Here is a 72,089-nt window from a genome sequence, read left to right as displayed (position 1 = left end):
AAGCATGCAATTGGGAGAAAATATGAAGAAACAAAGGAGAAGAGCTTTCCAGAGTGTGCATACGCACAACCTCCCATGTGTACGCACGAGATGAAAATCAGCAAATGTGCGTACGCATAAGTCCCAGCACGTGATTTCATTAAAAAGTCACGTGGCTCGCGATTTTGGAGGCTTTCAGGCCCATTTCTACTTGGTCTAAAGCATATATGGAAGGGCTAGCAAGGGGAGAAGAGACATAATACACTTAGACATATTTTTAGATAGTTTTAGGTAGCTTTTAGTTTAGTTTTTCTTAGATTTTCTCTCAAGTTTCTTAGGCTTAAGTAGCGTTTATACTACAAGTTTATATTTTTCATTTTTGATCTTGGATTATAGTGTGTTTCTATTGTAAGTATTTCTTAATTTTCTCTTTAATTACTCTACTTGTTCTACACTTTCTTATATTTTAATTCACTTTATCAATACATATATACTTTTGCAATTTTAAGTTCTAGTTAATGAATTTGATATTTAGTTGGTATTATATGTTTGCTGAGTTACCATTGTTGATTTTGTTTATTGGTTGTTCATAATTTTTAGTATTTTTGTAATTTTGCCATGTTTTGTGAATATATCTACTATGTGTTTGTTGAAATGCCAATTTTGAATATGGAGTAGATTTCCACATCTTGGCTTGGAAAAATGAGTATATGGGATACTAGAGTCATAATGTCCGACATTTAGTGGTGATTCTTGGGTTGTTAGTTGTTTTTATTTCCACTAACGCTAGCTTTTTACTAAGACAATAGTAAGTTAGTTAGGATTTGTGGATTAAGAACAATTATGCTCACTTGACTTATTCTTCGATGTTAAGAGTTGACAAGGTGAGATTAATCTATTATAATTATCATAGTTGTGTGGTGCGGTATTTGTAACCCACTAACTTACCAGCAAGTGCACCGGGTTGTACCAAGTAATACCTTACGTGAGTAAGGGTCGATCCCACGAGGATTGATGGATTAAGAAACAATAGTGTTTGATAGGATTAGTTAGAATAACAGAAAATAGTGTTGAGATGCAATATAAAAGACATTAAACAATATAAAGAATATTGAAGAAAGGCAAGTAAATACTTTGGGAAGAAAATATGGAGAAGATAGTTAAGGCTTCAGAGTTATCTATTTTTCTGGAATTATTTTTCTTACTAACTACTTTAATCATGTAGGATTTAATTTATGGCAAACTATATATGACTACATCCTAATTCCTTAGACCTTCCTAGTCTCCTCTAAAATTCATCAACAGCCAATTCCTTAGTCAATTAATTCCAATTAGAGAGTGATGATCAAATTCCAGTTTATATGCCACAAAAACTCTGATTACCTAAAAATAAAAGGATTATATGTCACGTATCCTGTTAAATCTAGATAATTAAAATTTAGGAGAATATATTTTCAAGCTGTTGTTCAAGTAAAGAGCTTTTCCAAGTTATACAAGAACTCAAATAGAAAGAGGGTCATACTTCCGTTCCACCCAAATTCATAAAATAAAGAGCGAAAATAATTCTTAAATTATAAATCCATACATAAATTAAAATAGAAAAAGTAATAAAATCAATCCATAGAAATAGACAGAGCTCCTAACCTTAACAATAGAGGATTAGTTGCTCATGGTTCAAAGTAGAAAATAAGGATTCAGGTAAAAATGTACTGAGTTCCAATTTGATGGATCTGAATCCCCTTTTATAACTAATCCTAATAATTTAAAAATCAAATTTCTAAAATTAAAATAAAAATAATATCTTTTCCTATTTAAAAATCAAATTTGAATTTAAATTCGAATTAATTAACAAGTCTTCATCTGATGGGTGGGGACCACTTGATTTGTCCATTCTGCAGCTTCTAATCTATGTTTTTGGGCTGAAAACTGGGTCAAAACAGCCCAGAAATTTCCCCCAGCGTCTTTCTACATTTTTTGCACGTTGCGCATGTCACGCGTACGCGTCGGTCACGCGCACGTGTCGATGGTCTTTTTCGCGAGTCACGCGGACGCGTCGGTCACGCGGACGCGTCGCTTTGCAAATCTTCAAATCACACGTACGCGTCAGTCACGCACACGCGTCGCTCCAAATCACGCGTACGCGTCAGTCACGTGTACGCGTCGCTCCTCGCTGCCATCTCCTTTGATTCTTGTGCTGCAGAAACTCCATCAAATCCAGCTGAATGCTACCTAAAATAAACAGTATTGCACAAAACTCAAAATAGCATCCATAGTGGCTAAAATATAATTAATTCTTAATTAAACTCAACAAATTACATGCAAATTTACTAGGAAAAAATAGGAAAGATGCTCACGTATCATAACACCAAACTTGAATTGTTGCTTGTCCTCAAGCAACCAAAACTAATATAAGCTTAGGATGTGAATTTGCATGAGAATGAGAGTTCGATTAAGCTCCTGTCTCTTCTTATAGTGGGGTTTACAACTGCAATCCTGAATAGTTTTGGCATCTCACTTTATCCTTTGAAGTTCAGAATGATTGGCATCCATAGGAACTCAGAATTCAGATAGTGTTATTGATTCTCTTAGTTCAGTATGTTGATTCTTGAACACAGCTACTTTATGATTCTTGGCCGTGACCCTAAGCATTTTGTTTTCCAATATTACCACCGGATACATAAATGCCACAGACAGATAACTGGGTGAATCTTTTTAGATTGTGACTCAGCTTTGCTAGAGTCCCCAGTTAGAGGTGCCCAGAGTTATTAAGCACACTCTTTTTGCTTTGGATCACGACTTTAACCGCTCAGTCTCAAGCTTTTCACTTGACACCTTCACGCCACAAGCACATGGTTAGGGACAGCTTGATTTAGCCACTTAGGTCAGGATTTTATTCCTTTGGGCCCTCCTATCCATTAATGCTCAAAGCCTTGGATCCTTTTTACCATTTTCCTTTAAGTTTGAAGGGTTATTGGCTTTTTCTGCTTGCTTTTCTCTTTTTTTTCTTTTTTTTCTATAAATTTTTTTTGCAAGCTTCGTGTTTTTCACTGCTTTTTCTTACTTCAAGAATCGATTTTTTGATTTTTCAGATTATCAATAACATTTCTCTTTTTTCATCATTCTTTCAAGAGCCAACAATTTTAACATTCATAAACTTCACTATCAAAATTATGCACTGTTCAAGCATTCATTCAGAAAACAGAAAGTACCACCACATCTAAGTAAATGAGACTACTCTAAAAATTAAACTCAAATTCTCATGCACTACATCTGTTCTTCTTTCTTTTTGATTTCAAACTCAGTGAGCAATACATGAGACATCTTTCAGAATTAAAGCACTTAACAGAAAATTAAACTAGAACCTATGAATCTACTAATAAATGATCATGCAATAAACAAAATAAAGTAGCAGAAAACCAGAACATAACATAATAAAAGCGGGAAGGAAAAAAATGAAAGGAACTTAACCACCTTAGTTATCCGAGTGGTCGTTTTATTCTTTAGGTTGTGCTCCTTTGTGAAGATGATTCGCCTCCCTTTGGTACCATAAGAATAGACATAAAACCCTATAAGCGAAGCGTCAACACCAAACTTAAAGGTTTGCTTGTCCTCAAGCAAAGAAGAACTGAAAATAAAAAGAAACAAATATTATACTGAAATAAGAATAAAAGGATAAAATAACAAGAGAGAATTAGGATTTGGGAGAGAGAATTAAAAAAAAATTAAAAAAACTGGCGGCGAACTGGTGGAGGTGTGCGGCGCAGGCAACGCGTACGCGTACGGCACGCGGACGTGTGGGTCGCGAGATTTTCTTTTAATGACGCGGAAGCGTCAGGCATGCGTCCGCGTGCCCTAGGTTTTGTGCAATTCGCGCGAAGCCAGCCGCGTGCACCCGCAACTCTCTGTAACTTTTTATTTTTCTCGCACCCCTAGATGACGCGTACGCATTAGCGACGCTTGCGCGTCGGGTGCTTTTTTTTTCCGGCTCCTGTTCTAAAATAGCTGCATGATCAGAAAATTAGTAAAAAATTAATAAAAATCAAATAAGTAAGAAAACTACTACTACAAAAAATAACTAAGGATACGAAATTATCGGGTTGCCTCCCGACAAGCGCTTCTTTAACGTCACTAGCTTGATGGTCAGCTCCTCTAAGGAGGGGGATCATAGGGGCTCAGCTCTTCACCTCTTACTTTGAACTTCTTTCCTATTTCTTCATAAATTAGCTCAATATGCTCCAGAGAGAGGATTCTGTTTACTGTATAAATCCATGCTGGAGTCTTAGTCAACACCACCTTCATTCCTGGGGAGAAACCTTCAGTGGGGATCTTTTTGTTTCTCCATCCCCTGGGTATTTTCTTCTATTTGGGAACCTCCTCCTTGGTGGATGATGCATTTCCAACACCAAACTTAGGTTTGATGTCAGGAGGAATTTTACTAATTGCCACCAAAGGAGGTTTGAGTTGCAGACTCTGCTGTGCATCATCAGGGGATTCTTAAAGGTTTGGATCAATAAGCTCAGCCTGCATGCACCTCTCTCCTTCACTTGTTGAATGTATTTCTTTGAAGACATGAAAGACCAGTTGCTCATTATGCACTCTAAGCACTAATTCACCTACTTTTACATCAATCAGAGCTCTTCCAGTGGCTAGGAATAGTCTTCCTAGAATTATAGAGGCATTCTCATCCTCCCCTGTATCAAGAATTACAAAATTTGCTGGGAGAAAGAACTTACCCACTTTGACCAAGATATTCTACACTAATCCGTATGCAGGCTTCATAGATTTGTCTGCCATCTGTAATGTTATCTTTGTGGGTTGTGCCTCTTGGATCTGCAGCTTCTTCATCACAGACAAGGGCATTAAATTGATGCTTTCTCCCATATCACATAACGCTTTCTCAAAGGTTGTGCTCCCAATGGTGCATGGAATTTGAAAGCTCCTTGGATCTGGCATCTTCTTTGGTAAGTTATTCTGAATGATGGCACTGCATTCTTTAGTCAGGACTACTGTCTCATCTCCTTTTAAAGGCTTCTTCTTTGACAATAGCTCCTTCATGAACTTGGCATAGAGAGGCATTTGTTCCAAAACCTCAGCAAAAGGAATATTGATTTGTAACTTTCTGAAAACTTCCAAGAACTTTGAAAACTGCTTGTCCTTGGTCTCCTTTTGAAGTCTCTGAGGATATGGCATTTTAGGCTTGTACTCGAGAGCCTTTGGCAAAATAGGATAAGTGTCAAGAGAGTCTGGGAATGGGTTGTCTGCACGCTTTGGAGGGGTGTGCTCCACTTCTCCCTTCTTTTCCTCTGGAGCTTCCTTTTCAACTAGCTCTTCATTGGCCTTGGTCTCAGAGCCAGATACTTTATCACTTCTCAATTGAATAACCTTGCAATCTTCTCCTGGGTTCACCACTGTATCCTCTTGAAATGTACTTGCAGACCTCTCAAGTATTTGCTTGCTCAGTTGGCCCACTAGCACCTCTAAGTTTCTAATGGAGGCTCTGGTTTCCTGCATAACTTGTGCTTCCGTACTTGTCACTTGTCCACTTATCAAGGTGATAGCCTTGCATTCCTCTCTTGGATTTGGAATTGTGTTACCAAGAAGGCTATTAGTAGTCCTCTGATCAATTTTAGTGACTTTTGTGGCTAAATGACCCATTTGAATCTCCAGGTTCTTGATGGATGCTCTGGTTTCCTGTCTAAAACCTGTCAATATTGCTTCTAAATCATTGTTCTGCTGAAAACCGCCATGAGAACTATTGTTGAAGTTCTGAGGTCTCTGAGGTTGATCTCTCCATCCAAAATTTGGGTGATTTCTCTATCACTGGTTGTATGTCTTAGAATATGGATCATTGTTGGGAATTCTAGGACCATTCCCCACGTAATTCACCTGTTCAGAAGAAGGTTGAGCATAATCATAATTATCATTTTGCACAAAATTACCTGCCATGTCATAGGAGATTTCTTGTGGTGAATTTTGTGTGTTGATAGCTGAGACTTGCATGCCACCCATCTGTTGAGTAAGTAGATTTATTTGCTGAGACATAAGCTTGTTCTGAGCAAGAAGAGCATTAACAGCTTCCACTTCCAGCACGCCTCTCTTCTGAGAGGTCTCAGAGTTCATAGGATTCCTGTTAGATGAGTATAAATATTGGTTGCTTGCAACTAATTCAATCAGCTCAATAGTCTCCTCTGGTGTCTTCTTCTTGTGTAGTGAACTGCCTGCAGAAGTGTTTAGGCTCATCTTGGACATCTCACTCAAACCTTCATAAAAGATATATAGTTGGGTCCATTTGGAGAACATGTCCGGAGGGCATTGTCTAGTCAGTAGCTTATACCTCTCCCAAGCTTCATAAAGAGTTTCACCCTTCTTCTGCCTGAAGGTCTGAACTTCCAACCTAAGCTTAGTCAGCTTCTTTGGTAGGAAAAATTTTGTGAGAAACTCAGTAACAACCTTTTTCCATGTATTCAAACTCTCCTTTGGTTGGGAATCTAGCCATAGCTTTGCTTTATCCCTCAGAGCAAACGGGAAGAGCATGAGTCTGTACACCTCTGGGTTCACTCCATTTGTCTTCACAGTATCACATATCTGCAGAAAATCAGAAATAAACTGATTCGGATCTTCATGAGGAAGTCCGTGATATTGGCAATTTTGTTGCACCAGGGTGACCGATTGTGGCTTCAACTCAAAGTTGTTTGTAGCTATAGGAGGCACCACAATGCTTTTTCCATAGAGATCCACAGTAGGGGCAGAATAAGAGCCAAGCACTCTCCTCTGTTGATCATCCCCATTTGGATTTACCACATTGACATTAACAGCGTTATTATTTTCCATAGTGGACTCTGCAGCTTTGTAAAGTCTTGCTTGTTGTAAACGTCGCCTGAAAGTTCTTTCAGGTTCAGGATCAAAGTCTAAGAGATATTCTTTGTCTCTATTCCTGCGTAGACACAAGCAGAAAACAAGAAAAAATAGGACTCTCTACGTCAGAGTGCAGAGAAGTCCCTGTGAGGTAACCTGTGTAAAATAATAAAATAAAAATACTAAATAAATAAATAAATAAATTCAAAAATTTAAAAAAAAATAAACAGAAAAATTAAAATAAAATTAATTGGATACCAAACTTAATTTCAGAAATTAAAAAAAATATTAGTGTTATTTATTATATTATTTTTTTTCTAATAGAATATAAAATTATTAAAAATAAAAAAAACAATGTAAACCGAAGAAAAAAAATGAAAATAAAAAGAGAAATAAAATAAAAAAAAATTTGACGAGGTTTTTTTTTATATTTTAAACGGAAGTAAAAAAGATAATAAAGAAAACGAGGACAGGAGGCCCTAACGAAAAAAACAAGAAAATTTTATTTTTTTATTTTTATTTTTATTTTTTTCGAAAAATAATAAAATAATATTTAAATAAAATTAAAATTAAAATGTCTAATCTAAACAATCAAACAACTAATAGTTGTTAATCACAGTCAATCCCCGACAACGGCGCCAAAAATTTTGTGCGGTATTTGTAATCCACTAACTTACCGGTAAGTGCACCAGGTCGTACCAAGTAATACCTTACGTGAGTAAGGGTCGATCCCACGAGGATTGATGGATTAAGCAACAATAGTGTTTGATAGGATTAGTTAGAATAACAGAAAATAGTGTTGAGATGCAATATAAAAGACATTAAACAATATAAAGAATATTGAAGAAAGGCAAGTAAATACTTTGGGAAGAAAATATGGAGAAGATAGTTAAGGCTTCAGAGTTGTCTATTTTTCTGAAATTATTTTTCTTACTAACTATTTTAATCATGTAGGATTTAATTTATGGCAAACTATATGTGACTAGACCCTAATTCCTTAGACCTTCCTAGTCTCCTCTAAAATTCATCAACAGCCAATTCCTTAGTCAATTAATTCAAATTAGAGAGTGATGATCAAATTCCAGTTTATATGCCACAAAAACTCTAATTACCTAAAAATAAAAGGATTATGTCACGTATCCCGTTAAATCCAGATAATTAAAATTTAGGAGAATATGTTTTCAAGCTGTTGTTCAAGTAAAGAGCTTTTCCAAGTTATACAAGAACTCAAATAGAAAGAGGGTCATACTTCCGTTCCACCCAAATTCATAAAATAAAGAGTGAAAACAATTATTAAATTATAAATCTATACATAAGTTAAAATAGAAAAAGCAATAAAATCAATCCATAAAAATAGACAGAGCTCCTAACCTTAACAATGGAGGATTAGTTGCTCATGGTTCAAAATAGAAAATAAGGATTCAGGTAAAAATATACTGAGTTCCAATTTGATGGATCTGAATCCCCTTTTATAACTAATCCTAATAATTTAAAAATCAAATTTCTAAAATTAAAATTAAAATAGTATCTTTTCCTATTTAAAAATCAAATTTGAATTTAAATTCGAAGTAATTAACAAGTCTTCAGCTGATGGGTGGAGACCACTTGATTTGTCCATTCTGCAGCTTCTAATCTGTGTTTTCTGGGCTAGAAACTGGGTCAAAACAGCCCAGAAATTGCCCCCAGTGTCTTTCTGCGTTTTTTACACGTTGTGCATGTCACGCGTACGCGTCGGTCACGCGCACGCGTCGATGGTCTTTTTCGCGAGTCACGCGGACACGTCGGTCACGCGGACGCGTCGCTTTGCAAATCTTCAAATCACGCGTACGCGTCAGTCACGCGTACGCGTCGCTCCTCGCTGCCATCTCCTTTGATTCTTGTGCTGCAGAAACTCTATCAAATCCAGCTGAATGCTACCTAAAATAAACAGTATTGCACAAAACTCAAAATAGCATCGATAGTGGCTAAAATATAATTAATTCTTAATTAAACTCAACAAATTACATGCAAATTTACTAGGAAAAAATAGGAAATATGCTCACGCATCATTGTGGTTATGGCAAGGAAGAGATTTTCTAACTCAACCCAAGCTAAAGTTTCATTTATGTTTTGAATCACAATTCCATCATTTTGAGCTTTACTTTTCTTGATATTTTAATATTTCTTTAATTCATTTATTAGTTCATTAATTACAATTTTGATTGTTCTTTGATTCCTTTAATTATTTGCTTCATTATTGAAACCCCCAATTTTACAACTAAACTTGTGTACTTGTGGTCACTAGTTCTTTGGGAAGACGACCCAGGACTTCAAACTCCCGGTTAATATTTGTTTTGAATTTTACAAAACTCTGAATTAAACTTTGATTGAGGGTTAAGTGTGGGTTTGGACTATACTTGCAGTGCCGACTCTAATTTGTGAAATTCCAAACCTACTCTTGGCACTCATCACCTTCCATATTCTCCACCCTTATTTAAGAAGATTTATATATGTCTAGAAGCTTGTAAGACTGGGTTTAAAGCTGGTTGTAGCCCACTGATAGGTCTAGATGGCTATTTTTTGAAGGCTTATTATGGTGGTCAGCTCCTCTGTGTAATTGCACAAGACGCCAATAATCACTCTCCTGTAATTGCATATGCAGTTGCCAGAGCTGAAAATACAGAAAATTAGATGTGATTTCTCAATCTCCTTGAAGAAGATTTAGGTGATCACACAATACATGGATAAGACTTTATGTCCGATCAACAGAAGGTTAGAAAACATTTTTGTAGAAAATTGATGTTTATTTTTTCTTTAGAATATTCACTAGTCGTTTAGTTTAATCTACCTTTTAGTTAAAATGCATTTTCTTAAGTTGTCTATTATTGAGATTATTTTTCATTAATAGTATATGTAGGTTTAATTGTTGTAATTAATTATAATGAGAGTACATAAGGAGTACATATAGAGTGCATATGGTGTAATCACTTAATAAAATTGTTTTAGTTTTGAGGACAAAAATAAGTTTTTCTCATTTAATAAAATTCTAGGTAACATTTTCAGTGGATAAATTTGATCTATAAATATGATTGATATGTTCGTTATCTACATAAACTCTTATAAATTAAAGAGATTTTATCTAAATGTAAATAAAAAGCATTGTGAATCAACATATTGAATGTGATTAACTATTACTTGTAGGGTCTTGTTTGTGCCATAAAAGAGGTGATGGCATATGCACACTATCAGCATTGTGTACTGCATATTTGAAAAAATTTTAGACAAAGATTCAAGGATAAACAAACTAAGAAATTTGTGTGGCGGTGCACAACACATAGTTAGTTCAAGGAGGCTATGAAGAAACTTAAGAGTATAAAAAATTGTGCATGTGAATATGTGAATGGCATTTATCGTGGTGCATGGTGCAGGGCTTTTTTTAGTCACTTCCCAAAAAATAATAGCAACACTGAAATATAGAATGCAATGATAGTTGTTGTCAGAGAGAAGCCAATATTGACAATGTTAGAGGAGATTAAATGTACAATCATAAAAAAGATGGCCAACCATAAACGGATCTTAAGTTCATATGCTGGAAAATTGGCACCAGCTCACCAGAAGAGGCTAGTCAAGTTTATCAAGCCTGGAAGTCACAAATGAATAGCTCAGTGGTCTGAAGATAATGACAGAGTATTATTTGAAGTCACAAGAGAAAAACACAAATTGAGGATGAATCTACAACAACACACTTGCACTTGCAACATGTGGCAGCTTTCAGGTAAGGATTGTGTATGTTTTAATATTACAAAATTTATTAGTGGACACTTAAGAATAATGGATAGTATTTGGAATAAGAGAACCTAATGTATTGTTATTGTTCTATCCAAGTATGTCATGTGTGCATGCTATTGCAGTCATATCTAAACTTAGGGTCATGGATGCTAAGGACTTTGTTAGTCCACTGCTAACAATGGATGTTGTAAGGCCACCTATAATGTGTGTGTAAAACCAGTGAACAGTGAAGAGTTTTGAGAAGAAGCAAGTCAACCAAATTCTGATTCACCTAGAATAACAACACCAGCTGGATGTCTAAAAAATGAAGGTTAGAGGCAGCTCCCTTACCACCACAACGAACCTAATGGTGACAAGGTTAGGAGGACTTTTCAAGTCACGTGCAGCAAGTGCAGGGAGAAGGGGCATTATTATAAGACTTGCAAAGGAGAACCTTCAAGATTTGATTGGCAACCAAAGAGAAAAAAAATCAAAGGCTTCTAACCTACAATTAGCTGTGCATAATGGAGATGAGGCAGACCAGCAAGCTGCAGAGGTGCTGAATGCAAATGAACAAACAAAACAGGTACATATTTGTGATTTCAAGAACCAAATTGTACTATACTTATAATGGTTAGGTATTTATTTGTACTGAACTTAAATTGGTTAGGTTGTTTTTTGTCCTGAAAGATAAGGATATGCATTTATGGTGTTTTAATGGTGCTCAAGTTGGAGGCTCAGGTCAGACTAACATAGGTACCACAAATGTCAATGATGAACCCTTGGTCAGTTCAGTGGTAATGGATCCTTTTAGTTTGCAAGGACATAATGTTGTGTGGATTTAATTATTGCGTATGTTATCATGATCAGTATTGAATCTCAATTTTACATTCATATAGAAAAATGCCAAGAAGAAAAAAAAAAGATGCCAAATAGGCCCATAGGTGTGGCAAAGAAAATTAATGTCTGACAATATGCCCCACATTTAGAGGTAACAAGAATCAGTCCACTGAATAAGACCCAAAATGATAGTGCCACTGTAATTCCAAGCAACAATGTTGAAATAGTCCTGTATTTAGTGCTATTAGATTTTATCCCTGCTCTATCCTTTGCCATCAACAACTCCATGAATTCTAGCTTCTCTTCCAATCTCTTAACTTGGTCCACCAATTCATTAGAACTTGTAACATCTTTAGCATGGAAAGATGTCACATATCCATCCAGTCAAGTAAAGAATTTGCAGCGATGATTTCTGATCTGCAACAACATATGAACTTGCTAAGACTAGAAAGAAAAAAAGAAAGAAATAAAGAAAGAATGTGAACTAGAGAATGTCCAACTTCAATCTGTGTTTACCTTAAACGCATCCGAAGAAGAGTCTGTTTGGATTGTCCACGGTGCTTGACTCAAATAGTATGGCATATGTTCCGCAGTTATATGTAGGTGCTATAAATTTTTTCTTCTTCCTATTCACACCTTTCTAGAAGCTACCAGTCGAGCCCAGCATCGCACTCAAACCCTCGCTTTGTGCATCGGCATCGGTTTTGCTTCATGAATAGAAACCACTGTCTTTTCCAGTCATGACTTGCATATAATAATCCTCAAATGTGGCTACAACAAAGACCTGAACCCTAATTTGAAGAGGATTCAATCCAGCCTTGACGACACCATTTCTAAAATTAGGAGGGTCAATTGGTCTCAATTTGGAGGAAGATAATATCCACGTGGTGGAGAAACTGACATGTCATCACTCCACCTTCTTTCATCCGATCGCAGGGTCTACTATAAGCAGCTCCGTGTGTGGTTGGGGTCCGATAGGACAATTTCACATCTTCAAGGGGTACTTTATCTGTCGTCCAAATGGTTAGGGACCAGATTGAGCTTCTCATTTTCTTTATTTTGAAAAATCTTCCTATTCCTTTCCACCCAAACGTTCCACAGTACCGCAAAGAAACATATCAAACACTTCTTACTTTCCTCCTTCCTAATTGTTGCACCTATCCATCTTGAAAATGTTCCTTTAAAGTACTGGGAAAGGACCATAGACTGCCAAATTCAGATAACCATGCACATCACATCTGCCAAGTAAATTCACAACCAAGAAATAAATGGTGAACATATTCAACACCCTTATTACATAATATACACACTATCTTCCGGATTAACAATCCCGAGTCAACACAATATTTCCTTTGTATTCACCCTGCATATCAAAACAAACTAGGAAAATAGTTCCATTCTTGGAGGAACTAAGCATTTCCAAATATTCTTAGTGAAACTGTAACTTGTTACATCCTCCGGAAGCGTTTCCACCTACAACACCTGTACAAATGAGTTAGTAGAAAATACGCCTTGTCTATCAAACTTTCACACAACTTTATCCTCTCTGTCAACAGCTAGTTTAACCGGTCTCAAAGTGTCATGTAATTAATTCACTAGTTCCAACTCCCATTGGAATAGCTCTCGCCTCCATTGGAAGTTTCAAATCTACTCTAACCCATCCCAAAACCCACAAAACCCTATGACGTATCCTTTTGGGGTTAAAACTGAAAAGAGCCTTGGAAACTTTTCCTTTAGAGAACCACCATTTTGCCAGATATCCTCCCAGAGTCGAGTTCTTTTACCATCACCAACCTCCATGGACAAACCAATTATCATATTGTCTCTTACATGTTGCTACTTAATCTGTAGCTTACAAATATCCTTCCAAGGTCTCCCTTTAGTAGGTAATACCTGGGTGGATAATAGCTCATTAGGATTGAGGTTATTACAAGAGCATACCACTTTTTTCTACAATGGACACTCCTCCTTTAAAAACCTCCACTACCACTTAAACAAAAGTGCTGTGTTACGAACCATTACATCTCTGACTCCTAAACCACCTAACTTCTTTGGAGCCAAAACCACTTTCTATCTAACCAAAGTCATACCATTCCTACCATCTTCCTTACTCTACAAGAATTTTTCTCTGTAATGAAATCAATTTCTCAGCAACAGCTTTCAATATCTTATATAAGCTTAAATAACATACCAGCAAGCTATTTAATACTGCTTTGATGAGGACCAACTTTCCCGCTTTGTTGAGCACCTTAGATTTTCTAAGCTGAGATTTTCCCCCACTTTGTCTATTATTAGCTTCCAAGTTTTGACTAACCTTGGGTTAGCTCCTAACCGGATTCCAAGGTATCTGACCGGAAGAGTAGCTTCCTTACACCCCAATAAGCTGCACATACTTCGTACCCACTATTGTTCACAATTGATTGGGATCAGACTAGATTTGTCAAAATTGATACTTAACCACGACATCAACTCAAAGCAACGGAGGAGTCTTTTGTAGTTCTTAATGGTCTCCTCCTGTGGCGGAAAAAACAACACAGTGTCATCTGTAAACTGAAGATGTGACAATTCTATATTATCTCTCCCAACTAATAGAGGTGATATACGTCCGTTTCTAACTGCCTTTTTGACAATTCTGTGTAGGACATCAACAATAAGTGCAAACAATAATGGAGATAGTGGATCACCATGCCTCAAACCTCTTTCCATCTTGAACGGTTTTGTTGGTGAATCATTTATCAATACTGACATAGAAGTTGTTTTGACACACTCCATAACCCACTCCTTCCATCTTCTGCAATACAATGTCCACAAAGCTCCACTTAACTCTATCGTATGCCTTTTGAAAATCTAACTTGATTATTAACGCTTCTTTTTTTTTCTCATTTTGATCTAATGTATAGTTTTACACGCAATAAGTGCCCTATCATGTATTTTCCGACACTTGACAAACGCACTCTGAGTCTTCCTAACCAATCTTGGCATCATTGATCTCATCCTCCTAATCAACACTTTCAAAATCACCTTATACACACATTCAAGCATACTAATCAATCAAAAGTCTTTGATCTCTTTAGCCCCAATAAACTTAGGTGCCAACGCAACCCATGTGACATTAGAATCCGCCGGTAACCTGGATGTTTGAAAGAATCCCATCACAGTTGCCGTGAACTTAGTCCCAATCTCGTCCCAGCATTTCTTAATAAAATTCATGTTGTACCCATCGCTCCCTGGTGCCTTAGATGATTCACAGTCTCACGCTGTCTCTCTAATCTCTTCAACTGATGGCATCACCTCTAAAGCCACAGAATCCTCCGTAGCTATCCTCTCCACCAGACCATCCCTAAAGCCCACTATAGGAGTCTCCTCCTAATGATACAATTCCTTATAAAACTCTCTAATAGCAATCTTTATTCTATCTTGATTTCTTACCAATCTTCCATTAATTACTAGTGTATCAATCATGTTATTCCTTCTTTTTGTTGAAGCTATGTTATGAAAGTATCTGATATTTTTGTCCATGTCCTTCGCATGCCTAGATTGCGACATCTGCTTCTAGTGCAAATCTTTTCTAATATACCATTTCTTACAGCAAGTCACTAACGCATTCTTTCTTGCCTCCAACGTTCCATCATATACCCCATTGCTTACCATGTCGTCTATCTTCTTGATCTCTTCCTCAAACTTCATGATTTTCTTATCCTTGTCACCAAAATTATCCTTGTGCCATCTTTCCAGAGGAACCGCCAATGCCTTCAATTTATCTGTGAACTGTACTTCCTCTAATCCCCTATATTCCTTTTTAACCATTCCTAGAAAACTTTCATGTGTAAACCGTGAGTCTAGGCTGTGAAACGATCTCAGTCTACATCTCACTTTTGTATCTTCCACTATCATCGAATAGTGATATGACAAATCCCTTGGTCCTCCTCTTAGGCGAGTCTCTGGGAATTCCTCAACCCATTCCAGACTAACCAGCACTCTATCAATCCGACTACATGAACGGCCTCTAAACCATGTAAACTTGCAGTCATTAAGTGGCAAGTCCACTAAGTGTATTTCCTGTATCAAATTCTTGAATTCTTCAGTAGATACTGTTAAGCTATCAGTACCCTTTTCTTTCTTCCACCTAGACAATCTCATTAAAGTCTCCCATGAAGAAACAAGGGATCTAGCATAATCCAGCAATATAACTTAACTCCTCCTACACAACAAGTTTCTCATCTCTAGTATGAGTGCTATAGACCAAGAAAAAAGCACAGTTGAAATTATTTTTTAACAATACCCCTTCAACACATAGTCATCTTTCCCCTTTATAACAATTACTCATTTTAAATATCATTTCATCACATATTAACAATAACTCCCCCAATACACCGTCAGGCTCAACATATTCCCATCTCGCATTATTACACCCCCAAAGCCGTGCTACATCAAATTTCGTTATTATATGCCTTTTAGTCTCAATCAAACTTAACATATTCAGTCTATGTTTTTTCTTCAACTCCTTTACCATTCTCAACTTACCATCCCCCCTCAACCCCTAGCATTCCATGAACTAAAAATCATTTTAAAATATTGTTACACACTTTTTTTTTATTCTTCAGTTTGCATCGTCTTGCTTTTACCTTTTGTTTTTCCAATCTTCTTCTCTGAACGATTTCTTCATTCTGAGTTTGGAGGATAGCCATAGTATAATTTCTTTCATTGTACAACATCACACTAACTCCACTGCTAATTCCCAGGTTCTTTTATTTTTTATCATCTGCTCCTCCACTTTTGAACTCTGATTGTCACCAGTTCTGTCGTCTTTTTCATCACCTTCTTCCCCCGTTGGATTCTCTCCAATTCCATCCCCACCTTGCACCACAACTCCCCAATCTACCTTCAATACACTACGTCCATTCATAGCACCAATTTCATGATTAACTTGCTTATTGGCTCTGTTTATATCTTTAGTTTTACTCTCCGCCTTGTTCTCACCATCAGTACCAGTCTCCCCATCGTCATCCCTATAGTCCCCATCATCGCTTACCTCCCTATTTCCACCGTATGTTGCGACGGCACCTTCATCATCTCCATTGCCTTTATTAGCCGAAACCTCACCATCCTCATCCCCCACAACTCCTGTAATCCCGTCCCTCATAACCAACGGAATCATCGTTACTTCAACATTCCCAACCTCCTCTGTGTTGCCTCTTGCATAATAAGTATTTTTGTTTGCGGTTGTAAAGTTCATTATATAAACGACTATTTTTTCTAAAAAGTATTAACTTATAATAATTTTTTAGAGAGTAATGCTATATATCCAAATCTTTTTATAAAACAAGTGCAACTAAGTTAAACTTGAAATAATGCTATCCATAACAATTTTTTATTGATATTAGACCAATTTGGTTGGATTTGATTTTAAATTATTCTTCTCTAGATATAATATTGACATTGGAAGGAGTTAAGTAGGGGTGTTCGCGGGTCTGGTTGGTTCGGGTTTGGGTAAAATTAGAATCGAACTAATTGAATTGTAATTAGTTCGGATTTACGTTATTTTGTGTATGTACTCAAACAAAATCAAACCGATTAAGAACGGATTGGTTCGGTTCGAGTAGTTGGGTACCCGATAAAACAGAAATTCATAAAAAAAATCGAAATTTTTATATTAAAAATTTTGTAAATATAATAAACATGTAAAATCAATAAACAAGTCAATAATCTGCTAACAATAACAACATACCTATAACAATCCACAACTATAGCTAAATACTTAAGTCATTGTATAATTGAAAGTCTAAACACAATAAAATCCAAACTAGAGGTATCCAAATAGCAAATACATTAAAATCCAAACATATTAAACACTAAACACATTAAAATTCAAACATATTAAACACTGAATACATTAAATTCTAAACACATTAAAAAGTAAAAATAAAAATGCAATAGAATAATCCTTCAAAGTCTTCACTCCATAATCCTTCATTCCATCAACCAAGCATGTTCAAGAGAGGAGTTGTGACCTTCAAAAAATCAGCATATAATTAGCCAATGTCAATATATGAAATTGATTAATTGAAAGTAATTCAAGAAACAAATAATTAGTAAAAAATGTTAACCTCAAATTGTTGTAAACAACATTAACTCCAACGATTTGATTAGATACTGTTAAAGTTAAAAGTTCTATATTAACAATAATTAAATTATGATTAGAGACTCAATAATAGCAACAATTACATAATGGTTTAAAGAAATATAATTTAAAAATAGTTACCTAATTCAAGTTTTTTTGTCTTCAAATTCTTTCTTTAAATCATGCATCTTCTCTTAAGTCCTCAATCAATTTTGTAAGCAAATTAGAAACTCAACAGTAAAAGGATTTAAAGAGCTTCTAAATTGGTCAAGCACACAACCACTAGTACTAAACACTACTTGGTGTCCTACTGGGTTTACGTTTTACCTCTTTTGGAGGCTTACCAGTAGCTGCAGCAGCTTCGGTCTATGTTTGTGCATCAGGTTCTGATGAAAGATTTGAGGTAGACAATTGTGGGAGAGCTGGACTTTGCAATGTTTCACCAAAAATACCATCATCAATGGCAGTGGGAGTGGCTGCACTTGGAGAGGAAGTGCTTTCAACAACAGTGTCACTGACAGGGTTAGTTTTTTCCATTTTTGAAGCTGCTAAACACATAACAGAACCATCAACTACACATAATTTTCATACATTTTAGTATTTCATAAGAAATCAAATAGACGGTAAAAATTGAGCAAAAAAATTATCAACAAGAACTAGGAATTCAAAACTTCAACAAAAAAAATAAACGGATAGTAAAAATTGAACAAAAAATATCAACAAGAACTAAGAATTTAGAATTTCAACAAAAAATTTAAACAAATAACAAAATTGAACAAAAAATTTATCAACAAGAATAAAAATTGAACAGAGAGTAAAACAATTAACAGATAATATAAACAAAAAATTAACGCTTACCTTACCGGAGAAAAAGACCACCACAGACGTTGACGCACCCTAGACGAAGCACGTTGCTGGAAAGGACGACGCTGACGGAAGACGAAGATGCTGCCGGAGAAGATGATGCTGACGGAGAAAATGACGCTGCCGCTATCGGAAAAGACGATGCTGAAAGTCATGGAGACGATGTTCCTGACAGAGACGATGCTGACAGAGACGACACCGACAAAAATGCCGACAGAGAGGAAGCTGTGGTGAGAAAGCTGTCGCCGATTTGGTTGGGTGAGTAATGGTGAGGTGGAGAGGAAGCTCTGCTAGAGTTCATACTATGGGTGATTGCCGTTACAATGTGTTTAGATTAGGGTTACTGGGTTAAAATCAGTAAAAAGCATTTATATATTTTAAATTTATATTTTTTAATTTAATTAATAAAGGTTCGGATCTACAGGTTAGTTTGGGTTTGCACTTTTAGAATTAGAGAAAAGGACAAATTAGTCCCTGACTTTTTAACTCGCGGACATTTTCGTCCCTGACCATTGGAAAATACATTTAAATCCCTGACGTCCCTAAAAATCAGACGGATCAGTCCCTCCGTCCATAAGCCACCGTCAGACCCGACGGAAAAGGCTGACCTGACTCCCCCTCTACTTACCTGACTCAACGGCGTTTCCACTTGGCACGTTAGTGGGATGGAACTTTTGAAAACGGGACACATAAGTCCCTCTCACTCAAAACAACGTCGTTTTGAGTGTTGCCTTAATCCTAAAATTCGTTTCGGTCGTTCCTTCATGGTGGTGGCTGGTGCTGTCCCAGTAAACAATGCTTTCATTCATGATCACACGAACAAGAGGAAACAAATTCAAGACCCTGAAACACTTAATCAGTTAAAATCAAAATTACAAATGTTCACATGTTAAAAGAGGTAAATGAGTTTACTTGTACATCAGATGCATTGTGTTTGCAAATCACCAAAACATGGAATTGATTCAATTTGATTAGGTATGCCTCTGGCACCCATGGAACCAAGGTTGGCAGTAGCAGCCATAGGAGAGTGGAGTCTTTCTTGACCACTCCCAAATGCTCGTAGTTAATCACATGACGGTTGCGGCATGATGCGCCGCAAAGTATCTATTTTAGCCCATTAATACCCATGTTCATGCAACAGTCAGCACAAAATTTGGGACTTTTAGGTTCATTGACCCAGCTATACCCTAAACATATAATCTTAAGGGTTTAGGTGCTCTACTACTAACTCTGAAAATTATACATGAAGCAATTTAGTAACCATATTTCACCACTAATTTTCCATGTTTTCTCATGAAACTCTGTATGCATAAATGAATCTAAACAAGTCAATAGAATTGGCCACAAAGTAAAAAAGATCATTATCATCACCATCATCATAAATTTGCAACAAACAGGAAAAATATCCTTTGAAATTAGAAAGAGAGGTTGACTTGTCAATGTTGAATCCAGCAGCTCCAAAACCCTGCCTCTTTCGCTTCTTATTCTTCGTCTTCTTCTTCTTAGCTCCACGCATGTTGTTCTTGTTCTCGAAAAGCACCTCGGGGCGACGGCGTCGTTTGGATGGTCAGTATGAACAGCACATGGAATTGAGCTTGAAACAGAATTTTCTTCTCTTACTCCACTAACGCTTCTTCTTGAGGTTGATGATGCCCCCTTCGTAGTCATTGTTGAGATCTGAACAACAGTTTTTCTCACCACTAGCCACCACCATGAAGGAACAACTCAAACGAATTTTAGGATTAGGGCAGCACTTAAAACGACGTCATTTTGAGTGAGAGGGACTTATGTGTCCAGTTTTTTAAAGTTCCATCCCACTAACATGCCACGTGGGAACGCCGTTGAGCCAGGTAAGTAGAGGGGGAGCCAGGTCAGCCTTTTCCGTCGGGTCTGACGGTGGCTTATAGACGGAGGGACTGATCCGTCTGATTTTTAGGGACGTCAGGGATTTAAATGTATTTTCCAATGGTCAGGGACGAAAATGTCCGCGAGTTAAAAAGTCAGAGACTAATTTGTCATTTTCTCTTAGAATTATTACTCGGATCAATTACCAAAGAGTATATCGATTCAATTTGGGTTGTATCCAATTACCTGTTGGTTTCAAAACCCAATTTAATTGGTTAGGTTAGTTTGGGTTTCGCACTTTCAGAATCATTACTCGGATCAATTACCAAAGAATGTTATCAATTCGGTTTGAGTTGTATCTAATTACTTGTTGGTTTTAGAACCAATTTAATTGATTCGGTTCGAATTCGAAGAGGTAATGGAGGATCTGATACTTAGTGACCCCTAAAGTTAAGGGCAATCAGGAGTTGCCACCTCAGCTCCTCATACGTCGAAAGTTAATCGGGCATATGTAGCAAATATTCATTTTTGGGTTTTCCTTTTTTTTTAGTTGGGAGAAATGTTTTTGGTGATTTTGGAAGTTACGAGTGAGTACTGAGTAGTCGATTTTGGACAGATTTACAAACTCAATACCAATCATCACTGCAACTCCAAATCCCATTCACTCTCAGATCTTTCTTTCTCCTAACAAACAAAACAAGCTTCCGATCTCATCGATACTCACCGTCACCGTCACCGTCACCGTCGTTGCTGCACCGGTCAACTTCCTCGTCAGTGACCATGGCTCCGCCGCCGGCTCACCCTCAGCGATCTCCCTCTCCCTCCCAACCTTCCGGGTCATTACTCACTTCGCCATCTTTCTCATTTTTTGAATTTTTACTCTTCTTTTTTTTTTTCCGCTTACAATATCAATTTGGACTCATCCATTGATGCAAGTGCATAGCAATTACCACACTTTTTTTATGCACTCACGCGAAATTTCGTATGCTTTTTGTCCTATTTGCCGTTGATTATTTGAACGCTGCGTCAGTTATCGCCAACTTCGTAGATCCAATGTCGTTTATTTTTGTCCTCTTTGCCGCACAATTATGGATTTGACAACTCATAATTTATTGTTGTGCATTTTTAAGTTGAAATCCTCTGTAAGGAGTCACAGGACACAGTATAGTTTCTTGCTGATTCATCAACGGTGTTATCATTTTCGGTTTTAGAAACTTCGTTTTTGTTTGAAGAAATTCGGGAACGGAGCTATGTTAACTTCATTCAATTGGTGCATTAGTCTATTCTGCTTGTTTTTTTTTTTTTTTAACTTTTTTTTATTATGATTATTATTTTTACGTGCTATTCAATATTTACTCGATTCTTCATTTGCCTTGTCCTGACTTAAGCAGGAAGAGTGAGGTTACTGATCTAAGATCACAACTCCGGCAACTTGCTGGGAGCCGAGCTCCTGGTGCCGATGATGCAAAGAGGGATCTCTTCAAGAAGGTGATATCCAACATGACCATAGGTATTGACGTCTCCTCTCTGTTCGGCGAGATGGTGATGTGCTCGGCTACTTCGGATATTGTTCTAAAAAAGATGTGCTATTTGTATGTTGGGAACTATGCAAAGGTCAATCCTGATCTAGCTCTTTTGACAATTAATTTTCTGCAAAGAGATTGTAAGGATGATGACCCTATGATTCGGGGACTAGCATTGAGGAGTTTGTGTTCGCTTCGGGTGGCAAACTTGGTGGAATATTTGGTTGGGCCATTAGGGTCTGGACTGAAGGATAATAATAGTTATGTAAGGACTGTGGCAGTTATTGGGGTTGTGAAATTGTATCATATATCAGCTTCCACCTGTTTGGATGCAGATTTTCCAGCAACATTGAAGCATTTGATGCTTAATGATCCGGATACTCAGGTTAGAATTCCATTTTCTCTGGTAATTTCTTCCTCAAGATATGAAAAATGATAACAATGCTTTCAACTTTGTAAAATGTTAAGAGTCTTCTTCGAACCAACTGTGAAGATAATCTTTCATCTTCTCAGTCCAGTGATTAATTGGTTGCAAACTAATGGACCTTAAGAAATAGTATGCTTGATTAGGTATTGGTTTCTAGATTGGTGAAAATGTATTCACTTTCTAATTTCTATGTTGTCTGGGTTCTCTAAAGCGTCACCAACTCTGTCTTTTGGACATTTCCAAGTGGACATATTATGTCGAATTTCTTTTCTGATCAGAGAATTCTAATATGAGTTTGATTACAGTTTGATTATGCTACCTGTCTTTATAATTAATACGGGAATCAGTTCTGTTGGAGGTTGACCATTGTTTTAAAATCTTTGCCAGTTACAAATTCAGAAGATTTATGTAGTTGTGGGGACGCTGGGACTAAAAGCAATAAATAAATACGATATAATATAATATTTATTCCATTTTTCCTTAGCGTGAGGTGAACTGTAATAAGATAATGGGGCAAATATGTATATAATTATATTATTATATTATATAATACTAAAATAATTTTAAAAATGTTAGTGTGGGCATGACCCCTCATACCATTAGATCCGTCCCTGATCATGTCGACCAACAGGTAAGTTTATTCAAATGAGTGTGTTCACTATCCTTGAGTGATCACACTTCAAATGGGCTGATTCCTTTACATCTTTTTAATAGGGTTTTTGTTTAAGAAATTTAATATTTCATATTTACTGGAGAGGCATGCATATGCATAGTAATACCACATTGAAAATTTATTCATTTGGTGAAAAGGCACTTGTTATCTGTTACTCCCCCATTGTATCATTCTTAATGATATTATGAGTAAAAATTAAAATACACCCCTCATTACAGCCCCATCCCCTCTGTAAAAAACATACACTCCCCTCCCTTCTATTTCTAATTGTCCTTTGAATATCCATACAAACTCTGTCTTAACTTGTCAAACTGAAACTTATTACACATTAAGCTGAATATATACTTTGTCTGACTATATTCTCTGTCTTAATATTCTTTTTATTGCTTTTCATTTGTTATATGCTTTTAGTCAGAACAATAGCAGTGTTCTCTTTTAGTGTTCGAGTGTTTCCAAGAATTGAAACGGATATAGTCACCAAATGAATAGTGCTTTACAGATATGTTGTCATGTATATTAGGTAGTCGCGAATTGTTTGTCTGCTCTACAAGAGATTTGGACCTTAGAGTCAACCTCATCAGAGGAAGCAGCCAAGGAAAGAGAAACTCTGGTTAGCAAGCCAGTTATATATTACCTCCTGAATCGGTAATTAATCCTTTCACAAATTAGTTTTTTTTTTTTTTTTAACTCTCTTTGTATTTTTAATTTGTCTTATAAAAGATGCAATGTATATCTATTTTTGTAAAAAGGTTTCTCTCATTTGCCTTTCGTTTTGGGAGCTACCATTCATCAGCAAAAACCTGTTTAGCTGAGGTTTCTGTAATATTTTTCAAGATAATCATTTTAGAACAACAGCTAATGGGTTCCTATCTTTTCTCTCCACATGCAGCATTAAGGAGTTTAGTGAATGGGCACAATGTCTTGTGCTTGAATTGGTAGCCAAGTATATTCCGTCAGATAACTCTGAAATATTTGATATCATGAATCTCCTTGAAGACAGACTCCAGCATGCAAATGGTGCTGTTGTGTTAGCAACCAGTAAAGTTTTTCTGCACTTGACTTTGTCAATGGCTGATGTCCATCAGCAGGTACATAGTGATTTTTCCCCTTGTCCTGTACATGGACCTCAATTGAATCCCTGTTTTCCATTATCATGCATATGGTGAGTTAGCAATATGTTAAATTCTCTGGTCAGGGGCATGCTTTCCGTGTCTGTTGATGACTTTAACTGCTAGCTCACTGAATCATACACATGGGACATGTATTTGTCTTTTTGGTTTATCTGTAAGATGAATCTCATGGTATTCATACATGGATATATGATTGGTTTTGAGTCTTTTGATCTTAAAATGCAAGTGAACTTGGCCATGTGTAAGATGCTTTGGTTTGACCTAGCTTAGCTCAGCTAGTAATGAATCTTTGCTATTGAATGAATATGCTTGAACTTAAAGTAATTAGTTAATTGAGCTGATCTTGATAACTTAGATGTTTGTCTGTGACTCTGTGTTAGCTCAAGAGTAAGTAAATTATTTCTCATTCTTTGGGTTATGTTTCCTTTTCAAGTCTTTTGACTTAATCTTGAATCTATCTCGTCAGCTATGGTGACTTCTCTGAAGCTTTTTTCTTTTTCTTTTTTTTTTTTGTTTGCAAATTCTTGTTGTTTAGGTTTATGAGCGTATCAAAGCCCCTCTCTTAACTCAAGTTAGCGCAGGAAGTCCAGAGCAATCCTATGCAGTTTTAAGCCACCTGCATCTGTTGGTCATGCGTGCACCTTATATATTTTCTTCAGACTACAAGCACTTCTATTGCCAGTATAATGAGCCATCATATGTCAAAAAGTTGAAGCTTGAAATGCTCACTGCAGTTGCAAATGAAAGTAACACCTATGACATTGGTAAGTAACATTCTAATTTGATAGGGATAGAGGACTGTGTGAGTGAGATATTGATGTAGAATGGTTGCCATTTTTCTTGATCTTTCCCTCCCCCTCCTTTTTCTGCCTTTCGTATAGTATGACTAATTATGAACTTCTTGGAGACCATTTCAGTGACGGAATTATGCGAATATGCTGCAAATGTTGACATTCCAATTGCAAGGGAATCAATTCGGGCTGTGGGGAAGATAGCTTTGCAACAATATGATGTTAATGCTATTGTTGATAGGCTTCTACAGTTTCTTGAGATGGAAAAAGACTATGTTACTTGTGAAGCTCTGGTAAACATAACTAGTCTGCCTGCTAGATACCCTTGAATTTGTGCTTAATAATATATTGTGCTGATTCCTATTATTTATGCAAACAAATGTGCTAATAAGACACCTTCACCAACATAGTTATGGTAGGAAGGATAGACTAATACAAAGCTTGAAAGTTCATCTATGCAGGTGCTTGTGAAAGATCTGCTAAGAAAATATCCACAATGGAGTCAAGACTGTATTGCTGTTGTTGGGAATATCAGTAGCAAAAATGTTCAAGAGCCTAAGGCTAAGGCAGCTCTTATATGGATGTTGGGCGAATATTCTCAGGACATGCCTGATGCTCCATATGTATTGGAGAGTTTGGTTGAAAATTGGGACGAGGAACATTCTGCCGAGGTAGTATTCATGACTTTGTGGTGTCATCATCTGGTTTCCTTGTTTGAGATATTTATATCATACTCTAATTTATATTATATTCAACAACATCAGCAGTTTAGTGTTAATTATGGTTTCAATATTAAGTAGGTTTAACTTGTCATATCCTAACAGTGTTACATGCCACAGTCGCTAGCATTGTTCCTTTGACATTCGTGAATCGTAGGCTTCAGTCATGTCCTCCAGCTCCAGTAGAAAGTAGAAACAGAATAGTAGAATTCATTACATAGATCTTACTAACCTATTGGAGCAAGAGGCTGATAGAAACAGGTTTGTTTGTTCCTTTTAAGCTAGTTTAGCAGGTTTAGGAGCAGTAGGGCTAGGCCTAGCTGCTGCCTATAAATACTAGGGGTGGGTTAGTTTTTCGTCAGTTAGAAAATTCTGTTCAGTTTGTTAGTTCGAGAGGGAAATTCTCTCCAGAGTTGGTTAGATCCAACAGTGTATTTCAATAAGGGATTGTGATTTACAATCCCTAGTTCATCAATAAAATCCCCTAATTCTGCTAGTCCCTATCAGAGTCATTGGCCAACCTGTGCACTCCCTTGATCATACCATGAGTACCCATGCCTGCCTTGAATCATTGTTTGATTTAGGCCTGGATTTGATCCTAACTTAATTGTTGTAAAACTGAAGTACTCTCCCTCCCTGTAGGTTGCATTTTAATTTTGAAAACAGAAATATATATTTGAGGGAGAAGAGATGATATTTAGTGGTAATTTTTTATGCATTAATTCTGAAGCTTTTTTTATTTGGTATCAGTTTGCCTTTTTTTTCATCTGTTGAAGAGCTGCTTTCTCACGATGCAGGTTCGCTTACATCTTCTTACTGCAGTTATGAAGTGTTTCTTTAAGAGAGCTCCTGAAACTCAGAAAGCATTAGGGGCAGCTTTAGCTGCAGGTCTTGCTGATTTTCATCAGGTTTGAATTATTGTTACTACTTACTAAGTTGAATTGTAAAGATAATGAATTTTTCTAATATTTGCTTGCATTACAATTGTATGTTACATGAGCTTTTGTTGATTGCAGGACGTTCACGATAGGGCCTTATTTTACTACAGGCTCCTGCAATACAAGGTATCAGTAGCAGAGAGTGTGGTGAACCCCCCCAAGCAAGCAGTTTCAGTGTTTGCTGATTCTCAGAGCAGTGAAATCAAAGATCGCATATTTGATGAATTCAACAGCTTATCCGTTATATATCAAAAGGTAGGGAACTTAAGTTTGGATAAAATTTATTTACTTGAAGCCGATCAATATTTTTTAAAAACAAATTTGGAAGAGGTGGAAAATGCCAAAAGTGCTTCTTCCTTACTGAGTGTAATTATTTTCACTATTTCATGTTGAGTCTTGTCTCGACTGTTGAATCCCTTGAGATATTCCAGATAATAAGGTTGCAAGTTATTTTTCTAGCAAATGGATATTGTCACTGCTATTTTGATAATGCCACTCCTCTTTACTACAAATTCATGCAAACATACAATACAAAAAATTCATGTGTGGAGTGGCATTATAAAAAACGGGAGACACATTATCATTTCCCATTTTTCTATTCTAATTGTAATGTATTTTTAGTAATTTAATGTATAAAACCTTATTCCCCTTAACTTGAGCCTCCATTGCACACTGATAGGATAACACCTTGCTTTTTATTATTGTTGTGTGAAAGATTTTCCCTTAAAGGGATCCTTCTCTCCGTCTATTTTCTTTTAATGCTCTCTCTTATATGTGTCCTTTTGTATTAAAATATTTCTAACTAACAATTGAAATTCTTGCAGCCTTCGTATATGTTCACTGACAAAGAACACCGAGGGACATTGGAGTTTTCAGATGAACTTGCAAACCTATCAATTAATGCAGAAGCTGGAGATTCTGCTGTTCCAGCTCAGAGAGTGGAGGCAAATGACAATGATCTGCTTCTCAGTATCACGGAAAAAGAGGAAGGTAGAGATGCTGCTAGTAATGGTTCTGCTTATAGTGCTCCTTCCTACGATGGTGCATCTGCTACTTCTGCAGCTTCACAATCACTTGCAGATTTGGCATTTTCGAGTACCAGCGGAAGTGGCCAAGCTCCGGCATCTAGCTTCGCAATTGATGATCTCCTTGGTTTAGATTTTTCGGTTGGGGCTGCGGCCACACCTTCACCTCCTCCGTTGAGTCTCAACCCAAAAGCTGTACTGGATCCAGGCACATTTCAGCAGAAATGGCGTCAACTACCACTATCCTTATCCGAAGTATGCTTTGATATTATAATCTGTTTCAAATATTTTAATATGCCCCCTGCCTTTTCTATTCTTTGCCATTGGTACCTCCTTATGGCCCAAAAAATTGTTGAAGATATAATATGTTCATTTGTCATATGCTTGTATGTAACGTAATCTGTTGCAGGATTTTTCCCTGAGTCCTCAAGGAGTTGCAGCTTTGGCAACTTCCAATGCACTTCTCCGGCACATGCAAAGCCATTCAATACACTGCATCGCATCCGGTGGACAGTCTCCTAACTTCAAGTTCTTTTTCTTTGCTCAAAAAGCGGAGTCAGCATCAATATATCTGGTTGAGTTATTGATCAACTCATCATCTGCCAAATCTCAGATTAAAATAAAAGCTGATGACCAAAGTACTTCTCAGGCATTCTCAACTTTATTCCAATCAGCATTGTCCAAATTCGGCACTGCTTGAAATTAAATCATTCTGATCTGTGGATTATGTAGTCATGAAATTTTGGAATCCTTGGTTGAATGTATAAAACAGTGGAGATAGATATTGGCTCCACATGCCCTCTACCAGAAATAAGAGGGGAGCAAATAGAAAAATCCCTGATCAATGTATAACAGAAAATGCATAAGGATTTCAGTGGCTAAATATTTTTGTAGTTCTTTTCATCCGATTGAACGTGAAGATCCGTTAGCAGATTTTCAGTTGTATAAAATCTGAGTCTGGGTTGTAACTTTGTAGAGGCTTTATCTTGATTCTGAGTTTTATTCAAGCATTCCTCGTGTTCTATGGCATTGGATTGATGTGTTTAAATTTTGTTATACTACCCCCTGAAATTCTGAATCATTCATTTTTTCATGCCCTGTAGTGGAATTGTAGTGGCTTAGTTGATAAATAGCATCTTTTTTTCAAACTGTCATGGTACATGTTGGAATTAGAGTAATATTCCAAATTTCTAAGAAATTTTTAATGGGACACTAGGAAATTAATAATACTAGATTGCCACACATAATACACTATGTACATTCAGTTTATGAGAAAAAATTATTTAGAATCTGTACCAGAAACTAGAAATCATAGTAACACTTAGGTCATTTAAAGATGATGGGACCCACTTCATCCAATTGATTAGAACAGTATCACCCTACTATTGCAAAAATTTCGATTGTTCAGAGTTTAGGATTTGAAGCAATATGAGTATATGACCCTCTTATTCGTTCATAGAGTAAGTATTTAAGTATCTTGGGAAATCTCCTTTTATTTATTTATTATCGTTAGAATTGTGAACAACCATTGAGTTTTTTAAGAAAAATATTGTCACTCCTATCTTAATAATATTACTTATTTTTTATGCAAATTCATACAAACATACATAGCATTATCAAATAGGAGTGGCAAGATTATTATCTGAGTTTTAATATATTCAATGCATTAAAAACAAAAAAAAAAATTGTAATAATTTTTATAAAATATTTTTTTTATGATATACTTAACATATATCCTTAAGACACAAGTTAACAGAACTTTTTAAATAATATTACTTATTTTGAGCATCATGTTCTATTTTTATTGATGACACACGTGACATCCTTGGATAACATAAGTAAGGTCATACTCGGCCCCCGGTGTGTCCAAGACAGCAAGACTTAACCAGCTCGAATGAGGTTAAGCCACCATCTTTATTCTGTGTGTATATTTTGTCTCTATTATTATGTTGTAACATTCTTCACCCAACAACTACAGCTTTCTTTCTTTCTTTTTATTCGGCTTTGGTTACTGGTTGGTTAGTTATGCTTGTGATACTCTTTTATCATGTAGCTACATATGTATAGACAGCGACAATGATTAATTAATGTGCTCCCTCTCTCAATTTGCCAGCACTCAAAGTGTGAAGATTATGCATCTTATGAGGCTACCACATTCCCAATGAATGCCACTTATGTTCCATCATTGCTCCCGTGCGTTCCTTTTACTTCTTTAACAGAAATTATATAGTTTACCTTCTAGCTTTAAAATAGTATAAAATCATTTGTTTATATTATTTATTATTTCATAGTTAGATTTTATTTAGTAAAATCATTATATTTTAAAATAATTAGCTTGTCCTAATTATAAACATAAGAACTAAGAAGTATTACCTATAATTTTTTTTGTTAGTTTTAGAATTCACTTATGTTCCAGAGAGAAAAGTGAGAGAAGACAACAAAAAAAAAAAAAAAAAACAAAGCTTAAACTAAATAAAACAAGAACCAAACATATAACAACATAAGACAAAGGCTAATGACCTAGGCTAATGTATGAATGCCAAAAATTTCAAAGGCACTAAGATGTCTAGGACCGCCAACAGAAGATATAATCATCACGAACAACGAGTCCCTAAAAAGCAAACCTTCAACTATTATTAATCCCAATCAAGCAATTTCATTCATAATTATTGTGTTTATAGTTATACCATTAGTTAGTCAGGAATTAAATGTCGCTCACATATACTTCAAAAGATCTTTTCTTCTTGTAAAAAATTCTATAGTTGCGCTTTAGAAGTGATGTCAGAGAAGAAATAAGTATTATGGACTTACGATTTATGGGTGATTTCATTTTTTTTACATTTTTTACTTGTGTTGAATGTAATAGTTAATTTCTGATGCGAATAAAATTTGATTAAAATGCTAATAAATTGATGATGATTATTTGAGTAGAATTTTATTTGGATTTTTTTTTCCAAAGAAGTAGAATAAAAAGAGGGTAAAAAGATGTGGTGATGACAGTGATAATGACAATAATAATAAAATCGAAAAAAGAAAAAATAATTAAAAAAAAAAGAAATTGAAAAGAACATTCATAGAATTTATTAATGGTGTTAACTCAACGTATTATTAGTTTTATCAAACAGATAATATATTTTGCAGATATTAGATTAATTTCAAGTTATTATGATTAATTTTGTCCGTATTTAAATATTTGATGGTAAAAAATAACTATTTTCTCCTTAAATAATCTAAACACTTTACTATTTATTAGCCTATCTTCATCTCACGTTTTTGCTTACACTTAAAGATTTCAACATGTTTAGAATAATTACACTAACTTTTCTTATCATGAGATGGTATTAGACATTATACATTTTGCTTCTCTATTTCCTCGAAATTGTGATTATATAATATTTGCTACTTATATTTTACAAAATGTGATGCTTGTATCTTCTCGATCAAAATAACTATATATAAACAATAAATAAGAGATTATTATTTGTAATTTACTTTGAGGTCTGTTACATATATAAGCAAAAAAGGTCTACAAGCGTTACAAGTTGGCCCAGCCTAAAAATACTACACGCGCACTCACTCCCTTTGAATGGAGCGTCAATCCCACGCGCGTCACTCAACGGTTATGCTTCGCAAAAAGCGCTCGTTATGGTGCACTCTTTCTCTTCTCCTTCGAAGAAAACACAAACCGTCAAGTTTCGAGTAACATTCCAGACTGAAGAGACGAGCCTCATCGTCGCGAAGATTAGCAGAAACCATCAACAAAAGATAGAACTCTCCATCAACAATCTCCAGAAAAAACGAAAAAATATTACTCAAGGTACGTTACTGTTTTACTCATCTTGTAGATTTTTCACATTTCGAAATCGAAGAACTAGGTTTTACTGTTCTTCTATGTTCTTCTAGGTTTTACTGATCTTCTTGTTCTAGCTCTCATTTTACTGTTTTTGATGTTCTTCTTGTTCTAGGTTTTACTGTTCTTCTAAGTTCTTCTAGGTTTTACTGTTCTTCTTGTTCTAATTCTTCTCGTAACTGATTTTTGGGAGTATATTGCGTAATTTGGTGGGTGTATATGGAGTAATTTATTGGGTGTATATGGCATAATTTGTTGGGTGTATATTTCTGAACTGATATAATGTAATATAATCAACTGTTGCAACTGTTCTAATATTGCTTGTCCTTGGGTGTATATTGCTTGACCTTGTAATGTTGCTTGACCTTGTATATTTATGCATGTTTGAGTGAATTGAACATCATTTTGAACTGATCTAATTAAATACTTATGAGAATTCGTATAGGTGTATGTAGCTGATCTATGGGTGTATCTGACTGATATCTATGGGTGTATTTTTCATTTCAGAAAAAATGGCAGGCAAAAACCAACCTGAAAAAAATGTAAGAACAAATATATGTCTTGGATCAAATCAGTTTTTCATAATAGAAATATATCTGACTCTAATTTTGCTTTGTTTACAGCAAACCAAGGACCTTAAGTGTGCAACCCATCTGTTGAGTGAGAAATTCAGAAATATGAGCGAGGAGAAGAAAGCAATTGTTAGGGATTTGGGATTTGGTGGCCTGATGCACATCCCGCCTCTAAGGGTGCATCACCAAATATTAAAGGAGTTGGCTAACTCCTTTAAATTAGGGAAAAACACACTCGAAACCGGCTACGGTTCATTTAAAGTAAGACCAAGAACAATAGGGGCTGCGCTTGGCATCAACGCGTCAGGTAACTCGTTACAAACATAGGTGTATATGAGCCATATTGAGGTGTATTTCAAGTGATGCTTGGGTGTATTTCAAGTGATTTTCATACAATGTTATTTTCTTTTTTGTAGGAGATCTACTGCCTCAGAAAGTCAATTATAAGGATATTTTTGAAGACAACAAACAATTTTTAGAAGATTCCAGGGGAAGACCCTCAAAAATCTGACAGATGAGATGATGGCTATTGGTGTTGATAATGAATAGGATCGACTCATGTTCAAGAGGATTTTCATCCTCTATATACAGATGGCGTTCCTGTTACCAACCACAATAAACAAAATCTCCACTGTGCATCTGGCACCAATTTTCAAGATGGACACAATAACAGAGGGGAACTGGGGAGCACATGTTTTGAATTTTATCATCAAGGAAATAACAGATTACAATCTGAAAAAGAAAAAGGCAATTGACGGCTGCCTGTTTACCCTGATGATAGTTTACTTCCATCTATCAAAAAATAAAGACAAGAAGGGGGAAGAAAGACCTCCAGAACCTTGGATTGCCAACTGGACTAGAGAGCAGTTGGTTGAAAGAATGAGGGCAGAAATGGAGGAACATATGGTAAGTGAAAATAATATCTTGGGTGTATTTTATTTACCTGAATGCTACTAACTAATATTTCTAATGTTTCAGGGAATTGTAAAGATGGCCGAAACAAAGGAGAAAATGAAAGAAATAAAGAAAAAAGAAAAAAAATAAAAAACCAAAAAAAAAAGGAAGGCAAGTTCATCATCATCATCTGAGATTGAAACAACTGAAAGTGAAGTCCATTCTACCTCTGAGTCTGAGACTGAAGAAGACTCAGAGGATTCAACAAGGAAACAACCCATCCGAAAAGCCAAAAAGTAAGTAACATACTTGGATGTATTTTGTTTATCCAGTTGGGTGTATTTTGTGCATTCATTTGGGTATATTTTGTGCATTTATTTGTGTGTATTTTGTGCATTCATTTGGGTATATTTTGTCTCTTTTAGTATGTTTTTAAATAATGATTGTTTGCCTTCCAGAATAGAGTCCAAAAAAAGAAAGAAGATTCAGGAGGATTCTGATTCAGAATCTGAATCAAATGATGAGTAATGTTCTGAAATTATTACTGTTTTCCTTTGGGTTTATTCTCAAGATTTCATGTATTAACAGAGCGTCTCTTATTAACTTTTAGAAGCGAAGAATTATCACCAGTAGAGAAGCAAAAAACAAAGAAAAAGACTCAGAAAACACTACAAAAGTAAGCACTTCTTTGGATAGTATTTTCTGATCAATTTAATTTTATATTTCTGATTCATACTTGTTTTTCCCCCCAGGACACAATCCAAAAAGAAAAAGGTCATTGTTGAGGATTCATCTCCTGAGCAAGCTCAATCCTATCATGGGTACAGTACTTTGTAAGCTATATTACCGTCTATTATCAAAATTATATTTGTTAACATGTTCTTTTATGCATGTACTGTCAGATCTGAAATTAGAACTGAAGAATTAGATGAATTCTTAAGGAAAAAGAATGAAAAATCTGCTGCACAGGGGTATGTCTTGTTGGGGTGTATATTTCAGATTTTAAGGTGTTTTCTTTACTGATAATTGTTTCTTGTTTGCCAGGGAGAAGGAAGCTGACATGCGATCGACGGAAGGTCACTATGTCTCATCTGAAACGTAAGAAGCTTTATTTGATAAAATCTTGTTATCCTGATTTAACAGTATGGCATTTTTATGAATAATATGTACTCTATTATGTTTAGAATACCGGATGTAAACTTAGGAAGTGATGATCCTTCGTCTCAAGGACACAGATAAAAGTAGTGTAAACAAACCGGCGGAGGGCATGTAATTTCTCTTTCTAATAACCGTTGCTTTTATTCTTTTATTATCTTCTACTTCTAATTCTGTATATATATATATTTTTTTTTAGAAAAAAAGCCCTTTAATTTTTTATTCGAGAAAAAAAATGCAGGAAAGAAAAGCAAAATCTGGAAGTATGTAAATTCTCAAAAAACAAAGCCTGTCTTTCTTTTGAATGCTTCTGGTGTATTTTTGACTTTCTTAGGGTGTATTTTAGGTTGAGTCTGGTTGAAGAGTCAGCCAGTGAGCCAGCTGAAGAGAACATGATGGTTGTGCGGGTAGAGACATAGTCGCAAACAGAAGCGCTTGCAATGTGAGTTTTTCAAGAAAATTTCAACCTTATAACCATTTTATTTTCGGGGGCTTTGTTAACCTTTTATTTTTCTTCTTGTTTAGAGTTCCGATTCAAGTTTGTCTACCACTGTCCCAAACAACCACTGTGCCAGAAATTGAACTAACCCTTGTGACAGAAAATGAACCAACCCCTGTGCCAGAAATTGAACCAACCCCTAAAAAGTCTCCAAGTGAAAAAAATAATGAAGGAACTACAAAAAGGTAAGGAATAGTCTTGGGTGTCTACTTGGTTACAGTTTGGGTGTATATTGCCCCTATTAGTTTTTTTATAACATGATTAATTTTATGTAACCCTGCAGCACTCCTGAACCACCCCAAAAACCTGAAGAAAGCACACCCACGCTTCCACCAACTCCATCTAAAATATAAGTTCATCAGAGTAAAATCAATGTTTTGTTATCATTCGTATATTCTTATTCTTATAATACGTTATACATGATCACGCAGTAATCTAGCCCCAGAAGACGATGCTGCGCTGATAATGATGGCACGGACAGCATCGTACGTTCCTAAAAAAGGTCCGACGCCATCATTCAGCCTTGGCTTGACTGATTCAAGCCAAGAAGAAGCAGCAACGCAGGAGGGGGCAGAAACACAAGATGGAGAGAGGGCAAAAACTCCTGAAACCCCAAAACTGCTAGAACAATTAGGGGATCTGATAGAAAACATTGCAAGTGGTGGGGTGACTGATGAATGGATTTTTGATGGTATAGAATTTCACAAATGAATTCTCGTTGCAAGTATAGTTTTTAAACCAATCACTAATCCTTTCATACAAAAAGTTGTTTGTCACTAGTACAAACCCCTAAAATTTATAAACCGAAGTATTGGACCTCGGGTCGTCTCTCAAAGGACTTGCAGGGTAGTGTTCTTGTTATTGGTTATGGACTTGTTTATTTTGGGGTTTTGGATGAGGAATGTGAATAGCAAATGGTAGGAAAACTTTATTCACAAAATGGTCTTGGCAAGGTTTGGTTGTCAAGGGTCTTCATCATTATCACTAGCCACAAGTATGGTAGTTGCAAGGATTAATCCCACTTAGTCATCCTTAAATCGATTAACAAAGGAAAGTCAAGTGAGTTATATCAATCCTAGTCCATAAGTCCTAGCTTTCCACTAATTGGATTAATGAAGGCTAGAGTTAATGGCTATCAACTATCAATCAATTGGACACTAGTGACTCAATAAATCCTAAGTTACCTTCTCAAGCCAAGAACATAAAATTCTAGTCTAACATTCTTCCAAGCATTTAATCAAACACTTGGAAGGCACAAAAGAAAAGTATAGTCAATCACAACAAGAATGAATTCTAACTACAATTGAATGTAAAGAATTAACAACAACAATCAAGGAAATCACAATTATCATGAATTACCTCAAATTGCATTATTGAAAGAAAACAAAGAGAACAAGAGTATCTCAATTACAAAACCTAGAAACAAAATAAGAGAAATTACAACAAGAGAATAGGGATAGAGAGAAGAACCAAAGTGTAGCAATCATCAATTGAAGGTAGAAGTAGAAGGAGACTTGAATTAAACCTAGAACTATGAGATCCTAATCTAACCCTAATTCCTAATCCTAATTCTAGAGAGAAGAGAGAGCTTCTCTCTCTAACTCTAACTATTTCCAAAACTAAACTATGACTAATGATTAAAGTATGTAAAGTATGAAAAGTATGTTGATTCCCCTTCAATCCTTGGCTTAAATAGCATCAGAAATGAGTTGGATTGGGCCCACAAGGCTTCTAAAATCGCTGGCCACGTTTGCATTAAGTGGGTCATGTGCCACCATCGGCGCGTCCGCGTACCGTGCGCGTGCGCGCCCCTATGCGCGATGCAACTATGGCAAATCTTATATCGTTTCGAAGCCCCGGATGTTAGCTTTCGAACCCAACTGGAACCGCATCAATTGGACCTATGTAACTCAAGTTATGGTCGTTTAAGTGCAAAGAGGTCGGCTTGACAGCTTTCCGGTTCTTTCATTTCTTCATGAGTTCTCAAACTTTACATGCTTTTTCTTCATTCCCTTAATCCAATCTTTGCCTCCTAAATCTGAAATCACTTAACAAACATATCGAGGCATCTAATAGAATCAAGGTGAATTAAATTTAGCTATTTTAAGTCCTAAAAAGCATGTTTTCACTCTTAAGCACAATTAAGGGAGAAGTTATAAAACCATGCTATTTCATTGAATAAATGTGGGTAAAAGTTGATAAAATCCCCAAAAATCAATACAAGATAAACCCTACAAATGGGGTTTGTCAGTGACAACAAAAGGAAAAAGTCCACAGATTCGAAAGGAAAGTGGCGGAGAGAGTTTCGAGAAGTTTGAAACTCCTGCGAGGACGAATGAAAATACGGCTGACATGAAAGAGAAATGCTACATCTGGGCCACACGAGTGAAAACATACGAAAATGGACTAACTAATGAGTATGACACCGTGTGCACACTCAAATTCCAAGATAATTACATTTTGTCAAAAATCCACCTCGCATCACTCGCAGCTGAAACGCATATAGAAGCTGAGGTAATATTACAATAACCTTAATGTTTTTATCACCAAAATTAACTACAATGTTGACTGATGTAAATTGATTTTGACATCTTTTTCTAGATTGTCTCTGCCATGTGCCTCATCCTAAACCAGCAAAAGATTAAAAAGTTTCAAGAAGAAATATACTGTCTCCCCCCTGATATTGTGGTAAGGGTTGCTTTAACAAATTTTGGGTGTATTTTCTACATTCCTTCGGGTGTATTTGCTATGTTAAATTGGGTGTATTTCATGTGCTCATGTAGGTGTATTTTCTGTGTTCAATTGGGTGTAAGTTGTGTATTCATTTGGGTGTATTTTCTATATTCATTTAGTGGTTCACAATTTTTGCAGAACATGGCCATTGAAAATCATCCAGAAAGGGTATTCTTACAGCCTAAAACCAATAAACCATTCAGGGTAGAAGACTACCCAATGTTTATACCCTTCTTGGACCTTAAAAAATTAGCATCGCATCGTTATGTAAGTTTTCATTTCTAAAACTTCTTATTACCATTCTTTACTTATGTGCCAAATAAACTAAAATAGTGTTCAATCTGGACATACTTCAGATTTTTGCACCTGTTTGCCATTCACAACATTGGTGGTTATGGTTGGCTGATACAAGAAAGCGGAAATTTTATATACTCGACCCATATCACACGAGATCTCCGTCCGATGAGAGAACGGCCCTAAATACATTCATTGTAAGTTAGTTCTGTGTTCTGTATTTTAATAGTTGGGTGTATTTCTGTTCAATATAAGGTGTAAGTTTATGCTCCTTTGGGTGTATTTTTTTATTAAATTATTCATGTATTACTGATTGTTTTGTGTTTTAAGGGATATGTAATTTTACGAATTAGAGTATATGCTAGGGGGCACCTCTGAAGAGAAGGGACAAGGACAAGGAAATTGAACCGCCATACATTAACATCTCAAGCCAAAAGACAATGTATAAATCTTTCACTCTGAAAATTAAACTTTCCTATATGTAATTTGTAATTTATTTTTTTGGTTTTCAGCTATGACTGTGCTATTTACGTAATGAAGTGGCTTGAGATAATTCAGCTCGAAAATATTAAAAGGTTAAAGTATGAGTGGGACAATTGGACCCAGGTAAATGTGTTTAAAACTAAGTAACTCTGTATTACTTTACTCAATTAATATGGTTGATTAAATAGAATATTCTTTTTAACTATAGGACGAGGTGGACCACTTTAGAGTAGAATATGCTTCCCGGATTTTATTCCATGAAATGAATCAAGACAAAGCTGAAGCCATTAGGGGAAGTAATGCAATAAGACTGTCCAAGCCATTCTCATTGTTATTGAGTCCATATTGTCAGATAGATTCTAATGATATTGACATTGATTAATATAACTGTTATATAGTCTTGTAAGAAATTGAACAGATGATGTAAAAATTTGCCAATTATGAGTAAAACTCTCTCTGCTGTATTCAAAATGTCTGAATTACAGGTACTATAATATTAAGAAAAATATCAAACCAAATATATACCCATAACCTGGCATTTTATACCCAAAGAAAGTTGAATATACACCCAAACATCTATCCCCTGATGATTTATCCCTGAACCCTAAACCCTGAAACCCTAAATTCCTAAACCCTAAACCCTAAACCAACCAACCTACTATACACCCAGATCATTGATTTTTACACCCATAAGATCTTATTTTATACCCAAGGAAAGTTAAAAATACACCAGACTTCTATCCACTAAGGCTTTATCCTTAAACCCTAAAACCTAAACCCTAAACCCTAAACCCTAAACCCTAAAAACCTAAACCCTAAAACCCTTAAACCGTAGTAAAAAAATAAACAATATTTTATAACATAAATAGCAGATTGTGATATATATATATATATATATATATATATATGTGTGTGTGTGTGTGTGTGTGTGTGTGTGTAAAATGTGAAACACAAGAAAATTCATAAATACACCCAAAATAACAGTGCTTTTACACCCATATTCTGTAACTATACACCCAAAAAGTTATCCGCTGCTGCTGGCTCCCTGAACTGATAATAAATAACATGTCCTTGATATTGGCTGGAATTTGAACGCACCACTGATGCAGCATCAAAGAGGTTTAACTGGATATAATAAACTCACATATTAGCTAAACTATTAATGAGAAAATTAAACTCAATCACCATATATTTAAAGAACATCACTTTTACCTCGTTTAAAGCTTTCGTTTTCTTCTTCTTTGAGGCATTTGCAATCTATTTGTCTAACTTTGAACCTAGCCTATTTTTGGGGCGTCCTCTTGTTTGAATCCTTGGAGGGCTTTGAAGCTCGTTAACGGATTCCAAGTTGGCATCTTCGTGAGATAAAGAAGATGTCCCCTTCCTTTTGGCTTTCAATTCTTCCATCTCAACCATGACGTTATCGTACGCACGGTGCAGAATCGCAGTAAGCTCCTCCGATTCTGATACAAATTCGCAAATATTTTGCGAACAAAAAATTAATTCGTCAAACCTCTTGCTTCTTGGATCCAACAATGGCTCGTCGTGGCTGCTCTTGATGTGTGTGTGTCGCCTCTTTACCTTCTTTCTCCATTGTTCCAATATATATCTCGGTGACACTTGGGTTACTCGTTCAAAGCTTAACACGCTTAGTGCGTGACGGAACAATATCCCTCTTGACTCGAATAATAAGCATTGACAATTTACCTCGGCTACTACTGAGTCGTAAGTAACCACAAACTTGTTGAATATTGAGCTGAAAACTTATTCTCCAACTTCGTATACTGAATAGCCTAGAGCGGAATTCGTTAATCTAGTGATGCAATTCGCCTTTCCTCTAAATTGTGCTTGGACTTCCCTAACTTTTTGATGAGTGTACACACCTTGAAACAGAGCTTCAATGGAGGATTTGGTTGCACACGGTATGAACGTATGAAAATCTGCAGCATTTTTTTTTTGGTGACTGAACATAACACAAAGAAAAAACACCTAAGAGAAAGAGTAACACTCCTCTCTAATAATAATGTCTAAATTATTAGGGGGTTGTAACCACTCTAGGTACACCTGCTTGTTTAAAGCAGCAGTCTTAGCCATTAAATCAGCCGCTCTGTTTGCTGTACACTGGATGAGCACTAAAGTAGCTGTCCAATTGCGCTGAAGCATCTCTTTGATTTTGCCAAGCAGATCAGAGTCATTCGTAATCATGCTGGTTGTGCCTCGCGAAACAAGAAGAAATGCATCAAGATTATCAGTTTCACATATGACCTCTTTACACTCGCAATCCCAAGCCATAACAAGCCCTCTCCAAATAGCATGAAGCTCACAAGAGAGAACACTAGAAAGAGGTATACTGGCAGAACAACCTTTCATCCAAATTCCCATGCTGTCTCTAATAATACATCCAAAGCCCGCTAATTGCCCATTTTCAAAAATGCTTGCATCGCAGTTCACTTTACAGACATTCATTGGAGGTGGTTCCCAGTTATATTGCAAAGAGGAAGGAATAATATGTTTTTGGTTGGTAACAACCTTAGAGAAATCGCGAGCAGCATGTTGAACTAAGTGAACAATTTTCTCCTTACTCCATGGATCATCTTGATGGAAGATGTCATTGTTCCTATCCCTCCAAATCCACCAAAAGGCCGCTGCAAAGAGAAACTCATTTTTGTTGAGGTTAGAACGAATCCAAGACACAAAATTCAAACTAGAGTCCTCAACGGTCATTCCCAAATTTAAGCTAATCCAAATCTGACGAGCTTTTTGGCAAGTCCTAAAGCAGTGGTTAATATCCTCTAGAGCAAGATAACATCGCTGACAAAAATCAGAAGTAGCAAGACCTCTTTGAAACCGGTAACTAGCTGTGGGAACTCTGTTGTTGAGACAAAGCCAGAGCAGACACTTTATCTTCTCCGGTATTCTCAAGCGCCAAAGCCAAAGCCAATTTTCATTATCGTTCCAGCCAAATTTCTTCTTCAATAGCCATTCATACCCGCTTTTAGTCGAGTAGGTGAGAGTATTTGAGTTTGTCCAAAACCAACCTGTTTTATCTCCTGCCTGCTTGATAGGATCAAAGAGCATCAAATCAAGTTTAACTTCTTCCGGAATCATTGTGCAAAGAATATCCCACCGCCAATGTCCATGGTACCAGACATCTTCTAGCTTCAAGTGAGAATCAGAGATGTGCACAAAAGGAACCAAAGGAGCTAGTGTTCCACATGGTCGCCAAGCATGATACCAAAAGGATTGAGACATCCTGCCTGTACACCAATCAAAACCATCACGAAGCTTTTCTATTGTCTTATAAATCGCTCGCCAAGTGCTTGAAACATTATTAGAAAAACTGGATGAAAAGCAAGACCTTCCAGATAAATATTTTGCCAACATAATTCTTACCCAAAGCTTATCATTATTATGCAGTAATTGCCAAACAAGCTTTCCTAATAAAGCAAAATTTACACACTGGGTATCTCTAATTCCCAAGCCTCCATATTTTCTTGGAGTGACAACTTTGCTCCACTTGACATAATTTAAGCATCGCTCCCCCACCTTTCCCTTCCACAAGAATTGTCTAAGCACAGAATCAATCTTTTGACAAATCGAAGTAGGAAAAAGAGTCACTTGCATCTGATAAATAGGAAGAGAAGAAGCAACAGATTTAATTAAGCAAAGCCTGCCTGCTCTGTTAAGGAGCCGACCTTTCCAACTAGCCAGCCTATTCTTGATATTCTCTAAAGAGTCCGAAAAAATAGACCTAGCAGCTCGAGGATGGTTAAGGTTCACCCCCAAGTATTTGCCTAGGTCACTAGTAAAAGGAATATGAGAAACACCAGACAACATTTCCTTCCTTCTATTAGAGATATTTCTAGAACAAATAGCTTTAGATTTTTCAATGTTAACCTTCATACCTGAAGCTTTGCAGAACAACTCCAAGGTGTGCACAACATTCTGAACTTGATTTTTCTTCGCTTTACAAAAAAGGAGGAGGTCATCTGCAAACATCAAGTGAGAAACTCTAGGTCCTCCTCTAGAAACAGCCACACCATCCCAAATACCCTCGTCAACTTGTTTGGAAATGAAGCACGCCAATCTCTCCATGCACAAAACAAATAAATAAGGAGAAATTGGATCTCCTTGCCTGAGCCCTCTGCGAGGTTGGAAGCTGTCCAATCTATTCCCATTCCAAAGGATGGAAAGATTTGAAGCCTGAACACAATTCATTACAAGCCGAATAATTAGAGAAGGAAAGCCAAAAGATTCAAGAGTGTGCTCAAGAAAATTCCAATCAACTCTATCATAAGCCTTTTCTAAATCAATCTTAAAAGCCATAGCTCCTGTTCTAGACTTTGTCCGCTTAAGAAAGTGAAGAACTTCTTGGGCCACAATAATATTATCAGGCACTCCTCTACCATATATAAACCCTCCCTGAGTTGGGCTAACAATCTCATCCAAAAAAGGTCGTAATCTATTAACCAGCACTTTAGTCACTAGCTTATAAATTACATTACAAAGGCTTATTGGCCGAAAATCCTTCAATCTAGTTGGAGGGTCGCATTTAGGGATAAGAACAATCAAAGTTTCCAACAAAGAATGGCTTAAAGTCTCCCCTAATAATGCTTTCTGAACAGTACGCCACACCTCATGACCCACCACATCCCAATATTCCTTGAAGAAAAAAACTTGAAAACCATCCGGCCCAGGAGCTTTGAACGAGCTCATATTATCCAGAGCTTCTTTAACCTCCAACATTGTTACTGGTTTAGACAAATTATCACAAGCATCCTGGCTAAGAGATGGCATAGGAATTTCTCCCATGCAATTAACCTCAACAGGCTTAGTAGAGCAAAAAATATTTTTGAAAAAATGAACGACCTCTCTTTGCAAAACTTCCGGATCATCAGACCAGGACCCATCACTAACCAGCAACCCATGAACCTTGTTAGATTTTCTTCTAATAATGGTTTGCATATGGAAAAAGCTAGTATTTCTATCACCATACCGAACCCATTGATCTCTTGACTTCTGGTACTAAAGCAATTCTTCCTGGGCCAAAACTAGATTATACTCAGCTCTCAATTCTTCCTCTTTGTGCTTCAAAATTGGATCATCGTCAGCCTCCATTTTTCGTTGAATATAATTCAAATAAGCCTCCAATTCCCTCTTTTTAATAAAAATATTGCCGAAGACCGTAGAGTTGAATTCCAACGAAGCTTCTTGAACCCCCAACAACTTCCTATGGATGCCAAAGTCTGTACTATTCCAAGATTTCTGAACAATGGCCTTGTAATCAGGATGCGTTGCCCATGCCGCTTGGAATCTAAAAGGCCGGTTTCCTTTCTTGCTAGGAACTCCTTGACATCGGATAAGTAGGGGACAATGATCAGAGTGGGAACGGCTGAGAACTTCAACAAAAGCTTCTGGAAAAAGAAGACGCCATTCTGCAGTACAGCAAGCTCTATCTAATCTCTTTGCAATTTCTCTGTTTCCTTGAATTTTACGGAACCAAGTAAACCGTCTTCCAGAGGTTGTCAGATCAAAAAGACCACAAGAATCTAGAGTACTTGCAAAGACACTACTGCGAGTCGAATAGTAATTACCCCCCTTCACCTCATGAACACTCAAAATATCATTAAAATCCCCAACCACCACCCATGGGTCCTGAATGCACAAACCAATATCAAGCAGATGACTCCATAATTCTACTCTATTAGTGGCTTGAGGGCTGCCATAAACCGCACTGCAAATCCATCTTCGCCCACCACCATCAATTTCCAAAGTTACACATTGATTCATAGCCCAAAGAATTTTACAAGAAAATTTTAAATTAGCAGAGAGGAACCAAATTCCTCCCTTATGTCCAACAACATCTACAATCCCTACAGGATAATAGCCTAATCTCCCCCAAAATTCTTTCATAGTTTCAAACCCAATATGAGTTTCCACCAAAATAAAAAAAGTTGGTTGAAATTTTCGTACTAACTCCTTACAGTGCACCCGAGACATCTTATTTGACGCTCCCCTTACATTCCAACTAATAATATTTAAATGGTCACAATCCATAAAAATAAATTAAATAATTAGAATTTATAATCATTCTACCTCACGTTGATGGACCCCTGTCTCCAATTGTCTTCTGGTGGACTTGCGTCGCAGAACCATCATTCTTCTGTTGAGGTTGGTTCTCCAAGTTTATTGTTGCACTAGCTTTATCAAGTTCTTTTTGTACTCGAGAATCCGTTGACAATGCTTCAATAGGTGAGTTTTGAAGTGAAATAGGACGCTGCCTTTTGTGCCCTGCTTTAAAAAAAGGAGTACTCTGATCCTTGAAAGCCACCTGAGTTGTTCCCAAAGAGCCAAGCGTGGATGGAGGATCTTTCTTTTCCTTAGGCTCCACCTTTGCATTTGATAAAGACTTCGCCTTTGCATTTGATGAGGATCCAGCATGCATTTTATTAGACCCAAAAGAAAATTTCTTACTCACCAAATTGGAGCATATTGCTACATTGGCTTTTTTTGGCATTACATTGGGGCCTTTACCCACTTTTTCCTTGCCTTTTCTACTAACTGTAACCCATTCATCCTCTTTTGCTTGAGTATCCCTATCCATGCATGATTCTTGTAAATTATTATGCACAAGACCCGCTGCTCCATGCTTCTCCATAATTGGAATTGATTTGGCATTAATTCCAAATTCAAAAGTTGAATTTTGATTTTTTACTGGGATTTGACTACCTTCTGCCGTTTTCTCATTGTTATCCACCGAAAACAGTGACGGCAAATTTTTCTCCTTCACCATGGTTTCCTTCCCAATGTCATTGTTGTTCTCTTTCGCACATTCTCTTGTTACATGCCCAAAGCAGCTACATTTTTCACAAATTAAATTCAAGTGCTCATATTCTATGTCATACATATGACCATCAACTTGAATCTTTTTTATGACTGGAAGTCCCAAGTTAATTTGCACACATGCTCTTGCATACTTTCCCCTTTCTGCAGACTTGGTGGCTAAATCGATGCGGATCGGATTACCAACAGCTGACGCAATCATTTTCATGGCTTTCTCTTGATAATAGTTAATGTTTAAACCTGTGATTCTTATCCAAACCATGGTAGATCCAAAAGTGTTTTCACAAGGTCTGAATGAAGAACTCCAAGGTTTAACCGCAACATAACTACCAGTAATCATCCACGGTCCTCCAAGGAGAACTTTTTCTCTATCCTCCAAGAGATCAAATTTAACTAAGAAATAGCCAAAACCGACATCTAGTACCTCATATCCTCCTTTGGTTCTCCAGACTCCTTTAAGCCTGTGCGTGATCGCCGTATAGCTAAAGTTTTTTCCAAGAACTTTGATCACGATGGCATCTTTGTAGGGCTCTGCCAATATCTCCTTTGCTTCTTCAGTGAACGTCACAGTTGGTATCTCCGAATCGCCTTGCTTACCAACTACTGTAGCCATCTTATCCCCATCAAGAGAATCAGCAACCTCCAAAGCTCTCCTTGTTGAGGCACCCACAACTTTATCTCTGAACGATATCCGCTGACCTTGAATCTTGTTATTGTCTCCTTTAATTCCCTCATTTTTACCTGATGCATGTCCACCTCCACTCTCCCCCTTATTGCTCTCGCCGGTATGGCCGGCTGCCTCGCTATGTGCCACCCTCGAAGACTCTCCCCCGCTCTCTCCACTCTCCATTTCAAAATTCAAATCTGCAGCATTTGATTCTCTCTCTGCTTGCTCCCTACTTCCGAGGCAATTATCGTATTGTTTGACAAATTGAATAAGCGAGCTGTTCCGGATAATAAACTTGTTAAAAAATGAATGCATACTCTCATTCCTTTGTGTGCTTTTCATCCCTGCCCAGAAGTGGTGATCCAGATAGATTGAAACCCATATATGACGGTCTTCATAGAGATCTACAGAATACACCCGAAAACAGGCTATGAATACACCCGAAAAAACATGCAATTTACACCTCCGCTGTAGATTTTAAACAACATTACCTGAAAGTCACTTGTTGTCCACAAGACCAAAATTCAGCAGAAAATCATTCCAATTCCTATTAAATGAATCTTTACTATGAGAGTTCCAAACAACTTGGCTCAATTCTTGTTCAATTTCAGCATGTCCCTTGTACCCATTTAATTTGCTTGGGATCTTCTTCGTGATGTGCCAAATACACCAACGGTGAATTGTTGTTGGCATACAAGCCTCTATAGCCCTTTTCAGTGACGCACATTGATCGGTGAGAAACCCTTTCGGGGCATTTCTCCCCATGCAACGAAGCCAACATTGAAATAACCATTTGAACGACTCAATTTCTTTGTTTTTCAGTAAAGCGCATCCAAGAAGTATTGACTGACCGTGGTGATTCACCCCGACGAAAGAACCACAAACCAAATTATACATGAAACAAATTACGACATTGCAGAATGAAAATCATTACGTACACCCATATAATGAATTTATACACCCAAGGAAGATCCAATATACACCTCTGCAGCAGATTCATAGAACAAAATTAATTTAGCAGCATAAACAAGAACAACATATTACCTGTTTGTATTGTACGTGGTGTCAAATGAAATAACATCTCCGAAATACTCAAAGGCAGCTCTGCTCCTTGCATCGGCCCAAAAAGCAAGCTTAATCGATTGATCATCCTCGAGTTTGAGCTCGAAAAAGAAATTTTGATTCTTCTCTTTCATTCTCAATAAATATTTCTTGAATTCCTTTGCATCTTCTTGTTCCGAAATATTCCACACTTCTCTCGTGATGTAGTTCATCACATCCTTTTCAATAAAATTTAACTCGCGGTGACCCCCGGCTGCCGCAACGAATGATTGGAATGTTTTGCTTGGTCTGATACCAGCTTCCTCGTTATTCTCTATTGTACGACGAACGGACATGCTTAGTTCCCTGTGCTGTTTGAGCATCTCTGCTTGAGTTGGACAGCAAGGGTGTGAATGATGCATCACGACCTTTGAAATGATCCAAGCACCAACATCCTTCAATGTGTGTATATAAATTCTTGCATGACAATTTAAACCAACTGTGGGATTTGTCTTCTCGGTTGGAGATATTTTAGATTTCCATTTTTCCTCTCTGCTACATGTGATCAATTGATTCTTAATTTCATTTCCCTTTTTATTTGTGCTCCGAACTCTTGTAGAAAAACCTGCAACCTTGGCATAGTCCTTGTAAAATTTTGCAGCATCTTCAAGGGTTTTAAAGGTCATTCCAACCTTGGGAACAAGCTGCTCATCAACAACAGAAAGGGGCTGCAAAAATACAACATGTTTAAAACAAGAAAATACTATAGAATTTCTGGACCTCATAAAAAAATAACAATCAAAGTAAAATACACCCCAAGGACTCCTGATCTACACCCATTACGATAATAAATCAACTAAAATAACAAGGAAAACCATAAACTGTAAATACACCCAAACTCCCCCCTAAAATATACCCAAACTTCCCTAAAAATACACCCAAAAAGTTCTGATCTACACTCGAGCGTCTGCTATAAATTGCAGATAATTAATCAAAACTAATACACTAGATTCAATCCACAGATTATGTTCACGCATTAATTTCACAGTCTATGTTCGCGAATTATTCAGCTAGACAATCATAGACGAATAACTGCATCAAATTCAGATTAATCTTAATTAGCTGAATCTAAATCAAACCTCAGAAACTTCGTTAGATTCAAATTCAAAATTCACTTCGCCCTGATTGAGCTGACAATCTGAGGTTGAATCATCCATTATCTTCAAGGTTCGTTCAGATTTTGATTTCAGAAACCAGAAAATCAAAATAAAACGAAGCTAGAGTTACAGTGAGAGAAAGTGAGGTGAATGACGACGAACAAAGCAGTGATAAACGCAGAAGAAAGAACGATCGAAAATACAAGGGAAGAACGCAAGAAGGAGAACAAAAAACTTGGCAAGAGATTCGAAGAAGGTAACGAAATCTTTTGAAAATTGGAAAGTATATTATTCGCGTGTTAATTGATTTTGATTAATATAATGTTCTATTATATAGCGCATGAGTTGTACGTAACAATTGGAGCGCGTTTAGGGTGTTAGTAAGTTTCAGGACTTGTAACACTTGTAAGGGTTAAACGCTTGTATGATAAGATTAATACATTTACCTTTCTGTTATATAGTAGACGATATAGTCAAATCTATTATATTAGTATCAAATATAGGCAACATATTATTTATCTTATATTGAGACGTATAAAATACAACTTCATACGAGATGAATAATGTTTATACCATGACCCAACGCAATGATCAAGTTTAATTAAGTCAAAAAGCTCAATCCAAAAAGTTGGTTTTTACTAATTCATCCGACTTCTCTAAAGAGATCGAATTCAAACTCGCAGATGACACTTATTCAAATAAGTACTGCCTCCTTAAATCTCTCATCCACTTCTAAAAGAGTAATTTTAACCACCGTAAAATAAAGAAACGGTTATTCACCATCAGAAGTGGAACTACTTCCATGGTAGTTATTAGTCCATCACCTATAAATACACTGATACACTCATGTAAACCTAACTCCTTGCTAACATAAGCATCAGAGTGTCTTTGCAGGTACCACCCTCAATTCCTCAAAGCATACAACTCGGATGGAGGCTCCAGTAACAACTCAGAGACCACCCTCCTTCAACGTTTGGGTCTCTCATTCAAGTCCAATCATCCGGTTCTAGGTAAGTCTCGAAACAAATAATATAAGACATAATGTATATATTTGAATAAAAAAATCTCTGTGTATGATTATTGGATTTTAAAAGATGAAACATAATATAAAAAAATAATTATTATATATTTGTGTATATTTATATATTATTTTATATATTCTTTTAATAAAATAATTAATCATATAATAGTTAATCTTTTATAAATACCAAAAAGTAACTCATTATTGTATTTTTATGCTTTTATTTATATAATGGACAATAAATACAAATCTAATTTGGTTATATTATTTGTAAATTTAATTATATTATAAATATAAATATATAAACATTTTTTATTCTGATACATATATTGATTATACGAGTAGTTCACTAATAGCAGATTGATTATACTTTTAGTATTATGTTAGTTGTATTTTTATTCACCGATTTGAGAGTGGTCTCTCCTAGTCTCCTTAGAGACTAAAAAAGTCTATGCTAGTATTTATTTTATATAAAATATTCTTCTTTTCGAAAAGGTTAACAAACTACCACATGCATGTCTTTGTCTCATCTAGTAACACCTAAACCCACTACGAAAATATTTATAAATTTATCCATCACCATATAATCTATCATAACTAGCAAAGCTAGCTAGTTGTATAGCCTCTCACATGCAATGGAATTGCACCACCAAGAAAAGCACCTCCTATTCGTATAGTTAGTTGAACTGCACTTCACTTCACTCCCTAATCAAATTGCATTCCACCCCCTCACACTTTTCACTTTTTCAACTGCAAATCCCTCTTTGGAACACATAGCATTACTTGGTTTCCTTCAAGACCATGCATTTTCAGTTCTTAAACTTTACTACTTAGAACTTCTTCTTTCTTTTCTTCTTTTTCTTTTTCTTTCTTTTTCTTTTCTTTTCTTTAAAGAAAATTAAAATAGAAAAATAAATAAAATGTTTTCAGTTGCGCCTTTGACTCCGGCAAGTTCACCGGTAATGGCTCCGCCGTCTCCGCCGCTGATTGACATTACTCCTCCCCCATCGCCATTGCTGCTCCAACCTACAGCAGCGCCACCACCATTTCCTTCTCCGCCATCACCGCCGTTAGTGCTTCCAATGCCTACAGCACCACCGCTTACCTCGCCGCCGATCACTTCTCCGCCGGAGGTGGTGTCTATGCCTACAAACTCCCCGCCTCCGGTTACTCAAGTCCCGCCGGCGATTTCCTCGTCGCCGCCTCAGCCGGAAATTCCATTCGTCGCTGCTTCACCGTCGACTCCGATTACATCGAACGAGAATCCAATTCCAGCAACGCCATCTCCTCCGAATACGGCGTTGCGGACGGCAGCATCTCCTCCGGTTCCGGCGACACCGCTTCCTTCGTCTCCGCCAACTCTGATTCCGCCGTCGGTTACTTTTCCGTCAAATGCGTTACCACCATTGCCGCTGCGTCACCGGAAAGTTTCGCCGGCGCTTCCAGTTCCGACAGCCACTTCACCACCACCACAGGAATTTTGGCCTCTGGCACCGGAAGCAGCAGCAACCTCTCCGCTGCTGCCACAGCCGCCGGCGACCGTTTACCCTTTCACGGGGCCTACATTGCCATCAACTCCAGAATCAACGCCGGCGCAGCCACCATCGAGTCGAAGCTTGCCGCTTGCGGTGGACGTTGATAAACACTCAGGGTTCGAAGTGCCAAGTGGATTCATAATTGAGGGAATCGTAATTGGTGGTATCGTTATTGGGTTTGTTGTAGCACTTATGTTACTTTTGTGCAGGAATAGAAAGAAAAAGCAGCAGCAGAAGAAGAATCTGCATACACATCAATCTGAGGAATCATCACCTTGTGTTGGAGCTAAGAGTAAAAGTCAAATCTTATTCTTCAGCCTTAACTATATTAATTGATGATAAGTTTATGCATTAATCTAAACTTCGTAGAAACTTTATGAGAATTGGTTGGTCCATATAGAAGTAGAATAGAGACTCTCAATTAAACTGAGAATTGTACCTACAATTTAAGGAGTTGTATTTTGAAAGAAAATTATTTTTCCTGCTAAACCGTACTCATAATCATCTCAAAATTTCTCAACAAAGAAAGTATCTAGTAGTTTATATGTTTTTAAGATATTGAATACATCTTGTTTAGGAATTAGGAGGATAATAATTAGGAAAGATGTTTAAGAGGGTATATCACTACTCACTTTAAAATGATTGCTCGCAATATAGATCATTAGATAGATTAGAATCTTAAGAAATTACCTTATCTTAGTTAAAGCTTACTTGCAATGTAAGTAGATTGATTGAACTATACATACACTTTAGGAGTTGAATCCTGGAGTTGCAAAATTTAGGATCTGAATTTCTTTAGTAATTTCTTCTGCTTATGTTTTCATAATCCATGAATCCATAACCAATGATAGAATCAGAATTAGAAATCTGACAACGGATTGATCATCCAATGTAACTCGTCTCATATTACAATATGCATTTTATTTTTAGTTAGATTTGTGCGCAGTTATTGGGATGTTTGGGTACTAAATTATGTCAGCGTCAGAATCAGGTTCTCATGTCATCAAAGTGCTGCCAAATCCATCAAAGCTAACAGAGGGAGGTGGAGATTTCGGCCCTGTGAATGGCATTTTCACATATGATGAGCTAGTAGCAGCCACTAAGAGTTTCTCTGAAGCCAACCTTCTTGGGGAAGGTGGATTTGGTTATGTATATAAAGGAATTCTTCCAAGTGGAAAGGAAATTGCAGTTAAACAGTTGAAATCAGGAAGCCAGCAAGGAGAGCGAGAATTTCAGGCCGAGGTTGAGACCATTAGCCGGGTGCATCACAAGCATCTTGTTGAGTTGGTTGGATACTGCGTTACCATGTCTGAAAGAATGCTTGTTTATGAATTTGTTCCAAATAACACATTGGAATTCCATTTACATGGTAAGCCTACCATTTATGGCAATCTTGCTCTTAGTTTTTTTCTACAGTGGTTGGTGATTTTTTATGACTTGCATGTTCTGTACCCTTTCTTGCATCATAAGCAAGTACTTTGCGGTTCCATTTACCAGTTGCATGGTCCTGAAGATGATACACTGTATTGCAGGGGAAGGGAAGCCCGTTGTACGGTGGGAGAAGAGAATTAAGATTGCCCTAGGATCTGCAAAAGGGCTCGCATATCTACATGAAGATTGTGAGAATTCTTATTCACCCTTAAACTTGAAGCAGAATAAATACTTTGAAGTTAAAATTTTAGCATTCCTAAACTTTAATATAATGCTTGCAAATCTCACTATAGTGTTGTTATGAGTTAAAAAAATTATAGAAATCCCATTTCTCACATGAATTGATTGGAGTTATACATCTCATATAAGCATACTAACATATTATGCCTTTCAAAACTAGATCAGTAGTCTGTTCTAATTAAAAGCATCATGTGTTCGTGCTTCTGCAGGTAATCCAGCAATCATTCACCGTGATATTAAAGCATCTAACATCCTTCTGGACTTCAATTTTGAAGCAAAGGTAAGGGTTATGTTATTCACTTAAATGTTAAGTAACAACTGTGAAACATCCTTCAGAATGCTTATAAGTTAACTGGACATGCCCTTTTCCTTTTTATTTTTTTCATTCACCAATACATCATCTTATTAATAAAACTTGACTAGAACAGATTTTTCCTATGTGGCTATGTTAATAGGCAATGTTTGAAGATATGTTTCTCAATTTCTTTAGAATGATAATGAGCTTGACTTTATGTCAGGTTTCTGACTTTGGCTTAGCAAAGATCTTCCCCAATGCTGATGGTTGCATCACTCACCTCACCACCCGGGTCGTGGGAACCTTTGGGTAAGGTCACTTTTCAACTTGCCACACATAACTGCAAGAATTGATTTGGGTCTTCATTGTTTTCTTGATTAGAGTAGGATGCAGGGAATCCATATGATACTATGATGACGTTTGTTAAAGTTATCTAATGGATACGACAAGAACAGTTTTAGCCTCGAACTTCAGAATTTTATCTTCATAATTGCAGGTATCTGGCTCCAGAATATGCATCAAGTGGTAAACTAACAGATAAATCAGATGTATATTCCTATGGAGTGATGCTTTTAGAACTCTTAACTGGACGTCCAGCAATCAGTACAGAAGGATCAAGAAACGTGAGCTTGGTTGATTGGGTGAGTTCATCAATTCAAAGATTGTGGTCATGTACAAATAGGAGCATACATGCAAACCCACATGTTTGAAAATCTAGCTTTTAACATTTATTTATGGATCAAATTTTGGTATCTCTGTATGTTGACTGTGGATAACAACTTAGATAATTTTTTGCCAGCTTATATATTGCACTTCAGAAATGCTAACTTGCATATGCCTTAGATGCTTGGTCTAGTTGGTGATTCTTCAAAGCAAAAGTGAATTTAAGGGACATTTTTTTGTTTTTCTTTGTTCCACATAAGCTCCTTTGCGAATGAACCTTCCTGAGTTTTAAATTGAGTTTCCAATATGTTTTTTTCTATTGGCACTGCAGGCTAGGCCCTTGCTTGCGCAAGTGCTAGAAGATGGTGATGTCAGTGATCTTGTTGATCCAAGGTTGCAGAATAATTATAGAGCTGATGAGATGACTAGAATGATTACCTGCGCAGCCGCCTGCGTGCGCCATTCAGCCAGCCTTCGACCCCGTATGAGCCAAGTAATAATCTGTTCATTGTTTTCCATTTCCATCAGCAGCATACATAAAGGGAAAAAACATAAAGGACAGGAGCTAATTAGAACTTTAACTGTTGGGGCTATTGCTAGATCATGAGGGTAACTACAATTAGAAGTGAATGATCTTTGTTACATTAAAACTAATATAAAAAGGTGTCGACATCATAGAAAGACATAAAAATTTGGTCCATTAATCCTGCTCCAGTTCTTCAAATACTTCATGCCATTCTCACTCTGTATAGAATCCACCTTCTTGTGATCTTGTCTACTTCTAATTACAACATCCCTCTTGGGATAGAATTATCATCATGGAAAAGCGAAATGCTTCATTGTGAGGAAAATTAAATTCTTGTGAAATCCTTTCGAAGTGCTTTCTTTTTGCTTTCTAACTTGGTTCAACATTCTTTAATAGAATAACTTATCATTAGTAGCCATGTTCTCATTGATGTAAGTTCTTTAAATAGATCTTCACAAGGACTGCATGTATCTAACCACAAAGTTTTCACAAATTGTATAACAGATTGCAGGTGCCTTAGAAGGATTGGTTTCTCTGTCGGATCTTGTAGGGGACATTACGCCGGGGCATACCAGAATATACAGTTGGCCAGAGAGTTCAACTTATGATGCCTGCCAATACCAACAGGACTTGAGAGACTTCAATTTGGGATTATCATCTCAACAGTGCAGCTCAAGTGTGCATAGTGAAATGACTAGTGCTTATGGTCTTTGCCTATCTGACTCAAGTAGTGAAGGCTAACAACCAAGTCAAGAACTGTGATAATACTTCAGAGATGGGGCATTGACAGCATTGTGTTGTGTTGTAAAAGAAGAAACAAACTCATTTTGTTATGTTCATTATGTAAAGAATGGTGTTTCCTAGAGTAGAAGACGAATTCTTAATGTTTCAATTTTTTTCTTTTTTATCAACTCTATCACAATATTGCTTAGCTTACTGAATTAGAGATTTTCAAAGCTTGATATTAACTGAATTAAACTAAACTCCAAGGTTAGTCCCTATCAAAACTAACGCCACACAAATTTGTCTCTTTAAAAAAGAAACGTTTGTCTGTATTTGGCCAAACTAATTTTAACTATTATCAATTATAATTCTTTTTTTTCTATACATTGTCTTACATTTTTTTATGGTCATGTCTGACATTTATATGTGCAAAGTTCACAAGTTGAATCTTTTTCCCAGTAATCAATTCGTCCAAACGCAGAAATTAAAGATCAATCTGGGGAGTTTTGTCTTTAAACTTTGATTTAGTGGGCTTGGCAGAATGATGTAGATTGGCACCTCAAGATCAGGTACGAAAATTTTATTTTCTAATCTGTAAAAAATTAAATTAAATAATCAAATCAACATGCTTTGAAGTTTGAACTTCGAAATATTATTGAATGCTAACTAGTAACATGTGTATGATAGCTTCTCTTGTTCCTTGTATTATTTTTATTCAATGGAACTTGATATTGCACATGTTTGATTGATCAAAGTGTCAATTTGTATTCAAGATGAAAATCATATCTTGTAAATCAATAGGCTTTTATAAACTAGTACAATCTGAGATGAACATTTAACAAATTGACAAGGCCAGGAATAAAGACATGAGTGAGAAATTGAGAAGCACTAAATTAAGACTTGATGCTTCTGTGTTACTTGAGAGGTAGAAAAGATTTCACCCATTTTTTCCATTGAGCATCCTGTTGTTGCTCAATCCAAGACAAGAAACAGCTATCCAGCAAGCAGAAGAGGTTGACATATAGGAGCTGATACCTTACGGGTACATACCGAAAATTTGCGACCTGAACGATGGGCCATATCCCTCCTTCTAAGATAAAGGCGGGAAGAAAATCTCTCTTCACATCTTCTTTGATTTGAGGAATACTCTTTCCGGTAGAAAGGCCCATGTAAGTGAAAAATGCGAGTAAATCCAATGGCCCGAAAAGGAACCCGTCAATGGCAACTTTAGAGGCAACAAAGCGGAAGGAATCTGGTTTGAGCATGAGTCTCAATCTTATATATCTATCCAAGCCTTCATACCTACAACAATTAACATCAAAGAAGAAAAAGAAGAATTAACAAGCTGATATTCGCCGTGCCCAACACCACTACACCCTTCCCGCTACTTGTACATACTATTTTAGACGTACTATCAACAACTTCAGTTATATAAATGTGGAACACAATGTTTACTGCAAAAAGACGTATGTGATTCATGAAGCTCATATGTCGATTAGACATTTCTGGAGCAGCAAGCCACACCTATTTAAATTGCGATCATCACATGCCTTTTACTAAAAGAAATTTAACACTTATACTGAACTTGTAGACCTATGTGAACTACAATTGCCAAATCTGCCAAAAGGATATATATGAAGAAGTCAAAGTGATAGTAGTGAAGAACCGTATGAGTAAGATAAGTAAATTTGGGACATTGGATATACTTCTATCACTCATATAAAGGCACAAGCAAACATACAACAGCAGTTAAGATAGAAAGTTTCAGCCCCGTGTAACTGATGAGAAGCCCGTACTGCACCATCCCTGTGATCAGGCATTTTGTGCTACAGAAGCGGAAAGGGATCCCATATTCAGAGCCCAAATAGAAGCTTTAGGCCCTGAGCAGATGAAAAGTTCACAACACTAATCCCTCAATTTTATCTTAAATGTATGGTTGGAATCTGTTTGATAAGAGTCCGAACACCTAGCCTATAAAAATAGTAGCATTGAAACTAGTTTGCAGCTTTGAAATAAAACTCAGTAACCTGTTCCACAATTGGCATTTACCTATGATAGGTCAGAGTGAATAACTAGCCATGATCATTTTGCAGTGTGGTTAAAAACCATCTGATGTGCATTAATCTAATTCTTTTAGTGAGATCACGGAATTAATTTACAAAAATTAAAAAACCAAGGAAGCAAATGCGGATAAATCAACTAGAAAACTTAACAAGCAAATGCAGATTCAGGATCTCAAAATCAGACAAGAAACCATCACAATAAAATACTGTCAATATGCAAGCACACAACATAATTGACAAAGTAATGCTATTTACCAGTAATGGCCAACTGGGCCAACAAAGCTTAACCCAAACAAGCTGGTTGTAGCCACCCGCTTCCAGTTGATCTTGAATTCGTCGTCGTCGTCATCCTACAAGATAATGCCATCAACCAAAAGAAACAATGTGAAGTTTTACGATACTAATACAAAATCACCAATTCACCAATAATCAACAATCTCTCACATTCACTACTGTCATAAAAAGAAAGGTCAAAGTAAGAACAAATGCTTAATTTGATAGAGAAGCTTTAATAATAATAATAATAATAATAATAATAATAATAATAATAAGTTCTAATCTTTTCAACAAAGATAGCAATATCAGACTCCAAAAAACCAAATTCCATCTTAACCAAAAGGCAAGAACCATGGCATTGGTGAAGGGGCAAAAGAACAAGTTATAAGGCTCATTGCAATCTTGTCAGCCACAGCCACAGTGATTCTATCTTCTTTTTCTTTTCTTTTCTTTTCTTTTTTATGCACTATTAACATGTGAGCCACAAATCCAAACAGCATACAACTACCAATACACACAAAATAAGTAATAAAAGAAGTGAAAATCCACCATTATAGCAAATATGAAATGACATTATGTCTCACTAAATTAAAACAGTGTTTTACCTGAATTTGATGAGTGTGGGCAGTGTTAGGTGTAGAATAACTATGAGTGACAGCTTGTGCAGCAATGTCACCAACACCCCATATGATTCCTGAACTGATTACCTGTGTCTTAACAGGGTGAACAGCCAAGCAATTTTGGTACCATTTCCACAACCTAAGCATAATCACAACTCACAAAATTATCACAATCTTAAACCCTAAAATTTTCACTAATTTAAATTCATCCCCTTTCTGAAGACCCCCAGCACTGAGTAAAAATGGGATGTGGTGCTTTAAACGATACTTAAAGAATAATTAAAAAAAATGTTTTTTTTTTCTTTAAACAAATTCAGTTCATTTTGTAGGAACTTCGTTCGAAGACAAAGAAGAAGAGAAGAAAAAGGGATAAACTTTGGAAAGAATCGGGGCCGGGGGGTTGAATTGGTGAGATTCTGCTATTTTTTTGGTTTTGATAATGGAGGTGCCGAGTCTCAGATGCAACGACGAAAGAGCGGACAAGGGTAAAACTGTCTTTCCGTGATTTATCAAATATGGGCTGGGCTATGACATGGGTCATTATTGGACCTAAAAGCCTAGTTTAGCTAGTATCATTTGGATCAGATGATTATATGGTTATATGGCCCAAATCAAATTGATACTTTTGGGCTAATTTTTAATGGTTGTTTTAGAAAGACCATATTTGACCAAAAACGAAAAAAAAAAGAACATCCTTTGATTATGGGTGACAGGATAAGATTCTAAATTTTCGAAATTTAATTAATAAATTATTTATAATTTATCTTATTTATTTAAAATATTATTTTTAGAATTTTTTATATTAATTAAATATTTTTTTATTATTAATTTAAAATTTTAGTGACTAAAAAATAATATAAATTTTATATGTTTTAATTTAAATAATTAAATTTTAAATTTTATTTTATAATTTAAAAAAATTAATTTAATTATTTCTAACTATTGAATTAGAGTAATTATTTTAAAATAATTTATAAATTTATGAATAAATAATATTTTTTAAAGATATTTTGTTAAATTAAATTTAGTTTTTAATTACTTTATTACCTATAATTTTATTAAAATTACTGAACTACCTAAAACTCTAATTTACCAACACACAACTCAAATCCTATCGCAAAATTCATTAGCTGCCACCCCAATTATCAGCACACACACTTACTAATGGGGAAGAGAGGAAAGAGTAGAGGAAGAGAAAAAGAGAATTGCGAAGAGAGGGAAGGAGACCTCACCGCCGTGGAGCTGTCGCCACCATCATCATGGGTCGTCGCTCGTCGCCGCTGCTAGGTTCTTCGTCAGCGCTACTACAGACAAAAAGAGGGAGGGAGAGCTCGTGAGAGTCGTCGCCGTTGAAGTCACAAGAAGACGCCACCGACCTTGCTTTTGCGTTGCATCGATGAAGAAGATGTCGTCGGGAGGCCATAATAAAGAGAGATGTGTCCGAGACAGAGAACAAGCGCGAGAGAGGAGACATGGAAGAAAGACTGCTGCCGTTCTTCCTCGTCACCGTCGAGCTGTTACAACTCATCGCCATTGTCACATCTGTTGCCACCGATGGGTGAGTTCGCCGCTGGAGCTGGACACCGGGAAGAGAGAAGGTGACGGTATGGAGAGGTGATGTCACTGCGGTGGCCGTTGTTGCGGATGAAGGTTGTCACTGAGCTGCCTTCAACTGCTGGAATTGCTTCGCCGCCATTCTAGTCACCGGGTATGGCGCGGGTGTCGCTGGAATCACCGCCGGAGCTGCCACTGCGTCATTCTTGGTTCCTTTCTTTGTACAGATTGAGCTACGATTCTTACGTACTGTGTTCAGAGGCTGTGGCTGCTGTAGGAATGGTTGGTATTGATGTCGCTACTGCGAGATAAGAATAGAAACGGAGTTTGTCGCATAGTTCAGTCGCAAACAAGGTAGGGGCATTTTCCTTAAGCTTATTTTTTTCCAAAAATTATTATAAATCGATGCAAATAATATATATTTTTGCTGATTATGGGAGTCTTATCGATTGAATCGAGTTATTTTGGACAAATGATTGATTAAATTGGTTTCTGAATTGTGATATAATGATTATTGAGCGTTTGAATCCGTATTGATAATTGCGGTTGAATTATTGTGATTTAGTAGATTGGTTGTTTGAATTCTGGGTTTTCGTTGATTTCCTTGAGTTGAGTTGGAGTTGTTGAGATAATGAATTATTGGAAATGATTTGAATAATCAAGAAGTGTTTAGTTTGGTTGTTGGGACCTTTGAAGGGCGGCAAAGTCCGAATTTTAGAGAAGATGTTGCCGAAATTTTTATAAAACTCTAATACTTTGTTTGAAGCGTTATTTAAAAGAAAATTCGATTTAAGAATCATATTAATTGATTTCGATTTATTATGAAAAGAGTCATGTTTTCAGTTCGATTTATTGAGAAAAGAATTATGTTTTGAGTTTTATTTATTAAGAAAAGAATTTTGTTTTGAGTTTGATTTATTAAAAAAAGAGTTATGATTTAAGTTCGATTTATTATGGAAAAGGGTTTTGTTTTGAGTTTTATTTATTATGAAAAGAATTATGATGTGAGTTCGATTTATTAGGAAAAGGATTTTATTTTGAGTTTGATTCATTAAGAAAAGGATTATGTTCTGAGCTCGATTTCATATGAAAAGAACCGTGTCTTGAGTTTGATTAAAGAATTTTATTTTTAGAAGTTTTGGAGAATTTACCATATTTGAATTTGATTGGTGAAGAAAGATGATTTTTGGGTCTCGAAAAATTATTGAACTTGAGAATGAAGTTGAAAGTGGGCTTTATGCAATTTTTTCAAATATGAGAATTATGTTTTTGGAGATTTCAAACGGAATTGAAGAATAGATTATCGAGGTTAATGAAGGTTTTAGAAGGCTTAGAGAAGGGTGGTTAAATCTATGGCCTTCTTTAACTTTGAATAAGTAGACTTAAAACCAGAAATAATTACTTTACTTCTGTTTAGTCTGCGCAGCGGATTATGCAGGAGACAATTCTGTTTTGTCTCATAAAACTAGAAAAATAGAGTTGAGCAGAGAAGAAGAGAATGACACAGCCATCTATCCTAGTTTAGTGTGCAATACAACCTACATTCAGTCTCCACCACAACGTTGGTAGAATTTTCACTATCAATTCAAATATTACATATACCAATTTCCAAGGACTCAACATAATCCTATTTGGGCACACAAGTTTTAACATAAACTTGACTTGGCTATGCAATTATCTAGACTCATCACACTAAGTGCTTAACCAACTTAGCAAGGGATACCTCTCATGCATATGACACAAAACAGAAAATACAACCAAAAAAATCTGAAATCACTATTGGCTTTAATCTCAAGTGTTTTTCTTAGCCTTTTTCACTCTATGACTTTTTCTCGATTACCTCTCTTTCTTGCCTTTTACCTCTTAAAGAAAACTAAGAAAGATATACATTGAAACTAAAATACAAAACAGTAAAACATGAAGGAGAAGACAATTCACAGCCTTGACTCTATGTACCGAACCCAACATCTGAACTTATAACCATGTTCTTTGTCTTGGCAGAGTGCTCCCTTTAGTGTAGGTACAATACTTCCAAGACTTCAAACTTGGTAGTGAGGATTCTCTCTCTCTCTCTCTCTCTCTCTCTCTCTCTCTCTCTCTCTCCCTCTCTCTCTCTCTCTCTCCCCTTACCTCTGATGAGATTCAATTTTCCCTTTTGTACCTTAGTCAGAGCCACGGTTAAGGTTCTTCCAAAGTCAACTTCTTGGACCTTGGGCTATCAGAAATCATCCCTTCTTTTTCTTCAATCAACCCCAAAATTAGGGATTTGAAATCTGGTTCTTGGCTTGATTGAGGAAGGCAGAGCAATAGAGAAGTGTTTGTTTAGTGATAATCCCAAATCCAAACCCTTGAGATTGTGCTTTAGCTCCGAGTAACTTTGTAAGCCATTGATTTGCAGCAGAAATGATCAAATACCACTTTCTTCATTTATCCCAAAATGGTGTTGTAGAGAGTTGGAGAAGAACTAAAGAAATGAGCTTGCATGCAAATAGAAATAAATCACCTTTAACTTCTTACTTAGATTAACATGCTTTAGATTAGTGTGATTGGATATTGCTTTCTTGATTAACTTTCTCTTTCTTTCTTCTCTAGTCTATGAGCTCGAAGATGAAGCTCTCTCTCTCTCTCTCTCTCTCTCTCTCTATTTCTTGTGTATGTTTACATGAAGTGTACATGTGAAACCTAGCTTAGGTTTTATTCACTAAAGCTTGGTTGACATTGGGCTGGTTGGTGGATCCTTGTTCATTTAGCAACCTTAATTTCTTTGTTCCTTTTCTTTAGGCTGCAACAAAATTCATTTTGGGCCTACACACTAAAACCTTACATCAAACCTATTTGGGTTGTTAACCCAACTTTATCATATTTGTCATCATCAATGTGTTAATTGAATTTTCTAACTCAATAATCTCCCCCTTGATGACAAACATATTTTCAGGAAATATAATCAAAGAAATTAAACAGACAAAATTAAAATACTTCCCTTTGATGATATTAAAGGTTTTGATGTGCTCTCCCTTTCTTTCATAAGGTTTGCTCCCCCTGAAAGTGTGCTCTTCTTTTGTTTCCTGTTCATATGTATATGTATAGAGAATGCAATTGTACAACCATACACATGCTTATACAAACAATAGTGACGCAACAATTTTAGCAGCTCAAGCAAAAAGGAGTCATCAAGCATTTTGTTTTCACAATCCTAATTGAAAAGTTATTAAGTTGTGAGTACCGAATCATGACTCAAATGCATGATCAACGAGTATTCAGACTTCATTCAAACACTTTTTCATTTTCAAACAAATATCTTATTCAGCCACAAAATATCCTGAGCATTTTTCAAATCATACCAAAACATGCATTTATCAAAAGTAATCACAAGGGAGGAAAGAATAAGTAGTGCAAACCTGCAAAAACATGTTAGCACAAGAGGAATATATAATCCGAATGAAAAGTGCAAATGAAGTAGTTGTTAGGGTTTATAGTCATCCAAAATATAAAATAGTATAAAAAAAAACTTAAATTTTTTTTCAACCAACAAAGAGTCATAAAACAGAAATCAATAATTAGAGACATCCTCAAGCATCCAAGCCATCCTCCTCAGAAACAAGCAGTTCCTCTTGGTCCATGGCCATGGTGTCGTCCCCAATGTTGTCTACATACTTCAGAAGGACAGCCACTCTGTCTCTTGATTTCTGAGGGCATTCTCATTTCTCACCGCAATCTTCCTCTCTTGTTGGCTTGTAGAGATTAGATGGTTAGACAGGTTTACAAACTCCTATAGAACATCTTTGACAACTCTGTAAAAGAGTGATTTGTGACCAGTTGAAGCTGAAGTTTCCGAAGTTGAAGGATGATGTCATTTAGCTCATCATCATCATCATCATCAATGACAACCTTTTTAGTTCTTGTTGCCTCTTTCTTTTGCTGTTTTACTGAACCACCTCCTTTTAGATAAGAGTGTTTATTTTCATATGATTCATTGAAAATATCAACACCAAATTATTCAAAAATGTAGGTTAAAAATATGCTATAAGGGAGAGACACATTTTTGTCACTCCTTATGCAATTAAACATATGCCTCATCATTAAGTATGCGAAAGAAATTTTAGATTTAGTGATGATAGCATACAAAATCAATGTATCACAAAAAGACACCCTCTGATAGGAGCCATTTTGAGGTAAAATAATATGGTTCACAATATGGTGCAGTTGAGCTCAAAGAGGACCAAGAGCTTTATGATTAAGAGTGAGGCCATCAATGAGAAAAATATTTTCACACACATGAGCCAATGCATCTTGATAAGACACACCCAACCCTTCATCCTATTTACCAGAAGTGTAAGCACAAGTACCAACATCAGTATATTCAAGGGAGTCACTAATAGATTCACTATTCAACACTAGTTCACACCCTTTCACATACGAATGAATGGTTTCCTTAGGGTAGGTCATATTGGCATAAAATTTATGTACCAAATTAGGATAAACAGCCTTTTTGATATTAAAAATATTATTCTAGTCCGGAAACTCAATATTTTTTACAAAGACAAAACCTTTCTTTTTCAGATTTGGTAAGTCAGCCAGAAAAGTAGGCCAAAGAGATCGGTGAACAAAAACACCATGGTAAAAATCATGATTCATGGTAGAGCGAAAATAATGAGGGTTGTAGTTAGAATGAGAGTTCAAAAAATGAGATTTGTGTTCAAAAGGGTTTACATTTAGAGGTTCCTTTACTGAAAGAAGAGGAGTGTGAGGTTTACCTCGTTGAGGACACTGAGGAGCTGGCCTTGGCTTTGGCCTTGAGGGCTCAGGAGTGGGTTCCTCCGTAGTAGGACGCTTCCCCTTCAAAGTGCTTGGACGAGAGGGAGCACTTTGTAGAGCCGATGGCTTAGAAGATGATGGGTACCTTGGAGTTGTTTTTGTTCTTGCCATTGGATAAGTGCGAGGCGGAGAGAGCGACGGAGTAGGGGAAGGAGTAAAGGTAGGATCTTTGGATTGTGAGGAGGCTCTAGATTTCTCTGGGATTTTGGGAAGTTAAGAGAGAGAACTTCTTCGAGTGGTAGTTTTCTTTCTCATCTTAACGTGATACAAGGATTTTGCAATTATAAAAAATAATGATGGTAGTGGGAGAAACCGAAGAGGTTATGCACAAATTTATAAAGAGAGAAGTTTGGTAACGATTACAAGCAAGGTTTTGAAAATCGGTTCGGACTGACCGATCGAACCAGTTGAACCGTGAACCGCACAGAAAAGTGACTCGGGCAAATAGTAAAATCGAAGAATTTGAAAACCGAAATTGAACCGACAAATCGGCCAGTAACCGGTCATTCGAACCGAACTGTGACCCAGCCGGTTTTTTAGCTGGGTAGCCAAACGTTGCCATTTCATCCTTTGCTTAGCCCTAAATCCCTAATTCGATCTTGAATTCCCTTCTCATCGAGCTTCCAGCTTCCAGCTTCCAGAAGTGAGAATGTCTCTCTCAAACTCTCACACGACAGGGGTTCTGTTCAATCTCATCGAGCTCGTCGTCTGTTTGTCCCTCACCTCCGTCCAGCCACCGCCTCGTGCCGCCGCCGTCGTTCCTTCGAACAGCCACCTCCATCGCACAGCAGCCGTCGTTCCTTCGAAGGTGCTCCACCACTACTTGGTCACTCAGTGTCACTGTCTCCCTGTTGCATGTTTTGTTGAAGGCGCCTTTGAGCTTCCAGGTAATTTTTTTTAGATATGATTGTTTGATTGAATAACTGTTGCATGTCTCTGTCTCCCTGATGAGTATGATTGAATAGTTGTTTGATTTTGTGAAGCTTTGTGAACTAAAGTCACTGAAGTGTGAACTGATGAATTCTGATACACTGATATAGTGATACTGATCTGAGATTTACTGATATTTTATTTTTCTTTGAACTATGAAGTGTGAAACTGTGAACCGATTCAATTGATCCTGCTGAACTGAACTGTGAACTTTGTTTAATAATTGTTGTTTATTGAACTGATTTTGCATTGTTTACTGAACTGGATTTTGTTATTTGTTGAATAATTGTGAATAATTTTGAATAATTTTGAATAATTTTGGATATTGTTTGTTGTGAACTTGAGATTATTGGGTTGGAGTGGGTTGTTGTGATATAGAAATTGAAAAAAACCATTATTGGATTGCTGGTAATATTTAGGTATAGATGAGAGTATCAACCAAGAACTGCCTAGGAATAATAATGTTGAAAATAATTTTGCTTCAAATGAACCTTTTCTTCCTCCCGGATTTAACGAAAGACAATCACAAACTTCTAATGTTCGGGGGGAAAACTGATCCTGCTTGGAGATATATTGCTTTACAAAATATAAAGGGAAAACCGCATTACCAATGCTTATTTTGTCTGAGTACTTTTAGGGGTGGGGGAATTAATAGAATGAAAAAGCATTTGGTGAAGATAGGTGGAGACATTAAGAAGTGTTCTAAGGTCCCATATGATGTAGAAAAACAAATGGAAGGTTTATTCAAAGAGATTCAGAAAAGTAAAACTAGTAAAAAGAAAGTAAGTTTCAATGAAGAGGGTACTGATGAGATTGAGGATGCAATTGATGAAGCAATAGCGCAAGAAGAACAACAAACTCCGAGTCAGTTACCAAATAAGGAGATGATTGGAGTCGATCCAAAAAAGAAAGCAAAAACCATTATTCCTCCTATGTTTGCACCAAGAACAACTCCGGGAAGTCAATCAAGTATGAAAAGTGTGTTTCAAAACAAAGAGGCGTTTCATGAAGTTGATAAGCGAGTGGCTAGATGGCTTTTGGATTGTAGGATTCCTTTCAATGCGATTATGTCACCCTTTTTTCAAGATATGTTGGATGGTGTTGCTGGCATTGGGCCTGGTTATAAAGGTCCTTCTTATGATAAGCTGAGGGTTAACTTATTAGCCGATCTCAAAAGGGAGTGTCAAATAGTTGTTGATAGCTATAGGTCTGCTTGGAAAGAAGCTAGATGTACCCTCATGGCTGATGGTTGGACAAATCAAAGGCAAAGAACGTTGATTAATTTTTTGGTTTATTATTCGAAAGGGTTGTGCTTTGTGAAATCTGTAGATGCTTCAAATATGCTAAAAAATGCTTCAAGCTTGTGTGACTTGTTTTTGGAGGTGATTGAATGGATTGGACCTGATAATATTGTTCATGTAGTGACAGATAATGCCGCAAATTATGTTGTTGCTGGTAGGCTTATTAACAAAAAATTTGAAAATATTCACTGGTCACCTTGTGCTGCTCATTGCTTGAATCTTATTTTGAAATATATAAGCATCATGCCATATATTTCTATCCTTGCAACACGTGCTTCGAATATTACCGTGTTTGTGTATAATCATACGGTGTTCTTGTCCTGACTAAGACAAAGAACTGATTGGAAGGAGATTGTTCGTCCAGGTGCAACTCGTTTTGCCACTGTCTTCATCACATTGAAGAGTATCTTTGAGCGCAAATCGAATTTACAAGCATTGGTTGTTGATATACACTTTACCAGACACAATTAGGAAGGAGTGCTAATGGTAGAGTTGTGAGTGCAATTATCCTAGACAATAAATTTTGGAATGATTGTTTTACTGCATGCAAAATTGTGAGTCTGTTGATTAAATTGCTAAGATTGGTAGATGCCGATGATAAACCATCATTGGGAATTGTTTATGAAGGTATGCTAAGGTCAGAAAATGGAATCAAAGAAATGTTCAAGCATAGCATGACTGCATATCAACGTTACACAGAGATTATCAACTCAAGATGGGACAAACATTTGAAAAAAAATCTTCATGCAGCAGCTTATTTCTTGAATCCTGCTTGCTTTTTTTTATGAAAATTATAGAGAAGCACCTGATGTCATGCGAGGTTTACTTGATCCTGTTACATTGTATTGCAAGGTTAATAATTTAGATTCAGTTGAGGCAATAAAAGAAATACACTTATATAGAGATCGAAAGGAAAGCTTTGATAAGCCTGAAGCTTTTCGAGCTGCAAAAAAACTTCAACCTGGTAATAATAACTTATTTAGTTATTTACTTATTTTATGTTTTCGTTTCCTTAATTTGATAACTAATACTTAAGCTATGGGATTGTAACTTGTAGATGAATTGTGGAGGTTGTTTGGTGGTTCTACTCCATGTTTACAAAACATGGCAGTTCGCATTCTTAGCCAATTATCTGCTTCTTTAGGGTGTGAAAGGAATTGGAGTCTTTTTTATCAAATTCATACAAAAAGAAGGAATAAATTGGAGCATGATAGGCTAAGTGATATTGTGTATGTTACATATAATTTGTGTCTTAAATCCAGGTAATATATATTTCATCCTTTCATTTCATATCATTAGATTTTGTGTAATTAATATATTGTATTTAATTTGTTAGGACGGAAAGAAAAAAAAGAAAGCAAAAGGTGCAATATGATCTAATCGATATTGAAAGTATTGATATGGTTGACTTTTGGGTGACGGAAGAGGTTGTTGAAAAAGAGCCTGATCTTCCAAGTAATATTGAAGACTTGCTTGGTGAGTATTATAGTTTATTGATCAGACAATAAATTACAATAGCTTTGATCTTTAATTTATTGATAATGTGTTATATTTTGTTAGATGAGATTGATGCTGATTTAGATCAAGGTGGTGGTGGTGGTAGTAGTAGTACATTTTATGCTGCACCATTTGCTTTTTCTTGTCCAAGTAGTGGAAATGAAGGTGATGATATCAACGACGCAAATCTGCAGCAAGTTATGGAGGATTTTGATGATTGATGACAAACTTGGATCATTTTGATGTTGCCATTTTATGTTTGATTGGTTATTTTATTTTTTGACTTTTGAATTTGTATTTGAATGAGATTATAACATTCTGGTTTATGTAGTACTTTTAATTTGAATGATATTTTAAAGTTTACATTAGACTATAATTATATTTTAATGTGTTTATTTATATTTTATTTATTATTTTATTATAAAATAATTTTTTTTGATTCAACCACGGTCGAACCAGTTGAACCTATGAACCAATAAACCAGTAGTTAGAGCGGTTCGATGACCGATTCGGTTCTCAGAACCTTGGTTACAAGTAAAAGGTTTCTTGAAAACATGCATGTGCAGAATCTGTGACAACCCTTTGAAAAGAAATGACATCAAGTTGAGAAAGGGTTTTTATTAAAAACAAAAGAAATTAAAAAAATATAACCAATTAAAAAAATTATTTCAACAAAGGACAAAACATAAAGGCTCACAGAATAAATGTAACTCTCATTTGGCCCAAAAGGAGGTTGTGTTTAAGGAAACACATAGGACCACAAGAAATCTGAACAAGAAGGTTGGTCCACATGATTTAGAACTTGGAACTGAGTACCAGATTTCACGTTCTAGGAAGATAGCTCTTCACTTGCCCAGAATTGTCTCCTCCCGATCTGAGAGACAAAAATATCAAATAACAAATCAGCAAAGCTAAAACAAGAAATCATAACTTAGAATGCCTAAGCAAGTTCTTAGTTTGCAGAATCTTTCCTCAGCCAGAGGTTTAGTGAATATATCAGCTAACTGATCCTTTGATTAACAAATTGAATGCTAATATTGTCCTTTTGGATATGTTCCCTTATTGAGTAAAATCTCACTTCAATATGTTTAGTTTTTGAGTGCAGAACTAGATTTTTGGAAATATTTATGGCACTCAGGTTGTCACCCACAACAAGGGATTGTTATCGGCATTCCACTTATAATCAGCAAGCTGAATTTTCAACCAAAGCAACTGAGAACAACAAGAGGAAGTAGTAATATATTCAACTTCAGCAGTGAAAAGAGCTACTGTGGACTGCTTCTTGCTTGACTTGACATTCAAAGATCTGTCGAGAAAACAATATATGCCAGATGTACTTCTTCTATCTTCTCTATCACCGGAAAAATCTGTATCACAATAACTAACTGCAGAAAAATCATCAGTCCTAGGATACCATAAACTAAAGTTGGATGTACCATGAACATATCTAATTATCCTTTTAATTGCAGAAAGATGTGATTCTTTTATTTGTGATGGGAATATTAAACAAATTCCAACACTTTGCATAATATCAAGTCTAGAATGTTAAGTACATTAGAGAACTAATCATTTTTCTATACCTAGTCTCATCAACATCTTTCTCAGCTTCCCTCTTTTCTAACTTTGAGTTAGGGTGCATGGGAGGGCATTTTTCATACCAAACTTCTTAACTAATTTCTTGGCATACTTATCTTGGTAAATAAATATTCCATTTTTAGTTTGTTTAATTTGAAGTCCAAGAAAGAAATTAAGTTCTCCCATCATACTCATGATAAATCCATTTGTCATGAGTTTTCCAAATTCAAAACAGAGTGATTCATTTGCTGATCCAAACATTATATCATCAACATAAATTTGGATTAGAATAAAAGAATCATTAGAGTTCTTAATAAATAGAGTAGTATTTGTGGTGCCTCTTTGAAAATCATTTTTCAAAAGAAAAGAACTAAGTCTTTCATACCAAGCTCTTGGAACTTATTTTAATCCATAAAGAGCTTTTGAAAGTTTGAAAACATGATTTAGATGCTCTTTATTTTTAAATCCAGTGGCTGTGCCACATACACTTCTCTATCAATGACTCCATTTAAAAAGGCACAGTTCACATCCATTTGAAATAATTTAAAGTCACAATGGGCAGCATATGCTAAAAGAAGCCTAATAGCTTCCATTCGAGCCATAGAGGCAAAGGATTTATCAAAATATATTCCTTCTTCTTGATCATATCATTGAGTCACCAATCTTGCTTTGTTTCTAGCTATGCTTCCATCTTCACCCAATTTATTCCTGAAGATCCACTTGGTGCCAGTCACTTTCTTTCCATTTGGCTTTGAAATAAGCATCTAAACTTGATTCTTTTCAAATTGATGAAGCTCTTCCTCCATGGCCTTTACCCAAGAAGGGTCATCAAGTGCTTCTTTGATGTTCTAAGGCTCAATTTGAGATAGAAAGGCCTTTTTTCTTCTTCAATTGCCTTTCTAGTGGAGGATCGAGTTATGACACCTTGAGAGACATCCCCAATGACAAATTTCTGGGGATAGTTCTTAAAAAATCTCCATTCTTGGGGTCTTGAGTACTTAGGAACATTTCCGGTTCAGCTGGGATCAATGGAACTGGTATTCCTAGGGATTTTGCCAGTTTTAGGAGATACAATAGAATTATCTCCTGCAGAATCTTCTGCAGCAGCAGGTTCAGAATCAGTTTGCCCAGAATTTTCTTTTTCTTGATTTTGGACTTCATTGACATTACTCTCCACTTGATTTTCTACATCATAGTCTTCCAAAATACTTTGAACTATGTTAGTATCACAAAAAGTGATATGATGGACTACTCAATAACTCTAGCATTTTGATGGTAAACTCTATAAGCTTTGCTAGTTGTGGAATAGCCTACAAACAAACACTCATATGCTTTTGGATCAAATTTTCTCAAATTTTTTTTGTTATTTAAAATAAAACATTTGCATCCAAAGATATGAAGATAATTCAAATTTGGTGGATGTCCTTTCCAAAGCTCATAAGGGATTTTCTTTAAAAACTTTCTAATGATTGTTCTGTTTAAAATATAGCAAACTGTATTAACAGTTTCAGTCCAAAGAAATTTTGGAATACCACTTTCACATAGTATGACCTTAGACATTTTTTGAATGCTTCTATTTCTTCTTTCAACAACACCATTTTGTTGTGGTGTTCTTGGACAAGAAAAATTTTTTGATATTCCAAATTCATCACAAAAGAATTCAACAGATTGATTTTCAAATTTTTTACCATGATCACTTCTAGTAGAAGCAATCTTTAAATCCTTTTCATTTTGAATTCTTTTGATAAAAATCTCAAATGCTGAAAAAGCATCATTTTTATGAGAAAGAAATAAAACCCAACCGAATCTAGTATAATCATCTACAATCACCAAGCCATAATGTTTACCACCCAAACTTTGAGTTCTTGTTGGATCAAAGAGATCAATATGTAGCAATTCAAGTGGTCTTTTAGTGGAAATGTATTCCTTTGATTTAAAAGAACTCTTTATTTGTTTTTCCATTTGACATGCATCACAAGTGATGTCTTTGTCAAATTTGATCAAAGAAAGACCTCTCACCAAACCCTTTTTAACAAGCTTGTTTATTTAAAACATACTAGCATGACCCAATCTCTTGTGTCATAGCCATTTTCAGATTCTTTAGAATGTAAACAAGCTACATTTTGATTCTTTAGTTCATCAAGAGTGAGGCCATACACATTATCACAACGATTAGCAACAAACAATATTTCATTAGTCTTTTCACTCACAACACGGTATTCTAATCTTTTGAATATCACCAAATAACCCAAATCAACAATTGGCTAATACTAAAAGATTATACTTCAAACCATCAACTAAAAAGACATCATCAATAAAGGTAGAATGAATTTACCTACTTTTTCAAATGCAATAATTTTATCTTTGCCATCATCTCCAAAGGTCATAAATCCTCCATAATACTTATCGAGTTTCATGAAGAAAGTTGACATTACCATCATGTGCCTTGAACATCTGCTATCCAAGTACCACATGTCTTTCTTCTTCTTGGATGTTAGGCAAATCTACAAACACTCTTAAGTAACTTTAGCTATCCAAACTAATTTGGATTCTTTGAAGTTAATCCATCTTAGTTACCCAAGTGCATTAAAATCACAAACAACCTTATATGTTTGGTTTCCTACTCTTCTTTTGTCAATAAAGCATTGGGAGTAAGAGTGACCAGGTTTCTTGCAATTAAAATAATGGTTTCTATGTGCATGTTGCTGAAATTGATTGAAGCTTTAATGCTGATAATGATTAAAAAAGTGAAATTTTCTATTTCTTGAGAAGGGTACATTTCTTTTGACAAATTCATTTTTTGTATTAGCAACTTTTTCAAAAGGTCTTAAACTATAATTTTTTGAAGGAAATTGACTTCTTGAATTTGAGGCTCTTTTGTAAAACTGTTGTTTTTTTAAAAGCATCCTCATTATTAGAAGAATAACCCAGTCCCGACTTGTTTGGATTAGGTTCCGTTCTTGAGGATAATGTAGTTTCATCAAAATATAGTTTTTCAATGGCAGCTTCATTGTTGAAAAAATATCTAAGACCAGATTTATCAAAAGATGTTTTTATTTTTGAGGAAGAAACCATGAATTTTGCAATTGGTTTTTCACAAACTGCATATTCTTTTTTCACATAACCCAAACCTAATTTTTCAAACAATGGTCTTTGACTTGCAAGTAATTTGTCCAAGTTGCTTGAACTATGAGAAAATTTTGCTAAATCACAATTCAACTTTTTAATCATTTCATTTAATCTTTTATTTTCAGCAACAAGTTCTTGAGAAGGATCAATAATATGCTTTCCTTTAAGCTTTTCGATTTCAGATTTCAAAAATCTATTTTCTTCAATAAGATCGATAGCACATTCGGTCT

General features: G+C 36.1%; 5 protein-coding genes across 9 annotated transcripts; 3 read left to right on the top strand and 2 right to left on the bottom strand.

The window, feature by feature from the left end:
* Positions 1–20,713: 20,713 nt before the first annotated feature.
* On the top strand, positions 20,714–28,506 carry LOC112782383 (beta-adaptin-like protein A). Its single transcript, XM_025824741.3, has 11 exons — positions 20,714–21,087; positions 21,643–22,159; positions 23,395–23,519; positions 23,764–23,962; positions 24,540–24,768; positions 24,922–25,088; positions 25,257–25,466; positions 26,312–26,422; positions 26,531–26,707; positions 27,277–27,732; positions 27,887–28,506. The coding sequence occupies exons 1-11, from the start codon at positions 21,032–21,034 to the stop codon at positions 28,175–28,177; spliced, it is 2,538 nt and encodes an 845-aa protein (XP_025680526.1). The 5' UTR covers positions 20,714–21,031; the 3' UTR covers positions 28,178–28,506.
* A 14,476-nt stretch (positions 28,507–42,982) lies between these two features.
* LOC112786302 (uncharacterized) lies at positions 42,983–43,870 on the bottom strand. Its single transcript, XM_025829691.1, has one exon. It carries the CDS (start codon positions 43,868–43,870, stop codon positions 42,983–42,985), a length of 888 nt encoding a protein of 295 aa, XP_025685476.1.
* Positions 43,871–49,184: 5,314 nt separating this feature from the next.
* Positions 49,185–54,383, top strand: LOC112783005 (proline-rich receptor-like protein kinase PERK15). 5 transcript variants are annotated; one of them, XM_072229693.1, is made up of 8 exons: positions 49,185–50,513; positions 51,207–51,590; positions 51,754–51,840; positions 52,102–52,172; positions 52,411–52,496; positions 52,684–52,828; positions 53,182–53,343; positions 53,881–54,383. In XM_072229693.1, the coding sequence occupies exons 1-8, from the start codon at positions 49,607–49,609 to the stop codon at positions 54,115–54,117; spliced, it is 2,079 nt and encodes a 692-aa protein (XP_072085794.1). In that variant the 5' UTR covers positions 49,185–49,606; the 3' UTR covers positions 54,118–54,383. The 5 variants fall into 5 exon arrangements, with proteins under 5 accessions (XP_072085794.1, XP_072085796.1, XP_072085793.1 ...); XM_072229695.1 differs by having other exon boundaries at positions 49,277–50,513; positions 51,213–51,590; XM_072229692.1 differs by having other exon boundaries at positions 49,280–50,513; positions 51,201–51,590.
* Positions 54,384–54,844: 461 nt separating this feature from the next.
* LOC112783006 (uncharacterized) lies at positions 54,845–57,561 on the bottom strand. The gene is made up of 3 exons (XM_025825725.3): positions 57,044–57,561; positions 56,418–56,512; positions 54,845–55,401 (listed from the first exon to the last, which is right to left on the bottom strand). Exons 1-3 carry the CDS (start codon positions 57,203–57,205, stop codon positions 55,014–55,016), a joined length of 645 nt encoding a protein of 214 aa, XP_025681510.1. The 5' UTR covers positions 57,206–57,561; the 3' UTR covers positions 54,845–55,013.
* Positions 57,562–65,013: 7,452 nt separating this feature from the next.
* Positions 65,014–66,924, top strand: LOC112786299 (uncharacterized). The gene is made up of 5 exons (XM_025829689.1): positions 65,014–65,967; positions 66,120–66,295; positions 66,456–66,622; positions 66,716–66,803; positions 66,921–66,924. The coding sequence occupies exons 1-5, from the start codon at positions 65,014–65,016 to the stop codon at positions 66,922–66,924; spliced, it is 1,389 nt and encodes a 462-aa protein (XP_025685474.1).
* The last annotated feature ends 5,165 nt before the right edge of the window (positions 66,925–72,089 follow it).

The sequence above is a fragment of the Arachis hypogaea genome, chromosome 20 (assembly GCF_003086295.3).
Source record: "Arachis hypogaea cultivar Tifrunner chromosome 20, arahy.Tifrunner.gnm2.J5K5, whole genome shotgun sequence".
Taxonomy (NCBI): domain Eukaryota; kingdom Viridiplantae; phylum Streptophyta; class Magnoliopsida; order Fabales; family Fabaceae; genus Arachis; species Arachis hypogaea.
Note: the sequence above shows the minus strand (reverse complement) of the source record. Positions and strands in the feature narration are given on the sequence as shown.

Bases quoted from the DNA above. Each gene is read 5' to 3' on its own strand.
- LOC112782383 (XM_025824741.3), top strand. From the start codon at position 21,032: ATGGCTCCGCCGCCGGCTCACCCTCAGCGATCTCCCTCTCCCTCCCAA. The intron at 22,160-23,394 runs GTTAGAATTCCA...CATGTATATTAG, and splicing joins TTAATGATCCGGATACTCAG to GTAGTCGCGAATTGTTTGTC. The intron at 26,708-27,276 runs GTAGGGAACTTA...AAATTCTTGCAG, and splicing joins TATCCGTTATATATCAAAAG to CCTTCGTATATGTTCACTGA.
- LOC112786302 (XM_025829691.1), bottom strand. From the start codon at position 43,870: ATGAAAGAATTTTGGGGGAGATTAGGCTATTATCCTGTAGGGATTGTA.
- LOC112783005 (XM_072229692.1), top strand. From the start codon at position 49,607: ATGTTTTCAGTTGCGCCTTTGACTCCGGCAAGTTCACCGGTAATGGCT. The intron at 51,841-52,101 runs GTGAGAATTCTT...GTGCTTCTGCAG, and splicing joins CGCATATCTACATGAAGATT to GTAATCCAGCAATCATTCAC. The intron at 53,344-53,880 runs GTAATAATCTGT...ATTGTATAACAG, and splicing joins TTCGACCCCGTATGAGCCAA to ATTGCAGGTGCCTTAGAAGG.
- LOC112783006 (XM_025825725.3), bottom strand. From the start codon at position 57,205: ATGCTTAGGTTGTGGAAATGGTACCAAAATTGCTTGGCTGTTCACCCT. The intron at 56,513-57,043 runs GTAAAACACTGT...ATTATCTTGTAG, and splicing joins CCCACACTCATCAAATTCAG to GATGACGACGACGACGAATT. The intron at 55,402-56,417 runs GTAAATAGCATT...TAATTGTTGTAG, and splicing joins GGCCCAGTTGGCCATTACTG to GTATGAAGGCTTGGATAGAT.
- LOC112786299 (XM_025829689.1), top strand. From the start codon at position 65,014: ATGAAAAAGCATTTGGTGAAGATAGGTGGAGACATTAAGAAGTGTTCT. The intron at 66,296-66,455 runs GTCAGAAAATGG...TGAAAATTATAG, and splicing joins GTTTATGAAGGTATGCTAAG to AGAAGCACCTGATGTCATGC. The intron at 66,623-66,715 runs GTAATAATAACT...TGTAACTTGTAG, and splicing joins TGCAAAAAAACTTCAACCTG to ATGAATTGTGGAGGTTGTTT.